This window comes from Muntiacus reevesi, chromosome 2, assembly GCF_963930625.1.
Source record: "Muntiacus reevesi chromosome 2, mMunRee1.1, whole genome shotgun sequence".
Classification (NCBI taxonomy): Eukaryota; Metazoa; Chordata; class Mammalia; order Artiodactyla; family Cervidae; genus Muntiacus; species Muntiacus reevesi.
In genome coordinates this window covers 133,561,467-133,633,555 of record NC_089250.1, presented here as the reverse complement: position 1 = coordinate 133,633,555, position 72,089 = coordinate 133,561,467, and positions in this window count along the sequence as shown.

Sequence of the window (72,089 nt, the reverse complement as noted above, 5' to 3'; positions counted from 1 at the left end):
TGATCTAAAACATTATATTAGTTTTAGGTATAGAATGTAATGATTCAATATCACTACATATTGCAGTGATCAGCACAGTTTCTAATTAGCATTCATCACACACATTGTTGCAATTTTTTTCTTCTGATGAGAACTTTTGTGCGTGTGTGTGTGTGTGTGTGCGCGCGCTAGCCACTACTCTAGTGGTTCCTTTATTATTTTTTTTTCCATTTGTTTTTATTAGTTGGAGACTAATTACTTTACAATATTGTAGTGGTTTTTGCCATACATTGACATGAATCAGTCATGGATTTACATGTGTTCCCCCTCCCACCCCCCTCTCCATCCCATCCCTCTGGGTCTTCCCAGTGCACCAGCCCTGAGCACTTGTCTCATGCATCCAACCTGGGCTGGTGATCTGTTTCACCCTTGATAGTATACTTGTTTCAATGCTGTTCTCTCAGAACATCCCATCCTCGCCTTCTCCCACAGAGTCCCAGAGCCTGTTCTGTACATCTGTGTCTCTTTTTCTGTTTTGCATATAGGGTTATTGTTACCATCTTTTAAAATTCCATATATATGTGTTAGTATACTGTATTGGTCTTTATCTTTCTGGCTTACTTCACTCTGTATAATGGGCTCCAGTTTCATCCATCTCATAAGAACTGATTCAAATGAATTCTTTTTAATGGCTGAGTAATATTCCATGGTGTATATGTACCACAGCTTCCTTATCCATTCATCTGCTGATGGGCATCTAGGCTGCTTCCATGTCCTGGCTATTATAAGCAGTGCTGTGATGAACATTGGGGTACATGTGTCTCTTTCAGATCTGGTTTCCTCCGTGTGTATGCCCAGGAGTGGGATTGCTGGGTCGTATGGCAGTTCTATTTCCAGTTTTTTAAGGAATCTCCACACTTTTCTCCATAGTGGCCGTACTAGTTTGCATTCCCACCAACAGTGTAAGAGGATTCCCTTTTCTCCACACCCTCTCCAGCATTTATTGCTTGTAGACTTTTGGATAGCAGCCATTCTGACTGGCGTGTAATGGTACCTCACTGAGGTTTTGATTTGCATTTCTCTGATAATGAGTGATGTTGAGCATATTTTCATGTGTTTGTTAGCCATCTGTATGTCTTCTTTGGAGAAATGTCTGTTAAGATCTTTGGCCCATTTTTTGATTGGGTCATTTATTTTTCTGGAACTGAGCTGCAGAAGTTGCTTGTATATTTTTGAGATTAATCCTTTGTCTGTTTCTTCATTTGCTATTATTTTCTCCCATTCTGAAGTTTGTCTTTTCACCTTGCTTATAGTTTCCTTTGTTGTGCAAAAGCTTCACCTGGTCAACTACTTGTAAAAGGATGAAACTAGAACACTTTCTAACAGTATACACAAAAATAAACTCAAAATGGATTAAAGATCTAAATGTAAGACCAGAAACTATAAAACTCCTAGAGGAGAACATAGGCCAAACACTCTCCGACATAAATCACAGCAAGATCCTCTATGACCCACCTCCCAGAATATTGGAAATAAAAGCAAAAACAAACAAATGATGAGAAATTTTTTAAGATTTGGTCTTATCAGCTTTCAAATATAGAGTACAGTGTTAATTAGTCACCATGCTGTACATTACATCCCCAAGACTTACTTATTTTATAACTGAACATTTGTTCCTTTTGATGACCTTTATTTCACACACCTTATCCCCCCCCCCCCCCCCACACACACACGCTGCCTCTGGCAACCACCAATCTGTTCTCTGTGTCTCTGATGTTTTGCTTGTTTGTTTGTTTTTTGATTCCACATACATTGAGATCCATGTTATTTGTTTCTTCTCTGTCTGACTTATTTCTCTTAGTATAATGCTTTCAAAGTCACCCTGACTGTCATAAAAGGTAAAACTTTCTTCTTTTTAATGGCTGAGTAATATTCTATTGTGTATATAAACCACATCTTTATCCATTCATCTGTTGATGTACACTTAGGTTGTGTCCATGTCTTGACTATCATAAATAATGCTGCAATGAACAAGGAGAAACATGTCCTCTCAAATTAGTGTTTTTGTTTCCTTTGAATAAATACCCAGAAGTGGAATTGCTGTATCATATGATAGTTCTATTTTTAATTTTTGAGGAACCTCCACACTGTTTTATAGAGTGGCTACACCAACTTACATTCTCTCCAGCAGTGTACAAAGATTCCCTTTTTCTCCACATCCTCACCAACTCTTGTTATTTCTTGTCTTCTTGATAATAGCCACTCTAACAGGTGTGAGGTGATATCTTACTATGACTGTGATTTGCATTTCCCAAATGATTAGTGATGCCGAGCACCTTTTCATGTGCCTTTTGGCCATCTGTGTGCCTTCTTTGGGAAAAATGTCTATTCGGTTCCTCTGCCCATTCTTTTAATTGGATCATATAATCATATAGAGTCCATATGTTTAGGTTTAGTGTTGAAACCCCCAAATCGCATGGTATACATGCATGCCAACTCCTGGTATACATAGTCTTGGAATACATACTTATTTCATTTGATTTCACTCTTTTCATCTTTCTGGACACTAATGTTTTCTTTGTCTGGATCCCAGGAATTCTCTTTTCAAGTCCTACTCTTCCCACAACAAGACTCACCCTAGATTCTTTTAATACTTTTTTCTGACTCATTATCCTTTTCCTCTTACTCTAGACATTTGAGTTCCTTTGTCCTTCACCCCCATTGTTCTCTAGTCTAGATTTTTTTAAAATTTCTTTTAATTTTGAATATTAATAGATTCTTTGGGGAGGGTCATTAAAAATCATTTTCTTTCACACTTGACATGGCTTTTTATTCTCAAGTCCAGAAAATTTCAAATTGTGGTGTTATGTGTGTGATTTGCAACATGTTTACTTATCTGTCTTCCCCACTAACTAAACCAGTTATCTTGAGAACAGGCAGTGGCTTCCATCTCTCTAACTCTACTGATTGGCACAATTCTGAACACAGAATAAGAGGAGTTAACTGAATGAATAAATTTCATAAGCAGTCAGACACATTCCAAAGAGAGCTACCTGTTACATTTGTTTGAAAAATTGGTGATATAGATGAATGAAAAATTAGTGAAATTTTAATATGGGCAAATTAGGATTCAGTTAAGCCTTGGTGCTTATTTACTAGAATGCCTTTGCATTATCCCTTAAAGCCTGGATTTTCATTCTGATTGTTGTTGTTTAGTCACTGTCATGTACGAATCTTTAAGACCCATGGACTGCAACACACCAGGCTCCCTTGTCCTTCACTATCTCCCTGGGTTAGAGATGAGTAGATGTTTGCTGAAAAAAATAACATCAAGCTACATTCTTTTCTGTTACCCAACTGAACCCTAGGCAGTTGCACATATAATAAAGCTTCTGGATGAAAAACAGTGTTACATTTGAGGAAGGCTTAAGTTTACTCTTATCCTTTCATTTTCTGAAGCTAATATGTATGTTACATAGGATTCTTTATCCCTTGAAAAGTCCATTTTATTTTCTCAGGTACAGCTTCTGTCAGAGTTAGCTGGAGATCCATTAGTCAAAGTTTTATACTCCAGGTTGGAAATTTGGGCAATGTCTATCTAATGCTTGGCATTATAACTAAAGACTGAGTTTCTGTTTTTCAAGATTTTAAAAGATGTTTATTTTTATTTTATTTATTTATTTATGGCTGTGCTGGGTCTTCATTGCTATGTGGGCTTTCTCTGCTATGTGCTAAGTCGCTGCAGTCATGTTCGACTCTTTGTGACCCCATGCATTATAGCCCACCAGGTTCCTCTGTCCATGGGATTCTCCAGACAAGAACACTGGAGTGGGTTGCCATTTCCTTCTCCAATGCATGAAAGTGAAAAGTGAAAGTGAAATCTCTCAGTTGTGTCCGACTCTTAACGACCCCATGGGCTGCAGCCTACCAGGCTCCTCCCTCCATGGGATTTTCCAGGCAAGAGTACTGGAGTGGGGTGCCATTGTGGATCATAGACCATGTTTAAAGTCTTTATTGAACTTGTTACACTGTTACTTCTGTTTTTATGTTTTGGTTTTATAACTGTGAGGCTTGTGGGACCTTACCTCCCCAACCAGGGGTCAAAGTTGTATCCCCTGCTTTGGAAAGGGTAGTCTTAACCCCTGGACCACCAGAGAAGTCCCCCAAACCTACTATACTAGGAATGGGTTTATGTCAGGAAAAGGAAGTGGTAAAAATAAACCATGACTCTTCCATATAGGAAAGAAAGGGCAGTTTGTTGGGAGACTACTAGTTCTAGGGAATTAGGTGTGGAAAGGCAGAAGAGAAATATAAGTGATACCCTAATTTGATAAACAATCCACATCACTTAAACAAACATAAGCCATTGCATGGAATCCTTTAATGATGATAACTATCATACATAAACCAATTGTGTATGTTGGGAATAAAACAAAAAAAAATCTTCTAGGAATACTAGAACTACAGTGACATTAAATCCAGTGATTTTGCATTCAATATTATTTTTATGATCATTTTCAAGAAAGACAAACAAATAAACAACAACAAAAGCAATTATTGCGCATGGTTTTATGGCAGGCATTTTTTAATACAAGTTTGAGGATATAAAATTGAATAAGAATTAGATTGACATCACTCAAAGAAAGCTTGTAATTTGGTGGTACGAGGGTAACATTCCCCCCAAGTTCAGTGGGATAATTATTTTCATAAGATATTAATAAAGATTTATATCCTAAAGATATAAACAAGATGCTATATGACTACAGGGAAAACTTTTAGGGAAAGAATTTGAAGTTCCTCAGTGACAGAGTGGGTGTGTTCTTAATCTTCATATGCTAAGACTAGATGTGAAGAAAGCCTTCAAAAATGATGATTGAACTGAAGTGAGCACTGGCAATGAAGAGTGGGTAGTTAGAGATTTAGAGGTTAGAGATTAAGATTAATGTGACTTGGATGAATCCTTCCAGTTAGCATTCTTCCTTGTGGGACACTTGATAGCTAAATGGAGTAAAAGGGCTACAATATTAATCCTTGGCATCTTCTCAGTAATTCTGTGAATATATTTTTTAAGCTCCCTTTTATAGAATAGAAATATGAGCTTCAGAGGAGGAAATGACATGATTATTAAGATCAGATTTTCCATCACACCCCATTCCTACAAATTTAACTTCCTTCCTGATTCCAGCTACCACTGAAGTCTTACAAGCCTAATATTAGAATCAACCTTCTAGTTACCCCAGCCTGAATGCATCCTGCTGTGGAGAATTATACTTTTTTTCTGCTTCTTGGTCACCAGGGTTTAACATCTACAAGTCCACAGTCTATTAAAACCTTCTTATAGTCTGTATTGAAATTCCAATGGTCATGTCCTATTTCCCTAATTAGCTTGGGAATGAAGCAAAGTAAAACAAGTGTTCCTCAGTCATGTCCATCTCTTTGCGACCCCATGGACTGTTGCACACCAGGTTCCACTGTCCATGGAATTCTCTAGGCAAGAATACTAGGGTGGGTAGCCATTCCCTTCTCCAGGGATCAAATCTGGGTCTCCTGCATTATAGGCAGATTCTTTACAGTCCAAGCCACCAGGGAAGACCCTGAGAATGAAAGCCAGGCTTGATTCATCTGTATCCTTAATTTCTAACACATTGACATGTTTCCTGAATAAATAAAAGAGCAAAACATAATTGCTCTTAGATGGAAGATGCCTGATTTACTGCCATTAGCTGTTTCATGTGCTATGTTAGTTTGTCAGCATTTATTTATTTTCCTCAGGAGCCCCAGTTCTCTAAACTCTATGTGTCGTATGCCCTCTAACAAAAATACTCACCAGATTCTTGAGTATATTAGAGCTCCATTTTCATTGAGATAAAACTGACGTCTAGCATTATATTAGTTTCAGGGGTGCAATATAATGGTTTGATATTTGTATATATTGAAAAATAATAAATCTTCTTAACATCCAATACCACACATAGTTACAAAATATTTTGAGTGATGGGAACTTTTCAGATGTACTCTCCTAGCAACTTTCAAATATACAATGCAGTATTATTAATTATAACCACAATACTGTATGTGATAGTCCCAGGATTAATTTACTTTATAACTAGAAAATTGTACCTTTTGATCATCTTTAGTTTAACTTTGTTTTAAGTTTCATTACGGCTTGATTTTTTATTTTCTTATTTTCAACTTTGAAATATTTGACTATAAACAGAAAATATAAAATATATCATCTTTCTGAATTCAAATCCTTCTTCCCGAACTATATTCATTCATTGCTTTTTTAATTTTAATTTTTAAATTGAAGTAGTTGATTTACAATGTTGTGTTAATTACTGCTGTACAGAAAAGTGATTCATTTATATGTATGTATTATTGTTTAGTCCCTAAGTCATGTCTGACCCTTTGCAACCCCATGGAATGCAGCACACCAGGCTTCCTTGCCCTTCACTATCTCCTTGACTTTGGTCAAACTCACGTCCATTGAGTTGGTGATGCCATCCAATCATCTCATCCTCTGTAAACTCTTTCTCCTCCTGTCCTCAATCTTTCTTAGCATCAGGGTATGTATATAAATTAAAAAATATATATATTCTTTTCCATTATGGCTTATCATAAGATATTGAATATAGTTCTCTGTGCTATACAATAGGACCTTGTTGCTTATATTCCTTTTTTTCTTTGTTTTAATTGGAAATACAGTTGATTTACAATGTTCATCACCTTTTTAGCAAGGGTGAGTGAGGATAAACTCAGTCTTTGACAATGTTTCTCATTTCTGTTCACTTGGGTACAACAGTTTGGATGGTACAGAATTCTTGGACCACATTTGCTAGATCCTCCCCAAATGAAAGTGGCCTTGAGTCACAGCCTGGAGCATGAGGACAGCATCTCAATATATTTCAATCAAAGTGTTGGTTTAAGGAGATGATAATGATGATGTGTGTGCTCAGTTGTGTCGGACTTATTTAAGGATGTCAGGGAATGTTTGACGGAGGATTCCTATGTGCTGTCTCTCATGAGTCCTTTGTCCCTCTTCAAGCGGAACAGCACGCTGCTCCCAGGGACTGAGGTCATTGTGTGAGGCAGGCTTGGGTCTCCTTTAGTAAACATTCTCCTTAGGACAAAACTGCTTAGTCTTGTTCCCCTTTCTTGAGATACGGAATGTCTCCTGACCTTGTGACTAACATTACCCCTTGTTCCCTTGGTAACGGTTGCTGTACGTTTGGTTTTCTGATCTCTATCATTCCCGAAAGAAGTTTCTTGTACCACAGCCTATATATACTCATAGGAAAATCATTAAAGCACCTTTGTTCCATCAGAGCTTAGGTCCCCGGGTCTTTTTTGTCTCTCTCTCTCTCTCTCTCTCTCTCTCTCTCTCTCTTTTTCTGGCTGACTCTCTGGAGCATGGAGACCCGTCGTGCTCACTTTTCTGCCCGGGCTTCTAAGACCCCCTCGAGAGGGCGCCTGGTGCCTTTGTGAGCGATGCAAGTCCTGTGTCAAGGGCTTTATTGGTCCTCTGCGTAAACCAAGGGATATCAGCCTCTTTCTCTCTTTCACTTTCTTATCGTCGACTCCGTACCACCAGGTTCCGGTCCATTAAAGGACCTCAACAAAGGAGAAATTTTAAATTAATTTATAAACTGCATTGTGTCCTCACGCCTTTGAGTCATTTATCCAAAATACTTGTCATTAGATTTCTCCCTCTGCTTTATTTTTCTCCCGCTCATGTAATTGCTGACTCATGAACTGTGAATTTGGTAAGTTGTTTTAGGCACCTTACTTGACAGAACATCAAATTAAACTTCCAGGGAAGTTTTATGAAAAGAAGGAGTGGTATGGAAGAAAGGACGCCAAACTGAGCCCAGGAAACCACTTGTCCAAGTACTGACTCTGATATTTACAAGCCACACCAACATTAGCAAGTCACTTCCCCTCTCTGGACCTTACTTCCTGTATCTGTAAGATCGCTGGTTGACCTAAATGATTCTACATGATTGTTCCATATTTCTAAGCAGAGGAAAAAATCTGACAAATGGTAACTTCCACAGTAGGGAAGAACACTTGGTAAGTCCACAGCTTTTAGTTCTGTGTACCCTTTTATATTAGCTGGTCCTTGGTGTCTTCTCTGAGTTTAAGATCATAAGAGGATGTGGAAAAACATCCTTCTTTCTACAAATCCAGGTGCATGTGGGGCAACAGGTGTTGGCTTTCCACCCCTCACATCTTCCCTCTTTTTCTTTCTTTATTTTTGGACACACTGGGTTTTTAATGCAGCACACAGGCTTCTTCTAGTTGCAGCAAGTGGGAGTTACTCTCTAGTTGCAGTGCACAGGTTTCTCATTGTGATGGCTTCACTTGTTGTGGAGCCCCGGCTCTAGAGAGTGGGCTCTCTAGCTGTGGTGCATGGGCTGAATTGCTACACGGCATGTGGAATATTCCTGCACCAGAGATTGAACCCTGTCCCCTGCATTGACAGGTGGATTCTTTACCACTGGACCACCAGAGAATTCCCTCACCTCTTCCTTCTTATTTATATTCTCCAATTGTCATTAAAAATAGCCATAAAATAATCATGAGTCTGGGCTATTCATGGCCTAAAAAAGGATAGGGCTTTAGATTCCATCCACTGTATAGAGTCAGGACTGGACTCACTCTGGAAACATGAGTATGACTTGGGGGAAAAATGGATGTATGCAATTATGAATTAAAAGTGCTCTCTCACCAAGTTCTGTGAAACTTTGGGATCAAGGTCACTTTGCTATGGGATTCCATTTGAATGAGGATAAGAGGGAGAGAGAAAAAAAAAGGAAACATGGCAAAATGCTAATAAATTGCTGAATCTAAAGTGCATATGGAGGTTTATTCTGATTTTTTGAGTTTTAAAGTCAGTGGAAACAAGCAGAGATCTCAAAATTGTTTTCCTTAAAACTATCCATTTCTGCTTACTTTCCACAAAGTTTTCCTCAGAGAGGAATGCAGTAGTTCTGCCTTTCATGCTTCTAATTCCTGTCCTTCTCCCTTTCCAATGCCCTGTAGACTGATCCATTTTCTTCTCACTCCTCGGACAGGTAGAAAGTACTTTCTGCTTATGCAATTATTTGCAGGTCCAGGTTCCTGGAGAGAAATCTCAGTTATCAGGGACATCTAGACTAGAGAGGTTGGAAGACTGGTACCCAGGAAGCAGAGCAGTTTGCTCTTAGAAACATGTTACCAGAAAGCAGTTGGTGGCACCTGACATGTGAGTTTGAACTTCAAGGACCATCTGTAGCAAAGAGGTAAAGATGGTGGGTTTCTGGTCTTCACTTTCTAGACCTTTCCTCCCTTATTTTAGCATTTCCTCATCAAATATTTTATTTTGTTTATTTTCATTTCACTGCCCTTTTACTGAGCACCTATCACATGGTGGCACATACTGAGTATATGGAAATGGATGAGAACTGGTTCCTATCCTCAAGTCAATCTCACTCTTTCTGAATTCCCCATTGCATTGGAGTGGAATAAGTAAGACTTCTTGAGTTGACCCTGTGAGGTCAGGTGAAGACAGGTGACAGTTAACTCTCAGAAGTGATTCCAGTGGCACCATTTGAGGTATTGGTATGTGAGAGATGAAGGCTGCTCAGAGAAGGGGTCTGAGAGCTTTCTCATCAGCCAGTACCCAGTTGCTCCCTCTGTTTATGTATTGTAATCAGAGAAAGGACATCAGGCAAAGATAACAGAATCCAGTGTCCTGATAATGGGAGAAGGAAGAGATGAAAACTCTGGGAAGTAAGAGTTCTCTTTGGAGAACAGAAGGATATTCCACATAAGAAGATGTCATCAAAACAAAAGATCAGGTTAGTTGTTCCAGGGCCTATGAAAGTGACTATGAGTTACACCCAGGCTAGCTGCCAAGGAAGTTGGCATGCATAATTCCTGAGGCATGTCTCTTATTTTTTTAATATTTTAATGATCTTGATTACTAATTCATTCCAGTATGGGAATTCACACTTTGCACAGAAAAGGAATGTACCTTTCCTATATTTAAAATAACATGCCTAAGAGGCTTTATGCAATATTTTCCAAATGGTGAGTTAACAATGAATTGATAATGCTTTGATGAAAAGGTAGAACATCTTTGGGTGCAGTTATTTTCATAGCATAAATTGAGAAAATCTTTAGATTTACTCAGCTTAGACTCTAGTTGAAAATCTGTCTGGAATTTCAAGTCTTGCTTTGCTCTGTAATGATATTTTTATTTCCATGTTTCAATCTTGACTTTCACTGCCTGAGTTCTTCTGGCCAGTTCTCCTTTCTTAACCTATATTCATTACTCTTAGTCTAACATTGTTTAGTTTCCAGGACTACAAACATTGAGTAGTTTTAAGAGATAAATTGGCAAATTCTATATTCATGTCTGAGGCTGCAAATTCTATATTCATGTCTCCACTGTTATAGTGGAGAAAAATTTCTAAATAATGATATATTTTATACCACATCAGTGTATAAGCTATATTCCATTTGTTTCTCTATCTTGTCATGGTATTGCCATTCATGTAATATTTTTGAAGACATATATTAATATGATGTTTTATGAAAATTTCAGGATGTCCTGCAATTGTTAAATTCACTAGGCCTGTTTTTTCTCAGTGATCACGTCACTACTCCTGAAATCCTCTTTTTAATTAAGTCAACAAATGCAACCTAGAGAAGTGCATTGAGGAAATGATTTAGTCAAGGTAGGAAGAAAATTAAAGTTCTGATCAAATGAATTGAAAACTATAGCAAGAGTCATTTGCAGTTTTAATTTCCCCTTCATTTTGCTCAGAATGTGGAAGTGTGAGAGTCTCTCAGTCGTGTCTGACTCTGTGACTCCATGGACTGTATAATCCATGGAATTATCCAGGCCAGAATACTGGAGTGGGTAGCCTTTCCCTTCTCTAGGGGATCTTCCCAACCCGGAGATCGAACCCAGGTCTCCCGCATTGCAGGAGTATTCCTTACCAGCTGAGCCAGCCATAAGGGAAGCCCCAGATTGTGGAAACTAGCTATAAAAAATGAGACCCCACTCAAGAGGACCATTTGCCTTATGATTCAGTGGCAATGAATTGCCTTCAACCTCAGTACCAAATAAGAAGCCAGGAACTATTTCATTTACTCTCTGTTGAAACTGTAATCTGCTTTGGTTCTTTCACAAAGCCACATTTTAAAAAGTGTTCAATAAAACAGGTGGGACTAGAGAGAAATTAAGATTGGCCATTAGTTGATAATAGCTGAGGTATGGGGGATTCATTATCCTATTCTGTCCACGTTAATATTTGAAATTTCCCATAACAAAATATGCATATTATAATCAATTCTTTGTACATAGTACATTTATGCCTCTTTACAAGTATTTTTTTTTTTCTTTATAAGTATTTTATCTAAAGTGGGGACTGAATGTGAAATGCCTGATGTATGATTTTGCATACTTTATTTTTACGAGAGCTATCAACATGTGTTTTTAAGTTTCTTTTGTATTTCTTTTGAGAAGAAGGGAACCTGGTCTCTTGTGATTTCTTGTTTTTTAATCTTTAAGTTGGAATAAAAGTGAAATTCAAGGAAATTTGATGCTGAAAAGTTATGACTTTTCAAGTAAATAACTCTAAATATCTGTAATTAACTAAAACAAGCCAGAGCATCCTGAAACCTTAAAAGAAAAGAACAAACAAATAAAAACAGCTCACACAAACAAAAAGAGCTAAATAAAAAAAATCAATCACCTGCAGGCATAGAGGTTTTAAAATCAATGCAAACTTCATCTTCAACTATCTGCTCACACTCCACAATGGACTCTCTCTTCATAAACATTTTCAGGTGTAAAAGAAGGAGATGCATGTAATTTTGTGTTCCACCCAGTTGAGCAGAAAAGCAGGATGGGTTCACTTGATCTATTAGGAGTCTTCAAGGAAATGTTTCTTATGGACAATATGACTGTGAGCCAGGAACATGAAATAAGCATTTCCAGCTAAAAATTTAACATTTTTCCAGGGATAAGGATAGATACAATAAAGTGCTCACTGTGTCCTAGGCACAGATGCTGAACATTTAACTAGCCTTATCTGTAAATTTCAGTTCTATCAATAATCTCAGATATGCAGATAACACCACCTTTCTGGCAGAAAGCAAAGAAGAACTAAAGAGCCTCCTGATGAAAGTCAAAGAGGAGAGTGAAAAAGTTGGCTTAAAACTCAACATTCCAAAAACGAAGATCATGGCATCCAGTCTCATCACTTCATGGCAAAAAATGGGGAAACAATGGAAACAGTAAGAGACTTTATTTTCTTAGGTTCCAAAATCACTGCAAATGGTGACTGCAGCCATGAAATTAAAAGATGCTTACTCCTTGGAAAAAAAGCTATGACCAACCTAGACAGTGTATTAAAAAGCAGAGACACTACTTTGCCAGCAAAGGTCCATCTAGTCAAAGCTAGATGGTTTTTCCAGTAGTCATGTATGAATGTGATGATTGGACTATAAAGAAAGCTGAGTGCTGAAAAATTGATGCTTTTGAACTGTGGTGTTAGAGAAGACTGTTGAGAGTCCCTTGGACTGCAAGGAGATCCAACCAGCCCACCCTAAAGGAAATCAGTCCTGAATATTCATTGGAAGGACTGATATTGAAACTGAAACTCCAATAGTTTGGCCACCTGATGTGAAGAACTGACTCCTTGGAAAAGACCCTGATGTTGGGAAAGATTGAAGGCAGGAGGAGAAGGGGATGACAGAGGATGAGTTGGCTGAATGGTATCACCAACTCAATGGACATGAGTTTGGGTAAACTCGGGGAGTTGGTGATGGACAGGGAAGCCTGGCGTGCTGCAGTCCATGGGGTCACAGAATCAGACACCACTGAGCAACTGAACTGAACTATAAAGTAAGTAGAGGTGATTTAAATTTCCCATTATCAAACCCCTTGGAAGTTGTGGAGTTGAGATTTAAACTCCTGTTTTCATCTCGACATCAATACAACTCTTCATCAAAATGATGAGCAAATAAATCGATTAACTGAAATAGTTGCATTGGTGTGAAGACCACAGCAGGAATTTAAATCTCAACTCCACAACTTCCAAGGTATTTGATAATGGGAAATTTGCATCACCTCTCACTAAACCCATGCTTTTGTCTGTAAAATGAGAAAACCATGCCTACTTTATACTTACTTTATAGATAAGGAGTGTGGACTCATTTACAACATTTATAGTTGTACGAGGGCACAGATCCTTCACTTGCAAGTGTTCCAAGATTTTGCCATAGCCTCGTCAAACTAACCCACTTCAGTGTTTGCTTCTTTAGTTCCTTTCTGTAAGATCTGGGAAATGTGGAGAGGGAGTTCATGCTGACTCTGATATGGGAGCAATAGTTCAAGGAGTTTAAAGGAAGAGAAATGGAAGAATCTGTGGTATGAGGGGAAACTGGATGTGGAAGGAAGTGAGAATCACTCTCATGGCATTTGAAAAAAGTCATTTTTACCCTCACAGAATTCTTAGGAGAGCTGGAAACTACATGTTGCCCAGTCATGGCTACTTCCAGGAGAGAACTCCCTGGAGTGAGCAGCTGGAAAATATCCCAGGATTGTGCGTGTGCCTAGTCATTCAGTCATGCCTGACTCTTTGCAACCCAATGGACTATAGCACACTGGGCTCCTCTGTCCATGGGGATTCTCCAGGCAAGAATACTAGAGTGGGTTGCCATGTCCTCCTCCAGGGGATCTTCCCAACCCAGGGATTGAACCCAGGGATTGTTGCAGGTGGATTCTTTACCATCTGAACCATCAGGGAAATGCAAGAATACTGGAGTGCTTAGCCTGCCCCTTCTCCAGGGGATCTTCCTGACCCAGGAATGGAACTGGGGTCTCCTGCATTACAGATGGATTCATTACCAGCTGAGCTACCAGGGAAGCCCTGGGTTGTGCATAGTGGAATTTTTACCCTAGAGAAATGTGACCCTGCAAAATATTAGTGAAGCCAAAAATCACAGTATGCTTGGTGAGACAGCATTTCTGGCAGATTTTGGCAAAAAGAAATTTGCATCTAGATCAAAAGTGCGTTTGCCCCATGTCAGCATAGGAGAAAAAGGGCCATGAGGAAGTAAGATCAAGAATTTATAGACATCATTAGGAGGGTGCTGGAAAAACCCAGACTAAGACACTGGGGATTGGAGTCAAGTTTAAAAAAAAAAAAACACCAAAGGCTAAGGCGATCTCGGGAGATCTAGGGGTTATCTTTTGGAATCATGACTCTGATACTTACATGCAGGAGCCTTTCCTTGCCATGTCTGTGGTGATATTTCCTCCCCCAGAATCCAATCAAGTATATGCCTTTACTGTGACAGCGAAGTGTCCAACTCGTGTCACTGTGAACCAAGTGTCCAACATGGGCCGTGATGGTCAGCAGATTGTTGTTGAGCTTCTAGCTGTCAAAGTGGCCACTTAGGGCGATGAGCCAAACTGAAAGTGACAATCAAGCCTTTAATCACTTACTGTGACTGCACAAGTAAGAGACCCAAAGGAAAAGCACTGGCTTCCCAGTGTTCCAACTTTTCCCATGGAACAGCACCCAGCTAGGATCAGACATGACATGCAGTACAGATGGGAAGAGTGGTCTCACTGTAGAAGGAGACCCCATAAATAAATAAGGGGTCCTTCTCGTTATGAATCTAGTAGTCTGGGGGTAGGAAAAGGAGAACGGGCTAGGAGTAGAGAAAGTACTGAATCAGAGTGGAGAAAAGTGACTTAGCCAAGATTTTGGATAAGGAAGACAGCTAGGAAGTGCCTCGGCTGAAACACCAGAGGAAGGTGTCTGGGTTAGGGATGCAGGTGTGAGTATAAGCATGGTTGGCTTGGTATTGAGGGGTGAGGCCTGAGCTTTGACTGCAGCTCTCTTCAGAAAACTGCAGTGCGTTGGCTGAGCACCTCATGTGGGGTGGGTAGGGCAACTACCTCCAGGAGGCCTGCTATCCAAGGCTCATAATCATCTGAGATTTAGGACCTGAAGGACCACACGTGGGATTTTCTTCTCTGGCTGGATTCCCCAAACACTTCATTAGTGTTGGGCAGAAGTTGTGGAAAATATTCTGCACTAGGCAGTACAACCCTGGGAGAAAGATCATTCAAGAGCTGATGCTCCTGATGAAGAAGGAATAAATAACCTTGTATGGGTGTAATAAAAATGTCTAAGAAACTTGCAAGAAAAGGCCAGAAACTGGCATTCATCCCAGCCTTTTTGTACAAACCTTTTATTAAAGATCTGGAGACTTTCTTGGGGGAAGGCAGGTACACTCATTTGGTTCATGGTCTTTTTGTTTTGCCTGCCAACATAGGAATCCCTGGTGAAAGCGTGAAACATTAGTATGGGGAGTGCTATCAATTGTTCATTGTTCAGTCAAGGCAATATGCTGCAAGAAACCATAAATCGTTGTGTATTATAGTTCCTGATTCTAGGGAGAATGATTTGGGTGGTGGTTAAGACAGGTTCCATACTTGCTTGGGATCTGTATTCATTTGGGTACTGCTTAGAAAAAACCCAGAGATAAGGTTTTCACTGTAAATTTATTTTGAAGGTAATCCCGCAAAGCATGCCAACAGCAGGAGGAAGGGAGACAGGGCAGAACCAGTGAAGGCTAAGTTCATCATCAGATGATGGCTGAGCTTCACTGGGATTCAATCCCACTGGGCACTCTCTGAAAAACTGTGCAGAACACACTTCAGAATTGTCCCAAGAGGGACAAGAAATCTTTTTTTCCTCAACAGGCAAGGCACCTTACTATTTGACTTTTCTTGCTGTTCTATGCATAGGCTAAATATAAGGTGAACAGATGCTCTTAGGTAAAAAGCTGCAGGAAGCCATTGCCCTGAATGGAAAATATCTGCAGGGATCCTTCATGGGGATCAATGTACAAATAGCATCTGCCATAGGGTACCTGGCCTTGGAGAACAAGAAATAAAGACTGTCAATTACTCCATGACTTTTCAGGGCCAGCCTTAAGATTTATGTCATCATGAAAGTTTAAATAATTGCCATTTTGGGTCAAACCCTGGTAGTACTGCAAAGGTTGTTGGTGACTGGTGATATATATAGTTGCTGGATTTGTATGGTGACCACACACATACAGGAAGAGGAAAGCCTTATATAATTGTTTAGACTTTCGCCAAGAAACATACCACAAAGTGTTTTGAGGTGCAGTTTGGGAAATCAGACCCAACTGGCGTTGAAAGGATCATATGTCTTCTTCTCCCTTTAAGTTCCCATTGATTTGATTATACATAAAAATACTTTAAGAGGAAGAGAAGAGGGTAAATGAAGCAATGATAGAGAACAAGACCCAAGAAAGAAGTCAGGTTCAGAGATGCCTATATCAATCCAATGAAATGAAGCTCCTTAAGTGTGACTCAGCTCTTCAAGTTAGAGCATCCATAAATAGGGTCCTAGTGATGGGAGATGAAGCTCCGACTTTTGGTCACAGGCACCAAAATAATCAGAACTTAAGCTTTTGAATTTGCTTCTAAATTCAAAAGGATAAGGAACAGTGCACTGGTGGCTCAGATGGTAAAGAATCTTCCTGCAATGAGGGAGACCCAGGTTCAATCCCTGGCTTGGGAAAACCCCGTGAAGAAGGATGTGGCAACCCACTCCAGTATTCTTGCCTGGAGTATCCCATGGACAGAGGAGCCTGGCGGGCTTGAGTCCAGTCCATGGGTTCACAAAGTATCGGACATGACTGAGTGACTAACACTTTTCACTTCCACTGTCTAGCACAATGAAACCTGTATGTTCGGTGTGGAAACAGAAGACAGTTCAAGAGAAAAAAAAGAGCATTCAATGAGGCAGAAACACTCAACTATTCTGATTGTTAAAAGGAATAGCATCTTGTGGCAGGTTGTCTATGTGAAAGAAACCATTTTGTCCCACAAAAAATAGCCATGAAATGCTGCAGGGGACTGAAGCACCCACATGAAAGAGAAAGTTTGGAGGGAGCAGCTGAGGTAGGGAGGGCAACCCCTAAATGATGCTTCTTTCAGATAGGAGGTCAGTGACCTGGGGTGTAGCCTTGACTAAATGTGGCAGAGGAAATTCAACCTGAAAAAAGAAAAAAACCTATCTTTTGATCACTTGGGAACCTCTTCTACTGTGATTGATGAAATAACAACTTCCCATTCCCCAGCCTCTGAAGGCCCTCACTACCATGTACTGGTGATGTCAGCCTGTGCGTGGCTAGGTTAGAAAGGTGATGATCCACTACAGGAAACCCAAGAGATAGTGTCCTCACATCCAAGCCACAGGCCTAAGAAAACAGCCCCTCCAAACGTTCTGCACTTGTAGAAGTCCCAGAAGATGATGACTGTGTTTTAAATTAATAATTATTTTCAGAGATGGGTAGCCTTGGAGCTTTGTCCCTAGAATCTCCCCAATTTATGATTGACAGTCTTTTTCTTAAGCATGTCTCATATTTGAGGGATGACCAAGCCTGTCTGAGCTGAAGCATCTAAATTATGCAGGAGAATGAGTCTTGTATTACATAATACTCAATAGACTTAAGCTGAATTGTAGTTTTCTGTCAACTTGCTTCTCTCTTCTTGGATAACTCACAAAATTCTCTTCCCACAGGTTTGATGTCAAAAGGAGAATCAGGAGCATCAATATGAGAAAAAACAACTAGATGTTGGAATCATATTCTGTATTCTTTTCAGACAGTAAAATTATAGATTAGCCTACAGATTTACATGAATGGACCAAAGGATGTGTTCAACTGTCTTTTATAAACAGCCCAAATTCCTCTTTTAAGAAGTATATCCGAATGATCTGTACTTAGTTGGAAATGTGTTCCTTTCTTGACAATTAAAGTGAAAGGTCACATTTTCTTGGTTAAACAAAAGAACATTCTTGGTACAGCGGAAGTCAGTACCAAGAAAATGTTTCGTTCTGCTTTTTCAAGCTCAATTTTTCCAACACTGGAGAGCCAAAGGTCCTATAATTAGAGAAGTAAGCATCCGACTAATTGTACTAATCTGTGAACTTAGCATCAAGCAGTGGGCTACAGCTAGACTTGCAGAAGCATGATCACAGTCACATGGTCGTGGTCTCTCTTTTATAATGTTCCCAGGTTTTTAACTGGTTCTTCTGATTTAAGCATTGCTTGTCCTTTCTTTCCCAACAATGCTAGGTCAAGCAGCCAAAATACTATCTATTAAGATTATTGACAGAAATTGGTGCATCCCAAGATACGTCAGATCTTTGTACCAAGCCAACTGCCATTTCCTGAATGTTCTGTTTTTTTCACACCTCCCTGCTGTTCCTTCTTTCTTTTCATGCTGACTCTCTAGAAGCTGACTCAATATTCAGGACTCAGTTCAGTAATATTACCACTGTCATTCGCTGAGAGAGTCTCTATTATAGCACCTTTTACCTGATATTCACAGTTATTGGGAAATTTCTTTGGTGAGGTGCATGTTAGATCTTTTCTCCTAGGCAAGAATTTCTCCAAGTATAATCCTCAGAGTACTCGGTATCCAGGGGAAGAAAAATTATGAAAATGTTTATTCCTAAGCCCCACCCCCAGCATTTTCAGTCAGACTCTCTGAGATACCTAGGGAGTAAATCCCAAGAATCCTTATTTTTACTAAACTCCTTAGGTGATTCTTAGGCCAATGAAAATTTGAGAACCACTGTATGTGACAATAGAGACTACAATTATATTCATCATTGTATCTCTAATTTCTAGCATATAATCAGGTAAGCAGTAGGTACTTAATAAATGTTGAACAATAAATAAATACCTGATTAATACTGATTCTTCATGCCTTCCTTCATTTTTCATTTAGTTGTTTATACAGTTGGTCATTTATTCAACAAATATTTATTAGGAGCCTACTATACACCACACATTTCTAGGAACTAAGAATGCACTTGTGAACAAATCCCACTCATTGAGAGTTTATTGTCACATTTTTTTTTTTAAAATATACGTTGCTCTTGTCAACTGTATAGACAACAAGATCCTTACTCACATGTTACACGGGGCATCCATTGCTATCATTTCCACATTGTAATTCTCACTTTACACAATGCCTGCCACTATTCTAATCCTTCAAATTCTGCCGCAACTTCCATACTGAGTTTAAGTTTCATTTCCTTCTCAAAGCCTTCCTCCATAACTCCTTAGTCCCATGATTATTTTTCCCCTTCTTTTTTTTTTAAATTTATTTTTTAATTGGAGGAAAATTGCTTTACAATGTTGTGATGTTTTCTGCTGTACAACAATGCAAATCAGCTATGATAATACATATTATTTTTCCCCTTCTTGACCAGAGATCTTGCCCTCAATTGCTCTAACAAATTTTTTGGGGGGAGGATGTCCCATGTTACTTTCTAATTTTGCATGCTAAATCACTTCATACTATTCACAGGGTTCTCAAGGCAAGAATGAGGAAGTGGTTTGTCATTCCTTTCTCCAGTGGACCACATTTTGTCATAACTCTCCACCAAGACCCCCTTCCATCTTGGGTGGGCCTACATGGCTTGGCTCATATTTTCATTGAGTTAGACAAGGCTGTGATCCATGTAGTCAGTTTGGTTAGTTTTCGTGATTGTGGTTTTCATTCTGTCTGCCCTCTGATGGATGAGGATAAGAGGCTTGTGGAAGCTTCCTAATGGGAGGGATGGCTGTGGGGGAACCTGGAACTTGCCCTGGTGGGCAAGGTCATGCTTAGTAAATCTTTGAGCTAATTTTCTGCTGATGAGTGGGGCTGTGTTCCCTCCCTGTAGTTTGACCTGAGGCCAAACTATGATAGGGGTAATGGTGGTAATGGCGACCTGCAAAAGGACTTATGCCAGCATGCACGCCTCCCAGGACTGCTGCAGTCAGTGTCCCTGACCCTGTGGCAGGCTGCTGTTGACCCACACCTCTATTGGAGACTCCCGAACACTCACAGGTAAGTCTGGCTCGGTCTCTTGTGGGGTCACTGCTCCTTTCTCCTGGGCCCTGGTGCAAAAAGATTTTGTTTATACCCTCAAACCATCTCTGTTTCCTCAGTCCTGTGTAAGTTCTGTAATCAAATCCTGTTGACCTTCAAAGTCAAATTCCCTGTGGGTTCTCAGTCCTTTTGTTGGATCCCCAGGTTGGGAAATCTGTTGTGGGCACCAGAACTTTCACAACAGTGCGAGAACTTCTTTGGTTTATTATCCAGTTTGTGGGTCACCTGCTTGATGGCTCTAAGGTGGGGTTAATGGTGACCTCCTCCAAGAGGACTTCTGCCACATGTTGAGCCTCCCAGGATTGCTGCTGCCAGAGCCCCAGTGCCTGTGGCAGGCCACTGCTGACCTGTCTGTCCCCAGAAGATGCTCAAACACTCAAAGGCAGGTCTGCTTCAATCTCTTGCGGAGATCATTGCTCGTTTTCCTGGTTCTTGGAGCACACAGAGTTTTGTTTGCACCTTCTGAGTGTTCTCTGGCTCAGGGTCTTGGAAAAGAATCTTGCAAGTCCCTTGGAAAGAAAGGAGATCAAACCAGTCCATCCTAAGGGGACCAACTGTGAATATTCATTGGAAGGACTGATGCTGAAGCTGAAGCTACAATACTTTTGCCACCTGATGAGAAGAGCTGACTCATTGAAAAGACCCTGATGATGGGAAAGATTGAAAGTAGGAGGAAAGGGGGATGACAGAGGACAGGATGGTTGGGTGGTATCACCGACTCAATGAACATGCATTTGAGCAAACTCTGGTGAAGGACAAGGATGTCTGGCATGCCACAGACCATGGGGTCACAAAGAGTCGGACATGACTGAGTGACTGAACAAGAACAACAAAATCGCTTCAATTCTGTCTGACTCTTTGCGACCCTATTGGCTGTAACCTGCCAGGCTCCTCTGTCCATGGGATTCTCCAGGCAAGAGTACTGGAGTGAGTTTCCAAGCTCTTCTCCAGGGAATTTTCCCAGTCCAGGGATTGGACCCATGATTCTTAAGTCTCCCGCATTGGAGATCACCTGGGAAGCCGTGGATATATTTTTCATGTGACTCTCACATGAGATTATAAATTCCATGAATGTGGGAGTTAGACTGTGTCTTTTCCTGCATATTTCATGACCCTCAGCATTTAATTTAATTGCTCACATCTACAGTCAACCCATAAAGAGTCAATGAGCACCAACTATGTGTGAGACACTATTGGTCAATCCCTGAGAGCACACAAAAAGAGCTGGGGTTGTCTGGATCAAAAATTCCCCATCATGGGAATAGCAGACGTGTTGGAAAAGAGTTACAATTGACTGAGTGGGCTGCCAGATTGGAGACATTAGCAAAGACCCACGTAGCATCAGTTCAGTTCAGTTCAGTCGCTCAGGTGTGTCCGACTCTTTGCGAACCCATCTGCAGCATGCCAGGCCTCCCTGTCCATCACCAACTCCCGGAGTTTACCCAAACTCATGTCCATTGAGTCAGTGATGCCATCTAACCATCTCATCCTCTGTCGTCCCCTTCTCCTCCTGCCTTCAATCTTTCCCAACATTAGGGTCTTTTCAAATGAGTCAGTTCTTCGCATCAGGTAGCCAAAATATTGGGGTTTTGGCTTTAACATCAGTCCTTCCAATGAACACCCAGGACCGATTTCCCTTAGGATGGACTGGTTGGTTCTTCTTGCAGTCCAAAGGACTCTCAAGAGTCTTCTCCAACACCACAGTTCAAAAGCATCAATTCTTCTGTGCTCAGCCCTCTTTCTAGTCCAACTTTCACATCGATACATGACTACTGGAAAAACCATAGCCTTGACTAGACAGACCTTTGTTGCATCACCCAGGTGCATAGTAGATGCTGACCCAATAACACTTAATTTAAACATCACACAGAAGCAATGACCTCATATGATTTAATCTAATGAATGCACTTCCATTAGTTTTATGCTGTATCTGTACAGGTTATTGCATTCATATATAGGTGGTAATGTTTCCTTCCTTGACCATCATCGCCTAGAAATATATTACTTTTTCCTTCCAGCTCTGATATCAAGTTCTATATTAATGTTACCTAAGGAGCTTTGAGGAAGAAGTGAGGAGAGGAGAGAGAGGAGGAGGAGGAAGGGAAGAAAGGAGAAGAAGAATACAGCAAAATATGAACGCCCTAGATTTGGACTCCACTCAAAACAATGGGAACAGAATCTATTTGTTTAATGGGACTCTGGCATTGGCACTAGTGTTTTGTTTTTTTGAGTTCTTCCAATGATTCCCCTAAGTAGCCAGGTAGCCAGCTAATTCTAAAGGCAAATATTTATATTAGCGGGTCCTTTTGGCTCCATACTAAATGTATTCCAACCATATTCTGCCTCCACGCCCAGTCAAATAAATAAATCTGAAAAAAAAAATTAAAAAAAAGAAAAAAAAAGAAAGAAAAAAAAAATCTGAAAAATGTGGGCACCTATTCCATAACCCACTGTGTGATGGATGCTCTGCTATTTCCACAAAGACTAGGGATGAGGAGAGAGAAATGAAATGTAAAAGAGGATTGAGGTTAGTAGCAGATGAGGTGAATGTGACACAGAATTGTGTCATTGTGTTTTTAACAAGCCCCAAGTAAGCCTGGCTGTCCCTGGACAGAAATATGTACACATATACAGGTGTGAAAACACACACACGTGCATATAGCCCTCCACTTGGCTTGCTTTTGTACTTTGGTATGTGGCTAAAAGCAGAGTGTCCTAAGAGAGAAAAACAAAAGAGATACAAGCTATTCTGTCATATAGTTTGTAATGTTTACCTTTTACCAAAAAAATGTTCATTTAACAAATTCTATGCTCACCTTGAGTGGAGGCACTCTTCTTAATTATAAAAAAAAATACAGGTGAATTGCATGCTAAGTCACTTCAGTCACGTCTGATGAATTAGTACTACTAAAAATAATACATTTTAACAATGCAGTATCTCTCAGTATACAAATATTTATTGAATGAATTGGTGAAACTCAAGCTGAATAACATAAACATATGTCTTTTTTGTAATGACTCCTGGGTAGGTACTAGCTTCAGACAGCAGTTTCCAAACTTTGCTGAACATTAAAATCATCTGGGAAAAACGCTATGCTCAGGCCAAATCCTGTATCAATTAAGTTGCACTCTCTGAAAGTGGTAAAGAAAAACCTGTATTTTTTTAAGACTCCCAAGTGATTCCAATGGATAGCAAAATTTGAAACTACTGTCTTACTAGATTTTTAATACATACATGAGGAATATGCGGAAGATAACCAATCATAATAAGTAAATATCTTTGGGTATATCATGCTTGGATTTCTAAAGAAACAAGATTACATGATCTTTCCAGGAACCAGCCTTATATACAATACTATCTGTATATATCTGTACAATACAAAAACTCAATACAAATACTATCTGTATTTGTATTGAGTTAATTTATACATGTGAAGGGTAATTTCAAAACAGTGAATGACTCAAAAACACTTGGGTGTACAGTGTATGAGTTTGACCTTGCTAATATCTAGCATTCTTATGAGGGGTTCCATAATCTAGTATTCCCAAGAATTTCTCTTTCCATGATAAATATTATCTAATGAATGGAAACGGAAACCAAAATAATGCAAGGAAGTAGAACTCATTGGGAAAAAGTAACACTGAAACAATAAAAGTCAACGTGCAGGAAAAAAATCATGAGTCTATTGTAATCTTAATATTTCATAGTAGAATGTAAGATGACACATTGTGTTCTGCACTGTCACAGACCCCAGGATATGGCACTTATATAGGAAAAAAAAATGATAAGGTGGGGACAAGTGGACTTATTACCTGATCGTGTACTCTTATTTACCAGGCACTTTACACATGTTGTCATGATTAATCTTGCCATAGACTGTGCCAAGTGTTAGTCTCTCAGTCGTGTCCGACTCTTTGCAACCCCGTGGACTATAGCTCTCTAGACTCCTGTGTGCATGAAATTCTCCAGGCAAGAATACTGGACTGGGTAGCCATTCCCTTCTCCAGGGTATCTTCCTGACCCAGGGATCGAACATGGGTCTCCTGTATTACAGGCAAATTCTTTACCATCTGAGCTACCAGGGAAGTTATAAACTCTGTAAGGTGAATTTTACTGTCTCCTTTTTCCAGATGAAGAAAATGAGTCTCAAAAAATGTTCATTTTCTAAGGTGATAAAGCTATCAGTGGTGAAGCAAGGATTCAAATTCAGATTGACTTAGCTCTGAGCTTCACGGCATTTTCTTTGCACAGAGCTGTAAAACACGGTCCTTTCCCCCCATCCTCTCCCTCCTCCTGGATCTCACCTGGGTACAACTCTGCCACAAAAAGCTATAACTTTAAGAGAAGGCCAAACACTGTCCAAAGCAATGTGTGTGTATTAACTCTGCAAGGTAGGTAGTAGTATTGCTCTCACTTTACAGATAAAGGAAGCTGAATGTGCTAGACAAAAAAATGTCTACCCCACCCCAAGATGTCATGTCCCAATCCCTGGGACATGTGAATAAATTACAGTGTGCTACAAAAGAAATTTTGCTGATGAGTATTGATGCTAGCAAACGGGAACTGACAGCATCCGCCTCGTGAGGCTGCCTGGCAGAGTTGAGTGGAGACAGATGTGTGGGAGAGGTTTGATCGCCTACGTTTGAGGAAACTGGAAAAGCTGAGCAAAAAGGCATGCCCTTATTTGAATACGCTCTAATGACTGCAGAAAATAAGAGTCTCTGACGCCAGCATCTTCCAAGACTGAAAGCAATTCAGCCTTAGCACGTTCTTCCGGAGGCCAGAGACAATGTTTGTTCCCACACTTCCAGAAACACTTAGGGAGGGAGGCTGCAGTTTGCCACAAGTGATATGGTCTTTGGAACTGAGTCGCCTTCTTGGACATTTTTAGAACCTCGGCCAGCCCTGGCTGAGGGCAGGTGGTGAGAGCCTGGTGGCCTTTCATGAAGAGTTACCATGACTCACTTCTCTGCCCTCAGCTGTCCCCCAGCTGCTCTACCCCCACCCCTGATTGCATCATTAACTTTCCTCATGAGGCTAGAAGATTCACTCGCTGTCGCGTCCCACTCTACTTTCCTTACAGTGAATCATTTATTGTTTTATGCAGAGGACAGTGTCTGTTTCAATGAGGCAAGTCCTTTCTGCCCTGCTGTGCCATCAGTGGGTAGCTGGCATCCCACTCACAGGCAGGGTGGGGACCCTTTTGCTGTGTAAATAAGACGGTAGTGCAATTACCCAGGTTGTTCCCTCATGTCAGTATTCCTTGATATTCTCTATGCAGTGGCCTTTGTTTTCATTTTCCTCTATGTACCTGGGGCCATACCTGCTCTTTACACCTATTGGGAATGTTCTACGGCAGAAAAATGAGTGAACCATTCTCTGATCACAGTCTCCTTTTCCTCCCACTCCTTGACTCACACAACACCACTTTACTCGTGATTTCTAGTCCCTCTGCTAGGGTCATTTCTCCCCATATGAAGGTGGATCATATCTTCATGCTGACTTCACTCTTCTCTGTTTATTCCTTTATTCTCATTTCCTCACATATCTTTCTTCTCTTTCCCAGGTTCACGGAGTATTTTCTTGGTCTGATAGATAATAGAGGAAGGAGAAAGCAATTCATCTATCTTGCAAATCTTTCAGTTTTAGCCTATCCTATCAGTTTTTAAATTCATAGTCCAGGGATGCTTCTTTTGTGGTTTTTCCCTAAGACCTTCCCCTCAACCATTGGTTGACCCGCAAGTGGTTTCCTGAACAAGGAAAGGGCCAGGCCAGTCTCAGACTTTGCAAGAGACGAGCTGTTGGAAGTGAAGAATACAGCTATGAGTACTTCGAAATAAATTTCTGCCACATGTGCAAATCGTTATACGACAAAGTGGTGTGTGCTGTAACAAAGTCATGGGAGAAACATAATTGGAATGTAACTGAAGCAGCCAGGAAACATTTATAAAGATGCTTTCAACTTAAGTCTTAAGGCATATTTAAGTGTAAGACTAGAGGCACATTCAAGAGTAAGACTAAGGGCTGCTGATTCATCTAACACAGCTTTATCTTCCTTTTTATTTATTTGGTGGTTTGTTGATTTGGGTCTTTATCAGAGAATGAAGATGCCTTATCTAGCTAAAGCTTGCTCAATCAAGCTTCCTCGTCAGTCAGGCAGTCAGTTCAGTTGCTCAGTCGTGTCCGACTCTTTGTGACCCCATGAATCGCAGCACGCCAGGCCTCCCTGTCCATCACCAGCTCCTGGAGTTTACTCAAACTCATGTCCATCGAGTCGGTGATGCCATCCAGCCATCTCATCCTCTGTCATCCCCTTCTCCTCCGGCCCCCAATTCCTCCCAACATCAGGGTCTTTTCCAATGAGTCAACTCTTCGCATCAGGTGGCCAAAGTACTGCAGTTTCAGCTTCAGCATCAGTCCTTCCAATGAACACCCAGGATTGATCTCCTTTAGGATGGACTGCTTGGATCTTCTTGCAGTCCAAGGGACTCTCAAGAGTCTTCTCCAACACCACAGTTCAAAAGCATCAATTTTTTGGTGCTCAGCTTTCTTCACAGTCCAACTCTCACATCCATACATGACTACTGGAAAAACCATAGCCTTGACTAGATGGTTCTTTGTTGTCAAAGTAATGTCCCTCCTTTTTAATATGCTGTCTAGATTGGTCATAACTTTCCTTCCAAGGAGTAAGCGTCTTTTAATTTCATAGCTGCAGTCACCATCTGCAGTGATTTTGGAGCCCAGAAAAATAAAGTCTGACACTGTTTCCACTGTTTCCCCATCTATTTCCCATGAAGTGATGGGGCCAGATGCCATGATCTTAGTTTTCTGAATGTTGAGCTTTAAGCCAACTTTTTCACTCTCCTCTTTCATTTTCATCAAGAGGCTTTTAGTTCCTCTTCACTTTCTACCATGAGGGTGGTGTCATCTGCATATCTGAGGTTATTGATATTTCTCCCGGCAGTCTTGATTCCAGCTTGTGCTTCTTCCAGCCCAGCATTTCTCATGTACTCTGCATAGAAGTTAAATAAGCAGGGTGACAATATACAGCCTTGACATACTCCTTTTCCTATTTGGAGCCAGTCTGTTGTTCCATGTCCAGTTCTAACTGTTTCTTCTTGACCTGCATACAGATTTCTTGGGATGCAGGTCAGGTGGTCTGGTATTCCCATCTCTTTAAGAATTTTCCACAGTTTGTTGTAATTCACACAGTCAAAGGCTTTGGCATAGTCAATAAAGCAGAAGTAGATGTTTTCTGGAACTCTCTTGTTTTTCTGATGATCCAACAGATGTTGGCAATTTGATCTCTGGCTCCTCTGCCTTTTCTAAAACCAGCTTGAACATCTGGAAGTTCATGGTTCATATACTATTGAAGCCTGGCTTGGAGAATTTTGAGCACTACTTTGCTAGTGTGTGAGATGAATGCAATTGTGCAGTAGTTTGAACATTCCTTGGCATTGCCTTTCTTTGTGATTGGAATGAAGACTGAACTTTTCCAGTCCTGTGGTCACTGCTGAGTTTTCCAAATTTGCTAGCATATTGAATGCAGCACTTTCACAGCATCATGTCTTAGGATTTGAAATAACTCGACTGGAATTCCATCACCTCCACTAGCTTTGTTCGTAGTGATGCTTTCTAAGGCCCACTTGACTTCACATTCCAGGATGTCTGGCTCTAGGTGAGTGATCACACCATCACAATTAGCCTCTCTAAATGGATGGAATGTCAGAAGACATGTTTTGAACAAATTTATTTGGAGGAGATTTTTCCTTGGGAACTTATAAATTAAAGTTAAATTTAAAATTATTCCTAGGGGTTAGACATCTTGGGAATCTTGATGAAGAGGGACACATTATTTTCTATTTCTTTAAAAAGAATTTGATTAATGTGCTCAAACAACATTTGATTTGACAGACACATGATTCCACACACACAGAGGAAAATTACACTAAATCATCTTGATATGTTCTTGGCCTGGAAAATAAAATCTAGATTTATGTACGCAACTGAATGATTGAGAGCACTGTTGACCTCCAGATAGTCACAATTATTTAGATTATTCTGTCCTTTTACCACCATTTCAAACGATATTCAGAGCTCAAAAAAGAGGGACAAAAATGGATTAAGAGCCTTCTTCATGATTACAGTGGTTATAACTTACTCTAGGAAGGGGAGAAGATAGGAAGTTGGAAATTCAGCAATTAAGATTGGGATACTGAGTGCCAATTTTCCCCCAGAAAAGTCAAATAATACTTTCAAACTCACTACACTGTTTTGGTTCCATTATTTCTACATACGGCTATGATGTACCATTTGTGTCAGGGCACAAGAAGTTTATAACATGCTCGATGTTCACAAACCCATTCTTAGACCTTTGCACATCTAACTGTGCATCCGTACACCTGGACCACTTTTGGTTGGCAGGATTGGTACCTAACTCTGATATTGGATTACTGACTTTCCCTTGTACCCGCATCCCCTTATTATTTATTTATTTAAAAATTTTGGCCTCAACTGTCCCAGCTTCTTGATCTTGAATGTTCTATTTTGGCTCAGTAATTTCATAAAAAACTCTAGCCATAATGGTTTTTAATAGTTAGTTTGTTTTGGTCCGATCTGAAGCCATTCTTATACCAACCAGGATTCTTGACCTTCCACAATCAATAGAAATTGACTAGAAGCCAGACAAGAAACTCAGGCAAGGCCTTAGGGGCCCCTGCAGCTGGACACACCCCTACCTCACCCTGTAAAGGAACCAAGGGAATCTCTCTCCCAGAGAGCAAAAAATACAACAGATTCCCTTGCTCACTCCCTGAGGGAGGGGGAATCTGGTTCCTTTACAGGATGAGGGTAGAGGTGTGTTCAGGAGTTGAGTGGGGGTGGGTAGCTTAGGTCTTTTGTTACTTCCCTGGTGTCTCAGTCGGTAAAGTGTCTGTCTATAATATGGGAGACCTGGGTTTGATCCCTGGGTCGGGAAGATCCCCTGGAGAAGGGAATGGCAATCCACTCCAGTACTATTGCCTGGAAAATCCTGTGGACAGAGGAGCCTGGTAGGCTACAGTCCACGGGGTCATAAAGAGTGGGACACAGCTGACCGACTTCACTTCACTCACTTCTGGGTGGTATTGAGTGCAAAGGGCATGTGCAGTACCCTGCTTATGCTACTGGTTCTTCAGAATTGGCAGTTGGAGTTTTTCGTCTTTTTGTATCTTTTGTCCAGAAATTGCCCCAACTGCACAGGCACACAAGTATTTTTAGTCACTTGTAGTTTCTTTGTATTTTGTAGTTTGAGGAGATGTTTGTCCAGGTGCAAGCTTTTTCTTTCTTTTCTTTTTTTTTTTTTTTTTCTGTTTTTTTTCTTTTCTTTTTTTTTATTTTTTATTTTTATGTCCAGGTGCAAGCTTTACACAAAGGGTTCCAGGTCCCAGGTCCCAGCCTGTCTTAATTCCTTCCCGTGTGTTGCACACACAAATTCCTTGGGCAAGGCCTGTCCTGGTGTGGGCCCAGGAATAGATTGCACTGTGATTCCAGACTCACCACAAATAATTGCCAGTTCCGTGGGGGCAGCTCCTTGACCATGTTCCAGGCCATGAGCCACACCCATGAACTGACTTTCACACGTTAGCCATTGTTTAACAGAGAAAACTGGACCTATGAATGTGGTAAAAACTGTTCAAATTTATGCTCACTCCTGGGAAAAATAAGTCATAACATGCATACTACTGACTATGTGTCAGTTGTCCAAGCTTTACGGTTTTCTTTAATTATTGCTATTGGGGGGGGGGAGGAGTAAATTTTAAGCTCCAAATTATTTTTTTAGGGGCTAAAAAGATGCACATTAAAGCAATATCACTTCCTCAATATAAGGAAGTGACACGGATTCTGAAAAGTAAAACCACCTTCCTAGCAGCTTTAGAGGAGCTAGTTGCTTCGATGTACTTGCAGTCTAAGTTTAGTGTTCATGACTTTCACTTCTGCAGTTTTCAGCTAGAGTCAGTGGCTGTCCACAATGTGTAGTAATGAAAATTTTGAATAATAAATTGGAGAGACTCATTTAGCTCTGGAGAGTCTGGCCCATTCCCAATCTGAGCCGCTTAAGTAATCCAATAGAAGGTAAGCTCTTCCAGGGCACCAACAGATTCTATCTTGGTTACAGTTGTATCTGGCACACAGTGTTTGACATGATAAATGCTTGCTGAAAAGAAAATGAATGAATCTGACTCTCTGCTCACTACTTATCCCTACTAGCACTTGTCAATGAATAAACGTCTGTTGTAAAAATGATAAAACTTGAAAAAGGCAATTAATTTTGTTGTGAAACTACCCAGGAAACTGAAGCTGTTCCATGGAAATGTGACACTGAAGAAAGCCGATATTTAGACTCTCTGTATTTAGACTATATTTATGAGTTTGCCATAATTTATTCAAGAATGGTTTTTCTCTGGATGCCTCTTTTATGATAGGTATTACACTAGAAAATGTGAAAACAGTGGTGAGAGCATTGATGGTCTGTTCTATTCTAAAATAGAGCAGGCCATGGATTTCTTCTTAGCTTAGCTTTATACCTGAAGGTCATCTTCGTGTGTGAGTTTGGGTAGGGGTTGGGGAGAGAGGCATGAGTAGGGCTGACAAATGGGAAAATCTTTCCAAATACTGCCGTTTTGGAAAGGGATCTGTTCAAGGGATTAGTTATCTGTGGTAGAGACACCTTGGCTCCTGCTGCGGCTGCTGCTAAGTCGCTTCAGTCGTGTCCGACTCTCTGCGACCCCATAGACGGCAGCCCACCAGGTCCCCCATCCCTGGGATTCTCCAGGCAAGAACACTGGAGTGGGTTGCCATTTCCTTCTCCAATGGGTGAAAGTGAAAAGGGAAAGTGAAGTCGCTCAGCTGAGTCCGACCCCATGGACCGCAGCCTACCAGGTTCCTCCATTCGTGGGATTTTCCAGGCAAGAGTACTGGAGTGGGGTGCCATTGCCTTCTGGGACACTGGCTCCTAATGACATTTAATTTCTAGAGAAACCAGATGGACTTGTGAGTTAAGCCTCATGAAAGTCAACTGAACACAGCCCTTTCCTTCCCTCAGAGGAAAGAGAGAGGAGGGACAAGAAGAGGGAAAAAGCAAAGGAAGAAGGATGGGAGGAAGTGGGAAGAAAGGGGAGAAAACAACAGGGAAGGGAGAAGGGAGAAAGAAAGGAACAATCACTTTATTTCAATAGGTCAAATTCCCATTTTCTTCATTTTGTCAGCAACACAAAAATCTTTTCATTGCACGTAATGAATCAAGATTACAATGGCCATTAATATGGGACAAAACCAGAAGTACAAGTGAGTCAGGATCATTTTCTGTCTTATCTTTCCTCAGAATTATTTCTTGTTCTCCTGGCCATTCACGGATGAGTGCTCAGTGGACTTTCCCTCCACTGCCCACCAGGCTGCCTGTTTTCACAGAGAAGCCTTCTTGCCTTGCTGTTCTCATTTCTCTAAGTCTCAGGAACACCACCTTCCAAGGGGGCCTCCCCTTGACTCCTCCAGTATTACCCAATCCTTTATAGTGAAAGGAGGGTCCCCTTTGGAACTAAAGGCAAACAAAGTTATTCCTGTTTTCCTTCATTCTTCCTCCTACTCCAAACAACCAGAAGTAACAGAGACTATTTTTTTTAAATAAGTAACAATTCACATAAACAGGATATAATCATAACTTAAATGTTATCTTCTTAGGACTTTTAGTGCACCACTTGCTGTTTGGGGAAATCCACGGGACTAGGTCCATGGGTGTAAACAGTATGAAAGTAGGCATAGAAAGTTTAAAACACTATGTCCAGGGAGAATAGGAAACAGCAAAGAGTCTGTGATTTCTACCCAACTTTATGTATAACACAAACTAGAAGCTGTCATTTTCATAAAAAGCCAAGAGTTTATACGCAAGTCCGTGCATGACTCCTTTGAAATATGGGTCCTAATGGTGATTGTTTTCATTTCGCAGAGTATATGGAAGCAGAGCAAATATTCTTAAAGCTTCACATTACATGAAGCTCTGCTGTAGCCAGACACTAACTATGTAGATGCTTTATTTCACATCTGGCATGGCAGTGCCATTTATGGTGTTGAAATACTACCTTATACTATCCTGAACCCAAATCCTTCCATCATCTGCCACTGCAGCCCCCTCCTCATGACCTTTCTCAGAATCTCTTCGTGATCTCCGTGTCTAAAGAGGTAACGTGCAGAATAACAAGGGACACCCAGACCTGGGCTTCAGCACCCTGACCTCTGCCAGGTTGCTGCCTGAACTGCTGGTTACAAAACATATTTGAAAGTTATCCTTGAAAATAATTATTTCAATGCACATGGCTTGACCAAAAATATATAGGGAGATAAAGTACAAAGAGGATTAGAAGAAAGAGAAAAGCAAAATTACTATAGATGAAAACAGGATTATTTTCAAAGTTGGCACTCTCACCAGTTGCCACTCATGAGGAAAAATGATGCAATTTCAGAGCCAGACTGCATATCATTTGTATTCTTTTTAAAGCAAATGATATTACTTGCATTTCTGAAATAATCTTGTAATTTGCCTTCCTCCAGCGTGAGTCTGTCTGCTCATCACTTGATCCATGGAGCTCAGCACAGGCTCTGGCATGTATTATGTGTGTTATATTAAGTGTAGGTCAGGAAGCAACAGTTAGAACTGGACATGGAACAACAGACTGGTTCCAAATAGGAAAAGGAGTGCATCAAGGCTGTATATTGTCACCCTACTTATTTAACTTCTATGCAGAGTACATCATGAGAAACACTGGGCTGGAAGAAGCACAAGCTGGAATCAAGATTGCCGGGAGAAATATCAATAACCTCAGATATGCAGATGACACCACCCTCATGGTAGAAAGTGAAGAGGAACTAAAAAGCCTCTTGATGAAAGTGAAAGAGGAGAGTGAAAAAGTTGGCTTAAAGCTCAACATTCAGAAAACTAAGATCATGGCATCTGGTCCCATCACTTCATGGGAAATAGATGGGGAAACAGTGGAAACAGTGTCAGGCTTTATTTTTCTGGGCTCCAAAATCACTGCAGATGGTGATTGCAGCCAGAAGTTAAAAGACACTTGCTCCTTGAAAGGAAAGTTATGACCAACCTAGATAGCATATTAAAAAGCAGACACATTACTTTGTCAACAAAGGTCCATCTAGTCAAGGCTATGGTGTTTCCAGTGGTCATGTATGGATGTGAGAGTTGGACTATAAAGAAAACTGAGTGCTGAAGAATTGATGCTTTTGAACTGTGGTGTTGGAGAAGACTCTTGAGAGTCCCTTGGACTGCAAGGAGATCCAACCAGTCCATTCTAAAGACGATCAGTCCTGGGTGTTCATTGGAAGGACTGATGTTGAAGCTGAAATTCCAATACTTTGCCCACCTGATGCAAAGAGCTGACTCATTGGAAAAGACCCTGATGCTAGGAAAGATTGAGGGCAGGAGGAGAAGGGGACGACAGAGAAAGAGATGGCTGGATGATATCATCAACTCAATGGACATGAGTTTGGGTGGACTCTGGGAGTTGGTGATGGACAGGGAGGCCTAGTGTGCTGCGTTTCATGGGGTTGCAAAGAGTCGGACATGTCTGAATGATTGAACTGATTAAGTGTTCAAAATGTATTTGTTGAATGAAAGTGATTTCACACTTTCAGCCTTCTGTTTCAAAGGATGATCTCCCAGGGTTTTTTATATTCTAAGAAAATAAGATGTTTTATAACATAGATAAGATACATGTTTATTCAGTGATTTACTTAAATATTTATTGTGTATTTACTATAGGCTGAATGCTGGGACTATAGTAATGTGGGACAAATTTCATTCACCCCTTTTACAGATAACTTGTGCAAGTTTATGTGCTTGGCAAGTGATAAAATAGATCTGGAACTTCAGTCATTTTTGGAAAAGTGGCAGTATTTATCATTTCAGCTTTGCTAGAGCTGCTTATTTATGTGTGCTCAACTTCTTTTGCCAAGATGAGATGTACTTTCTATATAGGTAAGTGATGGATTTTTGAGTACTTTTTGTTTGTTTGACTAGATAAACAGAGCTGTAAGTAACAGATACATTTCTGGCAAGTTGAGTGTACACAGAAATGTTATGAAATGAGTCATGTTTTTAGTGTAAGAGAAACATGCCCCTTTTTTCGCAAAGCTGTTGTGTCTTGTTTATCTTTTGATCTGCAACACCTGGGACACTGACCAACACGAAGATGCTCAACAAACAAATTAACTAAATAATAGACATGTGCTTTCATGAATCAGTCAGGACTCCCAAGGAAACTTCTGTGGATGCTTCTGACCCTTGAATGTGGGCGTGATTTGCTCAGGTTGTGAGACGTAGAGGGTGTAGGTATCTGGAGGTGGACATGCCAATTGGAGCCTTCACTGCTGCTACACTAAGTAGTGTTATCAATCACCATTCAATGTTCATAGAAACTCGCTGCGCACCTTGGGTGGAGCACGGAAGACAAAGATGAGGTAGACTGAACGCTGCCTTCAAAGGGTTTCTATTTAGATGTTTTATATTGACTTTGACAGTGAAGTATAAACTAGTGCTATAGGAATACTCAAAGAATATCATAGAGTTCCGTAGTTTTCAACAACTCTGAGATCCCACTCCTTTATGAGAATTTCAACATGAAATTCTCTTCATGTAAAAAAGTTTCATTGAAACTGCTTTGGGACAAGGGAAATGTAATAAATACAACATGAGGATTCCTGAAAGAGGTTTTTCCTGTGCATCTTTATTCTAAGCCACAACTACTTATTAGGAAAGTGTAGTCGCTCAGTCGTGTCTGACTCTGCGACCCCGTGGCCTGTAGCCTATCAGGCTCCCACGTCCATGGGATTTTCCAGGCAAGAGTGTTGGAGTGGGTTTTCATTTCCTTCTCCAGGGGATCTTCCCAAACCAGGGATTGAACCCAGGTCTCCCGCATTGCAGGCAGATACTTTACCATCTGAGCCACCAAGCCCTCACTCTAGAGTCTGTGCTCCACAACAAGAGAAGCCACCTAAATAAGAAGCCACCTAAATAAGAACCACATGTAGATAGTAGCCCCTGCTCGCCGCAAGTAGAAAAAACTCATGCAGCAACGAAGACCCAGTGCAGCCAATAAATTAAGTGGGAAAAAAAGTTCATTTTAACTGGGCTAATGGGGCAAGAACCTGAAGTGCTAGTTACTGGTAAACTCCTTGGATAATGAATCCTGAAGAGCAGCCCCTGCTTCTCAGTCATGTGTAAAAACTTATTAGGGAAAGAAGCAAATTCCATGATACATCCAGCTATCCTTGTCCTAATCTCATTTCTGACCAGTCAGAAATATAAGCTAAAACTTTATTTTACTAGCAGAATTTTGATCTCCTTCCCTCATCCTTTTTCCTCAAACAACACTTTTCAGATCTACTCTGACCTCCAACGTTCTCTCCAGCTCCAAAAATTTGCAATGTCACAATTCCAAGCAAACTTCTGAAAAATAGAAACTCTCAAGTCTTACCAGAATCCTTTCCTAAATTAAACAATACTTATGAATGCAGTAGTCACCCTCAAAATAATTTATTCTCCAACTTAAAAATTCCACACTACATTTCTTAAAGTGAAGTCATACTTTGAAAAAAAGAAATTGTTACATGTTATTCATATTTCTCTGCTTCATATTCTGGTGCTGAGTTAGAGAGTTCAAGGAATCATTTCTTTTCCCTCTTAAAAAATTCAGTGGTCCATGTCAGTTTCTTCTATGGCTTTGTTAGCACTATTGGATAATTTTCTGAACACCAGCTGTGGCTTCCTTTGAAACATTTTGGATGTAGCTAGCCAGCATGAGTTCAGATGAAATTACCTTTATCTGCTGTTTCCTGTCCTCTAACCAAATGTTTTGACCATTTGTTTAGCTTAGAAGGGAGAAGCTGCTGTTTCTCTCTTCAATAATTCACTTTTGCCAGGATCATAGCAAGTGTTCTGAAGGTCTTGAATAGCGAGACAGTTTGCCAGGTGTCATGTGCAGAGTCCTTATTTCCTGTCCAGGAATGTGATGCAAACTTGGCTCTTGAATCATGGACTTTTTTTTGAAACATATTTGTATATTTAGGGAAACAGATGAAAGGGTACATGCCATTTCAGTAAATATTCATTTTCCCCCCCTCTAGCCACAAATAATAACTTAGTCTGGGAGTTCCAAAACTTTTACCCTGAATGCCCCTACACTAGAAAAAAATTATAATCTTTTATTATTATATTGTGGCAAATTAAGGCTCTGAAAATCTTGCCCAGGGATCCATGCCTACGATGCTGTTCTGTATCATAAAGCTATGATTCTGTCTTCACCAAGGCTCTTTTATATTTGAGTTAGTCATGTATCAGCTAACCACCAAGATTCTCTCCCCTGATAACCCTAATCCCTGTCTTAATCCACAAGAAATTGTGTTTTCTCCTGGATGTGACATTTCATCTCTTTCTTTCAGTTTCTTGAATCTAGCTACCTATCTTCTGGGTCTTTGCTTGCCTCTGCTCCTTGAATCATCTTTTACACTCATGGTCCTTGAATTTAATGGCAACAGCTGCCACTTATTAAACTCTTCTCTGGGAGGAAGTTTAGCAATGAGGTTAAGACCATGATCCTGGGGTCAGATTATTGTGTTTTAAAGCCTGAGGATGCTATTAGTAACATTGGGGCTTACCACAGTTTCTTTATCCATTAAGTGAGGCTAACAATTCTACTTCCTTCACAGCAGTGTATGAGAATTAAATAGATAATACACATAAAGTACTTTAGCTGGCAGGCAGTAAACCATGTTTAATGTTAGCTTATTGTTATTATTGTTCAGGCATTGAGGTAGGCAGCCTCTAAGATGGCTGCATTATACCTGCCTCCCCTGCCCTGATGAAACTCCTCCTCTTGAGTGTGAGGCAGACCCAGTAACTCACTTTGAACAAACAGAACATGACTAAGTGGTGGGATATCACTTCTGAGATTAGATTATAACGACTGATTTGTTCTGAGCTCTCTCAGCTTTCCCTTAGAGTGCTCACTGTGGGGGATTTCAGCTGCAGTATTGTGAGACAGTCCTCAGAGAGGCTCATGGGTGAACTTGGAAGCGGATCCTCCAAGATGCCTTGAGGTGGCTTCAGCCTCAGCTAACATCTCAATGGCAGCCTTGTGAGAGACCTGGCTTAGCACCTCCCAGATTCCTGACCCATGGAACTGGTGCGATAATAAATGTTCTTTGTTTCCAGTTTTCATGTTTTGGGGTACAGTTGACCCTGCACATCACTAGGGTTTAGTAGCACCTATCCTCTGGTTACTGGGAAATCTGATTATAACTTATAGTTGGCCCTTCTTATCCATGGTTCTTCCCTATCCTCAGATCATGTGGTGCTGTAGTACATACTTAATGGAAAAAAAAATCCATGTGTAAGTGGACTCATTCAGTTCAAGCTCACATTATTCAAGGGTCAACTACAATTTGTTACACAGCAATAGACACCTTGGAGAAGGAAATGGCAACTCACTCTAATATTCTTGCCTGGAAAACCACATGGCCAGAGAAGCCTGGCAAGCCACAATCCACGGCATCACAAAGAGTCAAACGCAACTGAGTGACTACACAACAACAACACAGTGGATAACTAATACAAATACTATGCTAAATCTTGTCTCATAAAATACCTCCTTTGTCTTCACAACCACAGAGAAGGGTAAGAAATATTACCCAAATTATAAATGAGGCAATGGGGAGGCAGAGACCTTGAATTGCTTGATCACATATAGCCAGTACTTGTTCCAAGCCCGAATTTGATATACTAATCTTTCCGTCTGCTATCTTATCCATTAGGTTTATTGCTTCTCCCCCGAAGCAAATCAGTTCTTTCAGTTTTTCATTTCTTCAGTCAATTAATTTATCATTCAACAGTTATGTGCTGGGCACTTTCTCTGAGGATTACAGTGATGAAAAAGATTGACACAGATCAGTGAGGAGAAGTAAAAGACATAATAAATTCACATCATGGTAACTGCTATGGCTGATGTAAAGAGTGTGACAGGACAAAGATGAACAGGGGGAGGGGAGAGAGAGTCACTCAGACTGCAAAGTTGGTCGAAGTCTGAAGTCTGAAGCAGGAGATTGAGTTAGCTTTGGGAAACCTTTCAGAAAGAGCCATCTAAGAAAATGGACCTCTCGCTCCTTTATTTCCTACTCCTTGGTTTCCTACAACATCTTTGCTCAGTCACTACAGTCACATCTGATTCTTTGCAACCCTGTGGGCTCTAGCCCATCAGGCTCCTCTGTCTGTGGGCTTTTCTAGGCAGGAACACTGGGGTGGGTTGCCATGCCCTCCTCCAGGGGATCTTCCCAACCCAGGGATCAAACCTTGTCTCCTGTTTCTCCTGCATTGCAGGCAGATCTTTACTGGTTCTTAATACTGCAACCTCCAACCTTGGAACCTTACCCAACTCACCTTGGATTTGCTTACTGCTTGGAGATACATTATGTTCATCGCTGATGAATTCAAACTGTTCACATTTGTATCAGCCCTTTAAGGTTGTTCCACTTATAATATCAGAAGTGATATTTTCCTTTGTGAATTTGAAAATACTTACCCAACTTAAATTTACCACCATATCCCCTCAAACTTTTGTTTTCTTTATACCTGTGCCAACCCCCAACTTTATATTGGGATTTGTCCCTCTACTCATAAAGGGATTATAATTGCAATTTTGCAGCTGTCATATGTGTTTCCTGGCAGATAGAATATTCTAGAATGACTTGTTAATGTTGATAAATGTAAAGATGTTTGCTGTACAGTCATTAAAGTTCATAGTAATAGTATCTGAATTGTAAGAAAAAATTCAAATATCCATTAAATAGTAAGAAATAACTCCTTTTTCTCATGGAAGCTTACATTTTGGCGAGAGTCCAAGCCCTCATCTTAACTATGAAGAATAGTATATTAATGAAAATATATTTTAGCTAACGTTCCATTTCCTGAACATAGTCTTTTAGAGTGGACAGTTTATAACACAGTGGGTTTGAAATATAGATGGCTTTTATTTTAATTGATTTGAAAATGCTAATAAGTAGGACCTATCCCATGTATTGAAGATGAGAAAAGCTATGAGGGTTGGTAAGGAGACAGTAGGAGAAAAATATGGGAAAGAAGAGAAAAGATGGAAAGAGCAGTAATCCAGGGGTTAGGGGAAAGAAGAGAAAGGATGGAGAGAACAGTGGTCCAAGGTGATCTTACCATGAATTAGATTTTAAATTAACAGCTGCAAAGACAGATGAAGTGCTGCTTAAAACAAAACATGGATGCCTTCAAAACAAACTTTGCATGTTGGCTCAATAAAGAAAAGTTGGCATTTACTTGCAGCTTTAATATTGCCCATGATTTTCATGGAACTTTGGCTATAAAATTCAAACCTAATTTGTACACTCAACATGGTCATTCCTTATGTAATAATTAAAGCCTTTGTAACTGAAATTGAGTCTATTCTTGCAGTACATTCCATTGGCTAACGTACTAAATAGAATGAGTGTTGTCTTTAATACAAATTGAGATCTTGAAATGGTTTATGAAGAAGACTAAAATGTAAGCAATCTGGTTTGAAAATAACCATTGAGGAACTATAGCTGTTTAAGCAGCTATGCTGCATGGAGTGTACAACTGGTCTTTTAACTGTTGCAATAAATACATTGGTTAAATCACTCAGGGTTAGATTTAATAAGTTCATCTGTTTAATCACTGCCACAAACAGCCTCCTATTGAAATGGTGGCACTTTCAGTTTCATTCAGCAAATTTACCTTCAGTGAACTTACAAATTACAAGTGAATTATTGAGTTTCCCACAGGGAAGTCCCATTGCTTGTGCATTCTAAAAATTCAGACATGTTTGAAGGAATCTCTTTCAATAAGTAACAGGAAATTTTTCCTTAAATACTGCATGAGAGGCACCTATTTCACACTTTTAGGATTATCTGCTAATCAGAGTTATCAAGCTTCTTTCATGTAGTGTACTAGAAAATTAAGAGTAAGAAGGTATGAACAGATTTTTTTTAGAATCATTTATGATAGAAATTGACGTATTTGTGAGTGTGTGTGTGTGTGTGTGTGTGTGTGTATACGCGCGCGCGCGCGCCAACAAAAACAATTGACCAGATACAGACTCAAAGAAGGGGCAGGGTTCCAGAATTATGTAGATGTTTTATTTGCAAAAGGAGAAAATCTTTGTGAGGTTATAGAATTATTATCAAATATTCAGAAATATTCTCTCTCAGTTGAACAACAATATCTGATGAGAATCAAATCCGTCTTTGTTAGACTAAGAATATGTTCATGCTAATTCATCAGCTTTCTGTCATGTAGGGGCCAACCTTTCTAAAGTTGGGCATTTCAAATTTCCAGGCTGGTGTTGAAGCTACATTCTCTGACCATTTCAAAGAGTTTTTCCTTGTGCAAATTATTTGCCTTTCCTGAGGCTTGGATTCAAAGCTGACTTTAGGACATTATTTCTATGCATGTCTAACAGACAATCTACTCAGATTATTGATTTTTCCTTACCTACAAAACTATTGTTTTAATCATTCATAGCACTCATGTTTAATCCTTATAGCCCAATGAAGTAGGTACTATAGCAATCATTTACAGGTAAAGGGACTGAAGTCACATAGCTTCTAAATGGTCAAATTGAAATTAATTAAAAGAAATGACACAATGGATGGACCTAGGGAGTATTATGCTAAGTGAAGTAAGTCGGACTGAGAAAGACAAATACTGTATATTTTCACTTAAAGGTGGATCCTAAAACACAAAACAAACAAACAAACAAAAAACAAATTTAACAAAATAGAAACAGGCTCACAGATACAGAGAGCAAAGTAGTGGTCACCAAGGGGGAAGGGGTGGACCAAATAGATGAAGGGGATTAAGGAGTACAAACTAACACTGTAAAATAGATAAGTCACAGGGGTGTGACATAAAGCACAAGGAATATGGTCAATGAAAGTGTAATAACTTTGTATGGTGTGTAATCTCTTAAAAATATTGAAATATTAGTACACCTGAAACTAATATATAATATTGTAAGTCAAATAAATTAACATCATAAATAAATTAACACGCTCTATGTTAAATATACAAAGACAAAAAGATAGAAAGAAAGAAAAGTAAGAGAAAGAAAGGAAAAGAGAAAAAGAAGTGTCACAATGGTTGAAGGCATTGATTCATCCAGTCCTAAATGTAGACCAGATACTAAGTACAATGGATGTTCCAGACTTTCCAACATTCCAGGGGTGATTTTTGAATGTATTTATACTTTTAAACCTATTTAGTCATTTATTAGTGGCTTCCCAGGTGGCTCAGTGGTAAAGAATCCACCTGCCAAGCAAAAGATGTGGGTTCAGTCCCTGGGGGCAGGAAGATCTCCCAGAGAAGGAAATGGCAACCCACTTTAGTATTCTTGCCTGGGAATCCAGTGGACAGAGGAGCCAGGAGAGCTACAGTTCACAGGTCCGCAAAGAGTCAGACATGACTTGGTGACTAAACAACAACAATATATTCATTAAGTCATTCCTTGTTTCTCATTCTATTTCGTCTTTTATCCCTTGAGTACAACAGACTTTTGTATTGTTCATCCCAAATGACTAGGAAGTATTATATCTTGTAAAACATGTCTAATTCTCCTAAAGGGCTTAAGTGATTTATCTAACAACATGGATAATTTCAACTGAACCAACCATATTCTTTCATCTGTTTTTTTGGTGCACAGCATTGCCATGACTAATTCTTTGAAATTCTGATTTCACACTGCCTTAGACTAATATTTGAATGTTATTTAGTGAAACAGAGTCTCTTCACTATCCATTTCCTTACTTTTTTTAAAATTGAAGTGTTGTTGATTTACAATGTTGTGTTAATTCCTGCTGTACAGCCAAGTGATTCAATTATTCATATATATACATTCTTTTTATTTATTTATTAAAAAAATTTTTTTTATTAGTTGGAGGTTAATTATTTCACAACATTTCAGTGGGTTTTGTCATACATTGATATGAATCAGCCATAGAGTTACACGTATTCCCCATCCCGATCCCCAATCCCACCTCCCTCTCCACCCTATTCCTCTGGGTCCTCCCAGTGCACCAGGCCCGAGCACTTGTCTCATGCATCCCACCTGGGCTGGTGATCTGTTTCACCATAGATAATATACATGCTGTTCTTACAAAACATTCCACACTCACCTTCTCCCACAGAGTCCAAAAGTCTGTTCTGTACTTTTGTGTCTCTTTTTCTTTTTTGCATATAGGGTTGTCATTACCATCTTTCTAAATTCCATATATATGTGTTAGTATGCTGTACTGTTCTTTATCTTTCTGGCTTACTTCACTCTGTATAATGGGCTCCAGTTTCATCCATCTCATTAGAACTGATTCAAATGAATTCTTTTTAACAGCTGAGTAAATGTGTGTGTATATGTGTATATATACATGGTGTATATGTACCACAGCTTCCTTATCCATTCATCTGCTGATGGGCATCTAGGTTGCTTCCATGTCCTCTGGCTATTATAAACAGTGCTGCGATGAACATTGGGGTGCACGTGTCTCTTTCAGATCTGGTTTTCTCAGTGTGTATACCCAGAAGTGGTATTGCTGGGTCATATGGTAGTTCTATTTCCAGTTTTTAAAGGAATCTCCACACTGTTTTCCATAGTGCTGTACTAGTTTGCATTCCCACCAGCAGTGTAAGAGGGTTCCCTTTTCTCCACACCCTCTCCAGCATTTATTGTTTGTAGACTTTTGGATAGCAGCCATCCTGACTGGCGTGTAATGGTACCTCATTGTGGTTTTGATTTGCATTTTTCTAATAATGAGTGATGTTGAGCATCTTTTCATGTGTTTGTTAGTCATCTGTATGTCTTCTTTGGAGAAATGTCTGTTTAGTTCTTTGGCCCATTTTTTGATTGGGTCATTTATTTTTCTGGAATTGAGCTTCAGGAGTTGCTTGTATATTTTTGAGATTAATCCTTTGTCTGTTTCTTCATTTGCTATTATTTTCTCCCAATCTGAGGGCTGTCTTTTCACCTTACTTATAGTTTCCTTTGTAGTGCAGAAGCTTTTAAGTTTCATTAGGTCTCATTTGTTTAGTTTACTTTTTTTTCCAATATTCTGGGAGGTGGGTCATAGAGGATCTTGCTGAGATTTATGTTGGAGAGTGTTTTGCCTATGTTCTCCTCTAGGAGTTTTATAGTTTCTGGTCTTACATTTAGATCTTTAATTCATTTTGAATTTATTTTTGTGTATGGTGTTAGAAAGTGTTCGAGTTTCATTCTTTTACAAGTGGTTGACCAGTTTTCCCAGCACCACTTGTTAAAGAGGTTGTCTTTTTTCCATTGTATATCCTTGCCTCCTCTGTCAAAGATAAGGTGTCCATAGGTTCGTGGATTTATCTCTGGGCTTTCTATTCTGTTCCATTGATCTATATTTCTGTCTTTGTGCCAGTACCATACTGTCTTGATGACTGTGGCTTTGTAGTAGAGTCTGAAGTCAGGCAGGTTGATTCCTCCAGTTCCATTCTTTTTTCTCAAGATTACTTTGGCTATTCGAGGTTTTTTGTATTTCCATACAAATTGTGAAATTATTTGTTCTAGTTCTGTGAAAAATACCCTTGGTAGCTTGATGGAGATTGCATTGAATCTATAGATTGCTTTGGGTAGAATAGCCATTTTGACAATATTGATTCTTCCAATCCATGAACACGGTATGTTTCTCCATCTATTTGTGTCCTCTTGGATTTCTTTCATCAGTGTTTTATAGTTTTCTATGTATAGGTCTTTTGTTTCTTTAGGTAGATATACTCCTAAGTATTTTATTCTTTTTGTTGCAATGGTGAATGGTATTGTTTCCTTAATTTCTCTTTCTGTTTTTTCATTGTTAGTGTATAGGAATGCAAGGGATTTCTGTGTGTTAATTTTATATCCTGCAACTTTACTATATTCATTGATTAGCTCTAGTAATTTTCTGGAAGAGTCTTTAGGGTTTTCTATGTAGAGGATCATGTTATCTGCAAACAGCGAGAGTTTCACATACATTCTTTTTAAAAATATTTTTTTCCATTATGGTTTTGAACCAAAGTCACATTGTTCTTAGACTTGATCTTTTTAAAATAAAAGCCTGCTTTTCTTTCTTTTTTTTTTTTTTAACATTATTTTATTAGTTGGAGGCCAATCACTTTACAACATTTCAGTGGGTTTTGTCATACATTGACATGAATCAGCCATATAGTTACACGTATTCCCCATCCCGATCCCCCCTCCCACCTCCCTCCCCACCCGACTGCTTTTCTAAGTCTATCAGAGTGTCTAGCATATAGCTAGTTGCCGCTATTTGGTTGCTAAGTCGTGTCTGACTCTTTGAGACCCCTTGGACTATAGCCTACCGGGCTCCGCTGTCCATGGAATTTCCCAGGCAAGAAAACTGGAGTGGGTTGCCATTTCCTTCTCTAGGGGATGTTTCTGACCCAGAGATCAAACCCAAGTCTCCTGCATGGTAGGCAGATTCTTTATCTCTGAACCATCTGACAAGACATATAGTTAGTACTTGACAATATTAACTAATATCTTTATGTTCATTATCAATTAGTTAATCAGATGTATTCAGGATATGCCATGTACAAGATGTAGTGCTAAGCTTGTGTAGACAGAGATGAGTAAAAAAAGTACTAGCATCCTTGTGGATTTTTTAGTCCAGAAGTGCTGTCCTATAGCGTTTTCTGCAGTGAAGGAAATAGTGCTTCTGTGCTGTCTGATATAATAGTCAATAGACACGTGGCTATTGAACATGTGAAATGTGACCAGAATGACTGAAGAGCTGAAGTTCAAATTTTAATTAATTTAACGTAAGTAGCCTTGTATGGCTAGTAGTACAAACGTAAGCCACGGAGACAACTATATAAACAATCTCAGTACAGTGAATTAAGTGCAAGTTTAGAGGCATATAGCAATTTCTATGAAACAGAGGCAGAAGTGACTCTTTCTTCCTGGGAAAATCAAGAAGAGTTTTATATGAATGATGACATTTAAATTGGGTACTAAAGGATGCATGAGAGATTTCCAAGTGGAGAGATGGAGGGAATGGCATTCCAGACACACAGAGGTCCCTGTATAAAGGCAGAGAGCCTAGAAAGAGTCTGGCATACTCAGGAGAATTTGGGTCACATTTAACTCTAAAAGTGATTAGTGTTGTTGCTCAGAGTTGGTGCATAGCATTAGCATCAATGTCTGTCAAATCTGCAATTTTTTTATTCACTCAATATAGCAGTCTTTCTACATACAATTTATTCTCAAATCTATGTTTTGATTTGATGGCATCACCGACTTGATGGACATAAGTCTGAGTAAACTCCGGGAGTTGGTGATGGACAGGGAGGCCTGGCATGCTGCGTTTCATGGGGTGGCAAAGAGTCGGACATGACTGAGCGACTGAAATGAATGAATGAAGTTCATAATCAGCAAGATTGGAGGTTCCTCTACTCTTCAGTCTTGTTTCTGAAGAGCAGGTTAAATAAAACTGGCTTCAGGTATGATCTTTAGGGGACTCAGTTCTTACCCTTATCTTTACTTCTTGTCGCTAAGACCTTTCCTTTCTTTTTCATAATGTGATTCTATTGTACCTTCCCTTCTCAATTCCCACATCCAAATTAATGATATGGTCTCCTCTGATTATGTGGACATCATTTTATGCCCACCTCTCCCCATATTTATTCCACACCTCGTCCAAACATAGCAGCATTGAGATTTCGGCACAGCTTACCTTATACCGAGCTCCAGAGTGTACCATGGTTGTATTAGATCAATTCAGTTCAGTTCAGTCACTCAGTCATGTCTGACTCTTTGCTACCTCATGGACTGCAGCACCCCAGCCTTCCCTGTCCATCACCAACTCCTGCAGGTTGCTCAAACTCATGTCCATTGAGTCGGTGATGCCATCCAATCATCTCATCGTTAGGTCAGTTACATCATTCCTATCCTCTTCAGCATAGTTTTTGCCTCTGAGCCAGTCTCTCTGGTCGAGCTGTAGTACTGCCTAGGATTTTGGCTTATTGATGATGGGAAGAGGTGGTCTCGCTGTCTTTGGATACGAACGAGAAAACACATAGCCTTGATTCTAATGTCAGTCATCTTAAGGTATGGAGGAGGGCATTCCTGAAACAATGTGCCCGAAACTTGACTACCCACACACTGAATTTCCCTTTATCATTGGGCAATTTTTTTGTATTATTATCAACAATGCACCCAACACATAAAACTTCTTAGCTAGACTAACCTTTATTTCTTGATTGACTTCTGGATAAGTACCCCAAGGTACTCAGGGTATTAGTCTTCTCTATCTGGTCTCTTTCATCCTTGAAATGGGCAAGAAGTTTCAAAATTAAAAAGCTAGCAAGCATAAATATTAAGCCACATTTCTTATTTCAATACACACTTCTTGGCACCATTTCAGAATGAGAGAATCTTACAGATGCAAGAGATCCTAGAAGTCACACTGATCAGCATGGTTGACTTGGTAATTCATGATTCCTACTTGGTCTAAGACTGATAATGTCTCCTTTGGCCATAGTCTGGCCATATAATATCATATAATATAATAACCATATAATATCAAGTTTTGAGGACTATTGGAGGATTTTGAGGACTATTGGAGGGTTCTCTTAGGTGATGGGGTATAGTTTCAAGATATAATATTATGAAATAGAGGCAAATATTTGTATAATGCCTACCATGTGCAAAGCATTATTCTAAGTGCTTCATATAGCTCATTTAACTCACATGTAACCTTCGTGACAACTCTTATCATATACTATTATTTTCCACACTTTACATATGAGGAAACTGGGGGGACTAAAAAGCTTGGGCAAGGTAAGACAGCTAGTAAATAAGAGAATCAGGAGTCAGATCCTAGCAGCTTGGTTCCAAATTCTTTGCTTAACAAGTGCCTCAATAAAATTAAAGGAATTATTGTATCAAGTAATGATAAATTTATAGAGGTACCATTGGAAAAGCCTATAAAGTTTTTTCTGATATCCCTGAAGGCTTTGTGGTGATCCATCCACTCACTCTTTTTCATTTCCTTTGAGAATGGCCAATGTCTATTTACAAAGTTGTTAGCAATCATTATGTGTGCCACTTCTGGACAGGAAGAGTATTACTCTGTGGAAAGATAACCAGCTTATTTGTGGCTTCAATACATCTGAGACTTGGTTTCAAAAACTGTAAGCTATGACCAATAGCTCACAGGTATACTGTGGTCAAATGTTTCTGTACTTTGTGAAGATTATGTAGGCAGTTCTTCTCTGTGGGAGTGTAATTATTGATCCTAGAAGTTACTTTTACAACTATACTTTTTCTTGTAAGAGGGCATGGCAAAATACTTCAGTGTTCTTGCCTGGGAAATCCCATGGACAAAGGAGCCTGGTAGGCTACAGTCCTTGGGGTAGCAAAGACTCGGATACGACTGAGTAACTTCACTTTCACTTTCATTCTCTTATGGTGAGCACACTTTTCTGTAGGTATGTTATATGTTAGTAAAAAAATTAAAAAAAAAAAAGTTATAGGCATGCAGTTTCCCCACATAGTCTGGTGAATAGTACAGACCATCAGTGTTTCAAGACAGTGAGTGAGTCTACTCTTCCTCAGAGAATGACTCTTGATTCCGGGAAAAAAGCCTGGCCGAATCCCATCACCCTTTAACCAAACAGAACCAAATAGGCTGAAGTGAATATTTAAAATATAATCAACCTCTTTTTCAGATTTGTAAAATGTTTGGATTAAAGAATAAATAAACAGTGTTTTCAACTAGAAAAACTGTCCCATTTTGACCTTCATATTAATTTTCTAGACAGTTTAACTTGGAATTAAACTTTTATGTGTCCATGGAGGCATGAGGGAATGTGTTTGAGTTGTTGTATACTAGTATTCAGGCTTCCCAGGTGGTTCTAGTGGTAAAGAACACAATGCAGAAGATGTAAAAGACATGGGTTTGATCCTTGGGTCAGGAAAATCCCCTGGAGGAGGGCATGGCAACCCATTCCAGTATTCTTGCCTGGAGAATCCCACGGACAGAGGAACCAGGTGGGGCTCAGGATCCACAAGTTCACAAAGAGTCGGACATGACAAGCAACTTAGTATGCATGCATGCATAGTAGTATTCCTAGCAGCATAACTTGCAGCCTGAGTCTCTTCTGAAAAAATAATATGTGCTTCATTTAGTAAAATTCTAGAGTATTCAGCTTTTTCAAACCAATAAAAGAGACAAATATTGAGAAATAATTCAAGTCAATGATTCTACAGTTTTGTGAACAACATACAACATTGTGATTAATGTTCAAGATGCATTTCTCTTAGGAATTCAGATTCAACTTGTTTTGCCTAAGGTACCATTCTGGATATTTCATATTCTTCATCTAATTTTGATTGTAGCTACAGATAATGGTTTTGGGTCTTTATTTTCATGATACAGATAAGGAAACTGAGGCTATTGAAATTGTCTTGTTCAACAAGAATTCCGACTCCAAATCTAAGCCTTTTCCGTCATACTAGTGATCCTCAGAGATGATATTCTAGAGACTGTCACTGCTGAGACATCCAGGAGACAGGAAGCCTTTTGCTATGCTGACGAAGGCACCATCCTATGCCAATGAATAAGCAGATGTTAGGCTAGAAGAAGCAGGTACAGAGAAGGAACATGGACGGACAGAACTTGCCAAGCATTTCCATTCCTTTCTATTGAGGGCGAGGTCTAGGTAAACAAAATCCTATCCAAGTTTTTTTTGTTTGTTTTTTTTTTTTCCTGAATCAGACATGATTTTGAGTACTTAATACAGGGGAATTTAACAATCCTTTTTCATCTGCACCAAATGTTGATAAGAAGGAACAAACCACAGGGCCCCTTTTTCTCCTATGGTCTTGACCTTGGAATTGCTAAAGAATGTTTTCATATTTCTTTGTCACAAGTTCTGTTGGAACTGAAGAGAGAAGAAATTAAATTCTGTAAACAAAGTTCAGAAAGACGCCCTTTGGTTCCAGGAAAGAATTCACTTCGGCTCTGCATTCAATCTGGTTTGAATTGGCAGCTGCAACATCTTTGGGAAGCCCCTGAGTAGCTTGGAGAACTGATGTTACATAAAAGAGTAATTGCGGTCATTTGAAATAATTAATGTTTGAGTCCTTGGGTGGTATTGTGAGAAGCAAAATATTTATTAAAGACTGGCCTGTATCTGTAAGGAAAAGCTAGACCCCAGAGACAGTAACATAAAAAAAAAAAAAAAAGAATAGTGACCTCAACTCTCTTCCTATTACAGAAAGGAGGGAAAAAAGGCTACTGGGATGACAGACATTTTATTCTTTGTGCCTTTTTCTTTAAAACAAAACAAACACTGGGACGTGGAGTAGCAGGATGACTTAGGTATATGTCACTTTGTCCTTGTATCTCTCCTTAGCTCTTACTACCTTAGCTCTAAATTCATGTCCACTTCGAAATATTATTCTGCATGAATTTATTTAACTGCGTGTGTCTAGTGAACTTTTTCTCTATCTTCTTTTTCTCTATCTTGAATGTGAATTGCACAATGGCTAGACTTTGGTTTGAAAGGTCAGCCTTCAAGAGGCTTTTAATTTCCTTCTAGCCTCCAGGACTAACCCCTAAGTAACTACCATAAAAGCTGATCCCAAAAAGCTTTCCCAAAGAGGGGTCAAGGTTTCTGAATTTTAAGTCCTGGCCTGTCAATTGATCAAAAGTTTTCCTGGTTTGTGCACTTGCTTATATTTGATTGCTTACTTCAGAATAATTAAATAATTCTAATTGAGCCAAAATGAAGCACATCTGGGGAGTAGCGACCCAGTAACTGCTCATTAAGTGAATGAATGAACTGGCTTACTTACCTAAACATTTTTTCCATCTCTGGGTCTGAGAACTAGAGCTTGAATTGACCCTTCCACGTTTGGTCCGAAACTTGTATGCTGCACCAGCATGTCTGGTTATTGTCATCTTGAATATTCCTCTGAAATTCTTTAATAAAGGGATGAATTTAATGAATATGCAACTAGCCCATAACAGGGGTTACAAACTAACAGTTCATTGGCCAAATCCAGACCCAAACATTTTTTATTTGACTTTCAGAGTCTTTTAAGGTTTTTAATTAAAACTTTTGGGGATTTTACCCCAAAATATAGGTTCTAACTCTGCTTGCAGTAGATCTATATTTTTCCCACAGCATCATATGGTGGATCAGAATATCAGCTACCTGTTACAGCAAGTCACGAGCCCTACACTTAACCCCTATTCATGTCTTCCCTGAGAGGAATTACCCTTAATGACTTTATTCGCTGTTACTCTTCAAATCGGAGAAGACAATGGCACCCCACTCCAGTACTCTTGCCTGGAAAATCCCATGGACGGAGGAGCCTGGTAGGCTGCAGTCCCTGGGGTCGCTAGGAGTTGGACACTGAGCGACTTACTATCCCTTTTCACTTTCATTCATCGGAGAAGGAAATGGCAACCCACTCCAGTGTTCTTGCCTGGAGAATCCCAGGGACAGGGGAGCCTGGTGGGCTGCCATCTATGGGGTCGCACAGAGTCGGACACGATTGAAGTGACTTAGCAGCAGCAACTCTTCAAATATATAGTAAATACGTATTTCCCTGTACCACAAGTTTAGACTAAGAGCTGTATAATTTTAGAAAAAAATGGAAATAAGTATGTGTTTTTCTTTTAATAGGAAAATAAATTCATTTATAGAAATTTATCATTTTTTATTTGCCTGGCCCATTTGAGTATTTGATTTTACAACACTTGCCCTAGTGTCTTTTTTCTGTGATAAAGATTCTATGCTTTTCATTTCTCATAGCTTTACAAAAGCTAGAACCCAGAGAGAGAACTATTGTTTTCTGTCAAATAAATCATTAGTATTTTTATTTTTCCTATCAGTGTTCATCTGAATAGTGATAAATTCAGATGAAAAGCTCATCAGAGACTGCTGATAGAGTGGTAAAAATCAAGGAGATGAAGTCATAGATAGGACATGAATAAATCCAGTCCATGGAGTGAGGACCTGGGGTCACATATGGGGCTGAGCCAAGCTGGAGGCAGGCAGGAAGCTGAGAACTGTATCACAAAGATCAGATAGCAACCAAGTCAAGAATTTACTGGAAGAACCAAGTCAGAGCTCAGGAAACTCAAAGAGGAAAACATGTTTGGAACTTGCGTCCCGCCTAAGTTTCAATGCTTCAGCACACATAGAAACTTGAGGCCAGGTCGGGTTATATTTAATCTTTTTCTTAAAAGTCATATTCTAATATCCTTCCACTATATAACTTAATTGCAACATAAAAATTGTTTCTTCAGCAATTTTTCTAACAGTATTAAAGTATAACACATACAAGGATGCAGCTTAAGGATTTTTTTAATAAGTGAACATACCAGGTAATCAGTATCCAAGTTAAAAAATAAAACACTGCCAACATCTTCATGGCCTTTCCAGGCATTATCCTTCTAAGGTTGACCACTATCCTTATATAATACATAGGTGATTTTTCTTGTTTTCTAATTATATATATCTGGAATCATGCAGTATTTACTGCATGATTTTTTGATTCAGTATTATATTTGTGAAAATCACGCATTGTTGCATGTAGCAATAATGTTTTCTTTTACTGTTGTTGTATGAAAACACCATAATTTATATATTCATTCTACTCAATGTATATTTGAGCTATTGTTCTCCTTGTCTTTTTCATTTTAGCCATTCATGTAATTGTGAATTAACATTTAACTTGTTTTTAATTAGCATTTACTTAATAACCTGTAAAGGTGAGCACCTTTTCTTATGTTGATTGGCCATCTGGATATTTCTTTTTGAAAAGCATTTTTTCGTGTCTTTTGTCTGTTTTTTCCTATTGCACAACTTGATTTTTTCCTTTCTATGAGTTTTAAAAATATATATATTCTGTATATGAACCTTATTGTGATACCAGTTTTGCAGATATCTTCTCCCATTCTGAAGTTCATCTTTTCACAAGTGATGTCTTTTGATGAACTGATATCTTAAACTATAATATAATCCAATGTATTTGCTTTTTATGGTTAGTGCTTTCTAATGTATTTTATTTAGGAAATCTTTGCCAAGTCATAAAGATGTTCTTCTATACTTCAGGCTTGAAACTTTATTATTTCATCTGTCATAACATCTGCCTCTCTGGAATTAATTTTGTGTATACAGAGAAGTAGGGCTGAAATTTTTTTTTCATGTGGATATCCATTTGACATCACATCATTTATTAAGACCAATTTTCCCCCACTGCACTGAGTAATCAAGTGACTATATGTGGTTTGTTTCTGGACTCTTCTTTCTGTTCCACTGGTCTGTTTATCTTTTCTTGCACCATTCCCCCACTGAAACTGATTAACTGCTCTATAACAAGCCTTTGTATCTAGTACTTTAAGACTTTCAGATTTATGTTTCTTCTGCAAAATTGACTTATTCTTGGATCTCTTTTCATTTCTCACATAAATAATAGGCAGCTTCCCTGGTGGCTCAACTGGTAAAGAATCCGCCTGCAATGTGGGAGACCTGGGTTCGATGCCTGGGTTGGGAAGATCCCCTGGCGAAGGGAATGGCTATTCTGGCCTGGAGAATTACATGGACTGTATAGTCCATGGTGTCTCAAAGAGCCTGGACATGACTGAGCGACTTTCACTTTCACTTAATTTCTACATGGTTGAGCAAACTCTGGGAGCTAGTGAAGGACACAGAAGCCTGGCATGCTTCAGTCCATGGAGTTGCAAAGAGCTGGACATGACTTAGCGACTGAACAACAACAATAGATGCATACACACAAACTTGTTTGGAATTTGATTGAATTTGCCTAAATTTATAGATCACCTTGGGAAGAAGTGATGTTTTTACAATATTAAGTTGTTTTATCCATTAACATGATTTCAATATCTATTTTATTCGACTTTCAGCTTTCTCTCAAACTTATTCAACATTTCTCAAAAAGAGCACACCATCCTTCTCAGAGATTTTGTTTTTTCTTTATCATTTTGTTAGTAATATGTATCTTTTCTGATTGCATCCATAATGATTAGTCAATGTACAAAAATAATTCAACTACAAAAAAAAGAGGGACAATAAATAATTCATTCACAATTTCTACCCTCTGGTAAAATCACCGTGAATATCTTTGCATAAGTATCTTCCATATATGCCATAAATGAGGATTGTACTATATACAGTCTTTTTGGTCTTCCTTTATCTCCTTTTGGCTCAGCTGGTAAAGAATCTGCCTGCAATGTGGGAGACCTGGGTTCAATCCCTGGGCTGGGAAGATCCCCTGGAGAATGGAAAGGCTATCCACTCCAGTATTCTGGCCTGGAGAATTTCATGGACTGTATAGTCCATGGGGTCGCAAAGAGTCGGACACGACTGAGTGACTTCCACTTTCACTTTTTCACTTATCTCCTAAAGTATTTCAAAAATATTTTCTCACTTGAATAAGTTTCTACTTAAACATGATTTTAAAAATACTTAAATAGTACCCTTCCAATATATTGGCATCAAATAAACTATTTAACAGAACGCTTATCATTGTTAATTTCAAGTTTCTTTAGATTCTTTTTCTATTCTGAATTTTACTGGAACAAGCATTCTTGTAAATAAATATTTTGTTTTATGCTTGACTATCAGGATTCTATGAAATTTTGGAGGCCCTTCTTGCCAGGCGTCCTCACGAGAATGAAATCATCTTTAAACACTACATGACAATCTTTGCTGCGCCACCAGGTTATCCAGGGAAGACAGCATGACTGGGGAATTCAACTGCTTCCTTATGATCATCTCATTATTGGATGATTATCCAAAATGCTTCATTGTGGGAGCAGAAAATGTGGGCTCTAAGCAGATGGAGCCAAACCACATACTCCTCCATGGGAGGAGTTGATGGGCAAGAACACATGACACGGGAGGCCACTGAGGACATCTGGCAGACAGCCCAACTCCCCCACATCTCCTATCGTCACTCAGTCACATGGTCAACCACATTTGGTAAATTTCCTCAGAGATATCCAACACATTTTCCCAATGCCTCAGAAGCTCCAGATGTGGAGTAGACAGTGCCCCAGACGGAATTTAGAAGACATTCCTCTGGTGTGTTTCTCGGGCAATTTCTCCCTACTTACTTTGCAGTAGGGAGGGTAAACGAAGTGGCAAAGCCACAGGGTTGTAGGACTGCTGTGGTCAGTTGTGTCTGGTTTTGTGTAGAGTCTGGTGCTCATCTCTGCGGGAGTTTGCTTCTTGATCCTTAAAGTTACTTTTCTGATGGTCCTTCTTCAGGGCTAGAATGACAAGCCTTGTCATTTATCCAGGGCTACTCTTTCTGGAGTGATTTATCTTTTATTATCTGTATCCTATTTTAAAAAATCATTCCTGGGGGAGTTGTCTGCAATGGCATATATCAACTGTATCACATGTATCAACTCCTCTTGACTGGTAATGGATAACTGGAGAACTAGGTGGAGAAACAGATTCATGGTTTAGAAGAAAAAATGCTAGAATCGTTTATCAATACTAATTAGGAATGTGTGTGTTGGGGGAAGTATATTTCTGATTCTGAGTCTATATTCTCAGTGCTTAGGATGCTAGATTAGGGAAGTCATAGGAGGTTAGTGATAATGACCATTAGGAAACAGGTGGAGGTAAAATTAGTTGAAAAAATTAACAGAGAGTTCCTGGTTGGCACCTTGGGTGGATGGGCTTAAATAATGTTCCCTTGTACAGACCCATTTCTCATCCCCTGCGGAATCTTTCTCCCATATGTAAATATGTGTCCTTAAATTGCTCCTAATTTTTTCCTAGTTTCACCCTTACTTTCACCTCTACTGTTCTCTATTCTCAGAAATTTTTCTTACTTTAAACAAGTGTGTTTAGTGGGAGGGATGGCAAATAATAGTAACTGAATTCAATTCAATGTACTGAATCTTCAGTTCAGTTGAGGCAACCAAATTCGTCTAAGGATAATTGTTTTATTTTTAAACCCTCATTAATCACGTGAGGTATACATACAAACAGAAACACAAAAACGGTCACTTTCTTCCAGTGAAACCTTCACAGTATAAACTGATTTTTTTAACACTGGATATGAATAATACTATGATAAAAGCAGTTAACAGGAAAGTCACTTACAGAGAACTGTGATGGATCAGAGCTTTTACCCTCCTTGCAAGCTAACAAATTAGCCTAACACAATTTCATGGAAGCTGAGAGAAGACATCAGTCATACTTCTGGATCGAAGACAAAGAATTCTGTTACTCATGACACAAACATGGACTTCATGTTGATGTCACTTCCCTTGCCCAGCAATTCCCACAAAGGTGACTTGGAGAGATCCATCTGGATATTTGCATCATAGCTGAGGTTGCCTTGAGTTTAGGGAACCTGAGTCTTTGATTCTTTACAGTATGAAAGTACTACTCTCTCCTCTTCAGAGAGAGACACTCTATCTTCCACGACTGCTGGCTGTATAAACACCCTTAAAATGACAGCCAGAAACAAACGGACACGTCATCCCTCACTCATAAGACATGCGAAATCACAGGAGCCCCATGGAGAATTTGCTCTGCCTTGAAATCAAGGAGGAATTCTTAGAAGCATTGTCTAATTTTAATAATAAATATGAGGTCACCAGGCAGAGAAGTAAAACACACTCAAGAGAGTGGAAATTGAGAGAGCAAAGACATGGATATAGGATGAGGAAAGTACTAGGACTATTTCCAATGACTGGAGACTAAATATTGTTCTAAGCTTCAATGATTTAATAAAATTTTGACCATTACTGAAATTTAATTTTTGTTGTACATTGATGTCATCATGATCCCAGGGATATATGTGAGACAAACCATGGTGTTGAATGCATTGAAAGGTGGGGTGTAGATCAGGATACAATCTGCAGGAAGAAATATGTTTTGCCTTCTGGGGCCACACACAGTAATTGCTTCTCACCCCTGATTATGATGGCCATGCTACAGCTATCTGAAGATAGCTCCTATCCCAATGCCTTCAGAGTTCTTGGGTCTTTCAGCCACTTAGCATATGTCATGGTTTTTAAACCCTTCCCCAACTTTATTTTTTTCTGGACATAACCCTAATAAAGTGCATCATCTGGAACTGGGCAGAATTTCTGGGTCTTGAGTTCATCTTTTAAACCACTGAGGATCTACGTGACTAACTCCAATGATTGCTTTTGGTTCCATTAGAGGTAATGTTGCAGAGCAACCAACTGAGCCATAAAGATATCATTCTACCAACCCAATTGGTATTATATAGAGCTTTTGGATAAACCTGACCCTGCCAAGGAAGATGCTGACTAATCTGGAGAAGAGAATTTTTGGTAGCCTAACAATCCTTCCTGAATCGGGGGCGGAGAACCACCTGCATCAGTATAATGGGGAGAAGGAGAGTTGTGACTGATACATGAAGATTCCTGAGCACTAACCCCTAACAAACTAGTTTACCGGCAGCATTTTTAACAAATTCCTTTGGTGATTTTTTATGCACTCAAATATTAGAAATCCCTGCTTAAGAAGGTCCTTAGGAAACGAGTCCTTTTGTCCTGAAGGAGTTAACAGACATTGCTCAGGGGCCAAAGAGTTTCCCAGCCCAGGGGAGAAATTTCCCACCTATTCCAGCCAGTGTGTCTCCAACACCCCCTCAGAGGAAAGGATAATTTATCCTTCTTATCTCATTATTAAGGGTTGAGTGGGAGGGAGATTGTTTCTTTTTGTCCTGAAGGTGAACCAGTGCTATGTAGCTCAGACTCCATAACCCACAGAAAAAGATCCACATGGGTTGTCTGGCTCGGTGTAAAGCATGCATAGATCATGCAGGTGAACAATACGCAGGATGTATTGGATGTGTGGATGTCTAGAGAAATATACTGACCATAACGTGATGGGCATGCCATGGCCTCCAACTAATAAAAATAAATAAATAAATAAATAATAAGTGCTGTGAATGAAATAAGTGGTGTACAGTGGGTGAAGGCATGAAAGGTGAACTGGGTTCATTATCCTTCAAAGGAAAAGAAAAAATGTAAAGAAAACTCACTAAGTCTATGGGAAACTAAAAGACAGGCAAATGCCAATGATATGTCTTGAAATAAACATTTTCTATTTACTATATGGTTACATTTAACACATTATCTCATTTAATTCTTAACAATAATTTCTCCAGGTTAGATCCAGTTGCACGTGTTTAATAGGTGAAAAAACCGAGAGTTGGAGGGTTTGAATTAGTAAAGTTATTCCACAAATGTTTATGGAGCATCCTCCATGCATGGCATCATGTAACCTCGATGATTAAGTCCTATAACCAGTCAGTGGATGGCCTCTGACTTCAGGAGGCACACTTGCTGTGATCTCTGGTCAAATTGCCCATAGCATGGTTATCAAATATATAAATGTAAATTACAGCATAACTTAAATGTAAGTACAATGTACCATATAAACTAAAGCAAGAGTTATAAGCCTATAAGAACTATATGGATTAAAAATGTCAGTATTTGTTGTTTGGAGCACCTGAAAAGGCTTCTTGGAGAAGTATGGACTTGAGCTGGGCTTTTAAATGTTAACCAGATTTAGTGATGGTATCAGGAATAGAGGGCATTTACAAAAATGCAAAAAACCACTAATTAAATGCATTAAAAATACTAGTTCAATCCGTGTTTATTAAAGATTTACAAGATGCACAACTCTTTGAGTCACTAAGCTCTGGGACTTCAAAATCACAGCACCAATCTTTTATGAAAGAATTTACAGTCCAGCTGGGGAGACAAGGTATCAAATTATAAAACAATTAGTGATAAGAACTAACAGCACTATGTAATGTATTAGGTTATGTAATGTAAAATAATGTGCTAGGCTATGTAATGGATCATTCAACTCTCTAAGTCAAGGGCTATAATAATAAATGATATGGCGACAGCCGTTTAGACCATAAGAGGCAAAAAAATTAGAACTGAAGTAAATTTGACCTCTAAATGACTTTGGAAATTCCAGAAAGAAAAGCCTGGGGGCAAATTAGCATGTTTGTGTGTGTGTATGTGTATAAGATTGTATTTTTCCAGGAATGATAGATTCAAGGTTGTGTTTTAGTCTTTCTGTATCCTTTTTTTCCCTCTTCTGTATCCTTTTTGAAGTAAATTACTTACTGACACTATAGGAGGAAACACATGTGATGTTTTCCACTTCCTCTTAAGAGTACAGATTTCTATTAATTTCCTATTTCTCAAAGCTTTGTACTATACTTTTTTTTTTGTAGTATACTTTTTATTGTTCCTTTGCCGAGGCTGTCCTTCTTAACTTTCTACCAGATTCAAAGTACAATAATGAATTCTTAGAATGGAAATTGTGTGTATATTTAGTTTTTTTTCTGGGGCATATATTTTAAAGTTTTTTTTCTTTTATTAAAATATTTGAAACATTTATGACAACTGCTGATATTTGTTACACTCTGGTTGTGAGTACATGAATGTCTCATTATTGTATCATGTGCCATATATATCCTATTAGATTATGTTTAAATTTTTCAAAATAGAAACAAATTTTTTACCCAATTATAATATTCCAAAATTCTTGGCACTACAAATATAGCTCACAGCTACAATCCAACATCCATTATCAACAAATGAGGCAAACCACAGGATAACTTATATCCAACACAGCAAGTAGGAGGAAAGTGAAAAAGATTCACTTGGGATGACAGTTACAAAACTGTTTTAATATGAAAAGGAAGGAAAACCTCTAACTTAAGTTTAACAGAATCAAATCGTGGTAGAAGTCAAATGTACCACTCAGAAAACAAAAAGAAGAAATGGTATAATTCCATGTTTTTCACTATTCCTCTTCTCTACACATCCTTCCAAGGCTTCCAAACACATAAGTCATTTAGCACCTCTAGCTCAGAAAAGTCTTTACAAACTCAAGAAATGAAACGACTGGCTCATTTCCTAATAGTTTAGGGGCATAGCCTTCCTGAGGTGTTGTTTAGTCGCTAAGTCGTGTCCGGCTCTTGAGACCCCATGGACTGTAGCCTGCCAATCACTCTCAAACCATAGCATACATGCTCTCTAGTTGGACCTGGACTTCCATTAGAATAGCTGATGGAAGTGTTTCCATTTTTGCAAGTTTTGTATTTGAAAGACATGAATATTTTAAATTGAACCTTGTTTTCCAGAACAGATTTAGAGATGTACAAAAAACATTGAGTTGATAATACACTTGGTTTCCCCTACTTTTTATTGAGGTCACAATGGTTTAAAACATAATGTAAATTTCACGTGTACAACATGATATTTCAACTTTTGTACACATTTTCCCCTCCTCCCCTTACAGCCAACTCCCTTCACTAATTTTGCCTTTCCCCTCCCACCCTGGTAACCACTGCTCTGTTCTCTGTGTCTATGTGTTTGTTCTTGTTTGTTAGATTATTTGTTTGTTTTATAGTTCACATGTGAATGAAGTCACATGCATTTTGCTTTCTCCCTCGGATTTTTTTCAGTTTGCATAATATTCTCAAGGTCCATCCGTGTTTCTGCCAATGGCAAGATTTTATCTTTTTAATGATATCTTTGAATGAGTAGTATTCCATTGTATGTGTGTGTGTGTGTGTGTGTGTGTGTGTGTTTGTATACAAACCACATCTTCTGTATTCTTTTATCCTTGGACTCTTAGGCTGTCTCTATCTCTTGGTTATTGTTAATAATGCTGCAATGAACATAGAGGTGCCTATATTGTTTTGAACTAGTGTTTTTGTTCTTTTCAGATAAATACCCAAAGGTGGATATTAATTGGCTGGATCATAAGATAGTTCTATTCTTAATTTTTTGAGGAATCTTCATACTGTTTTCCACAGTGACTTCACCAACTTATAACCCCAACAACAGTATATAAGTGTTCTTTTTCTCTACATTCTCTCCAACATTTGTTATTTCTATCCTTTTTGATAATAGCCTTTATAATTCCAATTATAGTTCTGATTTGCAGTTCCCTAGTACAGCAATGTCAAGCATCTTTTCATGTACCTGTTTCCCATCTGTGTGTTTTCTTTACAAAAATGTCTATTCAGATCTTCTGCCCATTTTTAGTCGGGTTGTTTGGGGGATTTTGGTGTTGTTGTTTGAATTCTTTCCATGTTTGAATATTAATCCCTTAATGGATATACAATTTGCAAATATCTTCTCCCATTCAGTAGATTGTCTTTTCAACTTTGTTGATAGTTTCCTTGGCTATGCAGAAGTTTTTTAGTTTGATGTAATTCCATTTGCTTATTTTTGCTTTTTTCCCTTGCATGAGAAGACAGATCCAAAAAAAAAAAAAAAAAAAGGATTTTTCTCCTTTATATCTGAATGATAACTTTGCTGGATAGAGTATTCTCAGCAGACAGTTTCAGTATTCTAAGTATGTCAAGCATTTTAAGTATGTAAGATAATTTTCAGTATTATCTTTCAGTATTTTAAGTATACCATTCCATTGTCTTCTGAACTTGTAGAGTTTCTGCTGAGAAATCTGCTGATTGTCTATTGTGGTTTCCTTTGTAGGTTACTGCTTATTTTCCCTGTCTGCCTTCAAAATTCTTTCTTTGTCATCAACTTTTGATAATTTTACTATAATGTGTTTTGAAGAGAGTTTTTGTGTTGAGGTAATTGGATGTTTTCTTAGCTTCCTAGACTTGTATATGTTTCTTCCCCAAATTTGGAAAGTTCTCAGTTACTGTCTCTTTAATTAAACTCTCTGCTTCCTTTTCCCTCTCTTTTCTTTCTGGGATACCCATTATCCTTATGTTTCCCTTCCTCATAGAGTCAGATAGTCCTCATAGAATTTCTTCATATTTTAGTTTCTAGTTTGTTTAGATTCTTTGGATGTGGATCATTTTTTAAAAGTCTGTATTGACTTTGTTACAATATTGCTTCTGTTGTTTATGTTCTGATTTTTTGGCCATGAGGCATGTGGGCTCTTAACTCCCTGACCAGGAATCAAACCTGCACTCCCTGCATTAGAAGGCAAAGTCTTAACCAATAGACTGCCAGGAAAGTCCCATTGGTTTAGATCTTAGCTGTTTCTTCTCTCTTACTTGTATCATTTCTAAATTTCTATCTTCCAGCTCACTAATTCTTTCTTCCATATGGTCTGCTCTATTTCCAATACTTTCCAATGTTTCTTTGTCTCATTTATTAAATACTTTAGCTCCATAATTTCTATTTGGTTCTTTTTTAGAGTTTTAATCTCTTTGGTAAAGTATTCCATCTGTTTATTAATTTTATTTCTGAGTTCATTGAACTGCCTCTAAATTTTCTTGTAGCTCATTAGTTTCTTCATAGCAGTCATTTTGAATCCTCTATCAGTTATATCACAATATTCCATAACTTTAAGTATGGCTTCTGGAGAATTATTATTTTCTTTTTGTGATACTGTGTTCCATGGTTTTACATGGTACTTGATGAATTGTTCCTCTGCTGGTGCATATGAAGTAGCAAACACCTTTCATTTTTAGGTAGAGCTCTTATTTCACTTGATTCTAAAGATTCAAGTTTAGTAATTAGAGACCTTTCTTTTGTTTTTCAGTAGTTGGCACTAGAGCACATGTTTCTGATTTCTCTTACCTGCGCTACCTCTGAGATACAAGTATACCTCTGAGATATAGTAGGGTTCAGTGCTAGACCACCACAAGAAAACAGATATTGCAATAAAGCAAGTCACATGAACTTTTTGGTTTCCCAGTGCATACAGAAGTTATGTTTATACTATACTTAAGTCAGTTAAGTTTATAATAGCATTATGTCTAAAAACCATTGTCACATACCTTATTTTTAAAAATATTTTATTTCTAAAAAATGCTAACCATCATTTGACAATGCAGGGTTACCACAAACCTTCAATTTACAAAAACAAAAAACAAAACAAAAAAACACCCACACACAAAAAAGCAAAGCACAATAAACAAGGTATACCATTATTTGAGAATCAGCACTTTCCACCTTCCAGGACTGTTGTTAGTTAGTTAGTTCAGTCGCTCAGTCGTGTCTGACTCTTTGCGACCCCATGAATCGCAGCACGCCAGGTCTCCCTGTCCATCACCAATTCCCGGAGTTTACTCAAACTCATGTCCATCGAGTCCGTGATTCCATCCAACCATCTCATCCTCTGTCGTCCCCTTCTCCTCCTGACCCCCCAATCCCTCCCAGCATCAGGGTCTTTTCCGATGAGTCAACACTTCGCACCAGGTGGCCAAAGTATTGGAGTTTCAGCTTCAGCATCAGTCCTTCCAATGAACACCCAGGACTGATCTCCTTTAGGATGGACTGCTTGGATCTCCTTGCAGTCCATCAGCAGTCTTCTCCAAATATAGGTCAAAAGCATCAATTTTTCAGCTCTCAGCTTTCTTCACAGTCCAACTCTCATATCCATACATGACCACTGGAAAAATCATAGCCTTGACCAGACGGATCTTTGTTGGCAAAGTAATGTCCCTGCTTTTTAATATGCTATCTAGGTTGGTCATAACTTTCCTTTCAAGGAGTAAGTGTCTTAATTTCATGGCTGCAATCACCATCTGCAGTGATTTTGGAGCCCAGAAAATTAAAGTCTGACACAGTTTCCCCACCTGTTTCCCATGAAGTGATGGGACCAGATGCCATGATCTTAGTTTTCTGAATGTTGAGCTTTAAGCCAACTTTTTCACTCTCCTCTTTCACTTTCATCAAGAGGCTTTCTAGTTCCTCTTCACTTTCTGCCATAAGGGTGGTGTCATCTGCATATCTGAGGTTATTGATATTTCTCCCGCAATCTTGATTCCAACTTGTGCTTCTTCTAGCCCTGCATTTCTTATGATGTACTCTGCATAGAAGTTAAAGAAGCAGGGTGACAATACTCCTTTTCCTATTGGGAACCAGTCTGTTGTTCCATGTCTAGTTCTAACTGTTGCTTCCTGACCTGCACACAGGTTTCTCAAGAGGCAGGTTAGGTGATCTGGTATTCCCATCTCTTTCAGAATTTTCCACAGTTGTTGTGATTCACATAGTCAAAGGCTTTGGCATAGTCTATAAAGCAGAAATAGATGTTTTTCTGGAACTCTCTTGCTTTTTCGATGATCCAGCAGATGTTGGCAATTTGATCTCTGGTTCCTCTGCCTTTTCTAAAACCAGCTTGAACATCTGGAAGTTCACGGTCACGAATTGCTGAAGCCTGGGTTGGAGAATTTTGAGCATTACTTTACTAGCGTGGGAGATGAATGCAATTATGTGGTAGTTTGAGCATTCTTTGGGATTGCCTTTCTTAGGGATTGGAATGAAAACTGACCTTTTCCAGTCCTATGGCCACTGCTGAGTTTTCCAAATGTGCTGGCGTATTGAGTGCAACACTTTCACAGCATCATCTTTCAGGATTTGAAAATGTTCAACTGGAATTCTATCACCTCCACTAGCTTTGTTCGTAGTGAAGCTTTCTAAGGCCCACTTGACTTCACATACCAGGATGTCTGACTCTAGGTGAGTGATCACACCATCATGATTATCTGGGTCGTGAAGATCTTTTTTGTACAGTTCTTCTGTGCATTCTTGCCACCTCTTCTTAATATCTTCTGCTTCTGCTAGGTCCATACCATTTCTGTCTTTTATCGATCCCATCTTTGCATGAAATGTTCCCTTGGTATCTTTAATTTTCTTGAAGAGATCTCTAGACTTTCCCATTCTGTTGTTTTCCTCTATTTCTTTGCATTGATCGCTGAGGAAGGCTTTCTTACCTCTCTTGGCTATTCTTTGGAACTCTGCATTCAAATGGGAATATCTTTCTTTTTCTCCTTTGCTTTTCACTTCCCTTCTTTTCACAGCTATTTGTAAGGCATCCTCAGACAACCATTTTGCCTTTTTGCGTTTCTTTTCCATGGGGATGGTCTTGATCCCTGTCTCCTGTACAATGTCACGAACCTCCATCCATAGTTCATCAGGCTCTCTATCAGGTCTAGTCCCTTAAATCTATTTCTCACTTCCACTGTGTAGTCATAAAGGATTTGATTTAGGTCATAAGTGAATGGTCTAGTGGTTTTCCCTACTTTCTTCAGTTTAAGTCTGAATTTGGCAATAAGGAGTTCATGGTCTGAGCCACAGTCAGCTCCCGGTCTTGTTTTTGCTGACTGTATAGAGCTTCTCCATCTTTGGCTGCAAAGAATATAATCAATCTGATTTAGGTGTTGACCATCTGGTGATGTCCATGTGTAGTCTTTTCTTGTGTTGTTGGAAGAGGGTGTTTGCTATGACAGTGCGTTCTCTTGGCAAAACTCTATTAGCCTTTGCCCTGCTTCATTCTGTACTCCAAGGCCAAATTTGCCTGTTACTCCAGGTGTTTCCTGACTTCCTACTTTTGCATTCCAGTCCCCTATAACGAAAAGGACATCTTTTTTGGGTGTTAGTTCTAAAAGGTCTTATAGGTCTTCACAGAACCATTCAACTTCAGCTTCTCCAGCGTTACTGGTTAGGGCTTAGGCTTGGATTACTGTGATATTGAATGGTTTGCCTTGGAAATGAAGAGATCATTCTGTCATTTTTGAGATTTCATCCAAGTACTGCATTTTGGACTCTCTTGTTGACCATGATGGCTACTCCATTTCTTCTAAGGAATTCCTGCCCACAGTAGTAGATATAATGGTCACCTGAGTTAAATTCACCCATTCCAGTCCATTTTAGTTCGATGATTCCTAAAATGTCAACATTCACTCTTGCCATCTCCTGTTTGACCACTTCCAATTTGCCTTGATTCATGGACCTAACATTCCAGGTTCCTATGCAATATTGCTCTTTACAGCAACGGACCTTGCTTCTATCACCAGTCACATCCACAATTGGGTATTATTTTTGCTTTGGCTCTATCCCTTCATTCTTTCTGGAGTTATTTCTCCACTGATCTGCAGTAGCATATTGGGCACCTACCGACCTGGGGAGTTCCTCTTTCAGCATCCTATCATTTTGTCTTTTCATACTGTTCATGGGGTTCTCAAGGCAAGAATACTGAAGTGGTTTGCCATTCCCTTCTCCAGTGGACCCCACTCTGTCAGACCTCTCCACCATGAACTGACCGTCTTGGGTGGCCCCACACGGCATGGCTTAGTTTCATTGAGTTAGACAAGACCGTGGTCCTGTGATCAGACTGGCTAGTTTTCTGTGATTATGGTTTTAGTGTGTCTGCCCTCTGATGCCCTCTCGCAACACCTACCATCTTACTTGGGTTTCTCTTACCTTGGACGAGGGGTATCTTCTCACGTCGCCCCTCCTGACCTTGAACGTGGAGTAGCTCCTCTTGGCCCTCCTGCGCCCACGCAGCTGTGGCTCCTTGGAGATGGGGTTGCTCCTCTCGGTCGCCGCCCCTGACCTTGGGCGAGGGGTAGCTGCGCTTCTAACCAGGACTGTTGTAAATTTTACTCAAAAAATGGTAAGGAATTCCAACCAATTAATGGAATGAAGAATTTGGTGCCAGCAACACATTTTCAGTATTGAGAATAAAGTAGAAATAGAAGAGAATCTTCTTAACACTACTAGTCCTACACTTTAGCTATTTATCCAACTTGAGAAAGTTTAATTGAGTAATGTGTGATGTTACCTTGAATCCAGTTGTAATAGTTAATTTATAAAGCAAAAACTTAGAAATCTAATTTTCTTTGTCTTTATATATCTTTTGTCAATCTTATATATTTACCAATGGAGTACATGTTATATAAAACAAGAACTATTATTTCCAGGAGAGGCTTTGATTAATGTTTGATGACCTCATTTCAAACATATCAAATTATTTACAAGCTTAAATTAAATTATGTAGTTATGGGAATATTTAACTGCATTTATAATTTTTATATTCAATTTTCTTGCTAAATACATCAAAATTTGCAACAAGTTTCAGTTTCTGGGTTGACAACTGATAACTTTAATGCAATTGTGTACCAGTATAAAGAACTGGAAGCTACATAATTCCAACTTGAATCTTCTTGAGTCCTAGATAGAAGCAGTAATACTCCCCCCCCCCCCACACCCCTACACACACACTGTTTTTGAGTTTTTATGATGGCAGTGGGAGATTCCAAGTTAATACTCATTTTATGAGATTAGATTAAAAATCTTGACCTCTGAGTTCTTTTGCTTTTGTCTCATGACATGGTTTGATGACATTCTGTAATCCCTTCCTAGATTGTTTTATTAATTAATTAGATTAAATCTATAAATCTATTTAATGTTTGAGCATATTAACCACAACTCTAAAGTCATTTTAATGACAAATGTTTGCAATCTTCTCCTTTTAACTCTCAAATCACATTTTTACCTCTACATTCTGAGAAAATTTCTCCTTTCCCATTAAATTGATTTGATTTTTCTTACTGGATAATCGGAGTATCTTAAATTGAATGTACTTTCTATACCTCCTCTGTCCCATTTGCGTTATAAGGGTTTTTTTGTAAAATAGCCACTTTTCACTAGTGTCCATGAATGGATAGCATTACCATTGTATCACAAAAAGAACTGATAATCTCTCTCATGTGGCTAGAGATATGTTTCTCCTGGGGAATTTGCAACTTCTGATTTAAATCTGAAAGAATTCTTCTCTGGACCACCTTTAGACTCAAAGCCACGGTGTAGATTCCTGCCTACCTGCACTGCAGATTGCAAACCTGTCAGCCCCGTGTCTGGGGAGCCAATCCCTTAAAACTCTCTCTCTCATCAAATAGATCACCATATAAGCTCTGTTTCTCTGGCGAGCTCTAATACAATTTTTTTGCTTTTTGTTGTTGTTGTTTTGTTTAGGGTGTGGGGTGTGTAGTCTAGATGTAGTAGTGATTCTGTGATTGCTAAGGCTAGGTTTCAAAAGTGATGGAGCTTCTGCTTACTTCTTTTGGATTGCTTGTTGGTGAGAGCCAGTGATCGCTCTGGGAGGAAGGGGAATGAAAAAACTGCATGTTGGTGTTCTGACCACAGTCCAGCTCAGATCCCAGATGGCAGCCAGCCTTAACCACCAGACACATGAAGGAGGAAAGGAGGGAGGGAGGGAGCCATCTTGTGGTCCAGCCCTCAGCCACTGAGCTGCACTATATATACTGCAGGGAACGGAAGGAAAGATGCTACCTTCAACTCTCCCCAACCCCAGCTCTGCCTAAGTTGCAGGTTTGTAAGCAAACAAAATGAGCATTGCTGTTTTAAGCCACTAGTTTTAGGGTGGATTATAAACAGCAATAACTGAAACACCTTGTAAGTAAACATATGGATCAGCTTAGACTAGCTTTAATTACGAAAACTATCAACCCGCCAAATCTCAGAGACTTAATAGCATCAAAAGTTAATTTCTTGCTCCTATCACTTGCCCATTGTGGGTCAGCTGCAGTTCTACTCCAAATGATCTTTGCTCTGGACCCAGAATGAAAGGGCAGCCTCAATCTGCAGCTTAGTGATGTCACAGCAAAGGGTCAAAAGGAAATGAGGTAATTACACTTTGGCCCTTACAGCTTCTACTTGGAAGATTCATACATTTCCACTCACACTTCATTAGACAAATCATATGGCCAAGATGATTACATTTCAAATGGGGCAGGAAAGGATGGCCTCCTGCAAGAAACAGCAGAAGTTGGACTTCCCTGGTGGTTCAGCGGATAGGAATCTACCTGCCAATGCAGAGGACAGGAGTTCAATCCCTGGTCCAAGAAGATTCCACATGCCATGGAGCAACTACAGCCTGCGTGCCTCAACTACTGAGCTTGTGCTCTAGAGCCCACGAGCTGCAACTACTGAAGCTCATGTGCCTAGAGACTGTGTTCTGCAAAAAGAGAAGCTGCCACAAAGAGAAGCCTGCACATCCTCGCTCACCGCAACTAGAGAGAGCCCATACAAAGCAACAGACCCCCAGCACAGCCGCAAATAAAATAAAGGAGCAGAAGCAACATGACCAGCCACACTGGGGCATGCATGCATCACCCTCTCACAGGGAGGAGTGGGGAACTTGCTGGACAATGTTGTGATCTGCCGGAGGGGACATCCTTATGTAGGAGAAAGGACAGGAAAGAGGCAATGGTTTGGACCCTTTCTAAATCCAGTTCCTGAAAAAAAATTGCTCAAATATCAATACCTCTTGTAAAACATTGCCCACTCTCCCTGTTCCCTGTTCTCATAGTACTTAGCATTTTCCTCCTCAATATTTATCATACTCTTGTAATACATCATACTAGTGGGTAAATGAATTTAATCTCAATGTTATCTCTAAAAGACAGTAAGGAGTTATTGAGGATTTGTGAGTAGAAGGGCAAAGCAATCTACCTTATATTTTAGAAAGACTGATCTGATAGCAGTTTGGAAAATGGGTTCAGACAGGATGAAACTGGAGATCAGTTAACCAGCAACTCAGCATTTTGTCTAGAAGTGTAGTGACTAGGGTCTGAATAAGTTCACAATGGGACAAAGGCCAAGGACATGGTTTAAAATTGTTAATAAATTTCATTGACTAGCACAAGTGATAAATAGGATATGGGAAGTGAGAGAGAGAAAAATGGGGATGCTTGAGTTTTCCAGTTTAAATAATTTCTCATTAAGATAGAACAATTGGCATGTTTCCTTTCTTATGTTATCATTTCCAACTTTCCAGAGAAGAGAGCCTAATTTGAAAAAAAAAAAAAAAAACCCAAAAAAACAAGCGACTTCCAGGAACATAGGACTTTTGTTTAAGACAGGAGTGTTCTATTAGTTTATCAATGTTCGTGTCACATGTCTTAGATGCTTCTTACCCAAAATCTACATGAAAATTATTCTTAGACCAAGAAAAAAAAAATAATGGCAATAAAGTTTAAACTTGAACTCTTTGCTGAAGTGTGTGTCTGGGAATTCTGGGCAAGGAAGGATGTGAAACCATCAGAAATGATGCTGCCTACTGCTCCATGACAAGTCATAAAAAGACACAGAGGGTTGCTCAGCAGAGCAGTATCTATCTACTTGGAAGTTCTCTAACTGAATGGCAAAGAGAGACTATCTTTTGAGGAAAGAGGAGGGAGAGAAGGTTTATCTGCCCAGATTCCTCCCAGTGGATGTTTTGCCATATTCAGCATTTTTTCCCACAAGGAGAAAATGCTCCTGGGTTGTGTCATCCAGTCTTTTCAGTAACCTCATGGGGTGATTGACTCCAAACCCTGATACATGGTGTTCTGTCTAAATCTAAAAACGATGACCAGAACCTGGAACACCAACGGCAGGTAGTCAAGGTTGAGTCAACACACTCAGCGCGAATTACTGGGCAGCCTCAGACAGCAGAGTGACAGGGACAAGCAGAGTTTAGGGGAGTGTACTTGACAAGTGGAGTAGTGGCTGGGGTCCTGGGAGACCTGTGGAGCTGAAGGAAGATGAAAGGGTGTATAAGATGTGTGCCCCATACATAACCTATTCTTCTTTACTATGTCACTGCTGCACATCAGATGCTCTGTTCAGATCATCCAATCATTATAACCTTGTAGACATTTTACATGTGAGGAAATTAATATCCAGAGAGGTTAATGTGTTGGCCAAGTCCACACTGCTAGAAATGCAGAACAATTTGGAAGGAATTTCTTGGCCACAGTACTAAAGTGGCAGACTTGGAGGAAAGTCTCCTGCACTTGACCATCGGCATCATGAAGTTGAGACCCTGGCTGTCTTATTGCCACAGAAAGTATGCATTCCATTAGCACTGCTTGAATGAATTTAATAAACAAGACACTCCATTACTCGAAAAAAATATTTTATTTGCATTCTTTCTCCTTAACTTTCCTATTGTGTAATTTTTCAAAATCATAGGACTCTGGGTCCCTTTGGAATGCTGAAAAATATAGTTTAGAAGAAAAAAGTCTCAATTATGTACAATATGAATTCTTGTTGGTAGACATACTTTTCTTACTATGATATATTATTTATGAAAAAGTGCTCCCTGAGAGCAGAATGCAACTCCCATCTCATCATTCAGAAATAAATAATTAAAATTTAACAAAGATCCCCTGAGTTTTTATCTCAAATGTTAGACTTTAAGCATGTAAGCTTAACAGCTTGCTATTCCATAACAAGTCATCAACAATGTGAAAGCCTTTGAAGCACAACACTTTGTAAATTATTAAGCTCCCATAGCTTTGAAAGACCATAATACAGATATTTTGTTTTTCCTTCTTTGACAGCCATAATTAGATTTATGTTTGATAACAGTCTGGTTAAAATTGAATATGGAAACATTATTCAATAACACAGCATATTGAATAGCATGTATGTCTGCCAATAACATATACATTCTGAGTTTAATATATATCGAGAAAGAAGAGGGAGATAAAATATAAAATGTGGCTTGCAGTTACATGGATTTTTTTTCCACAAATGTACAAAACTGATCCTAAAATTTATATGGAAAAGCAAGAGACATTACTTTGCCAACAAAGATCCGTCTAATCAAGGCTATGGTTTTTCCAGTGGTCATGTATGGATGTGAGAGTTGGACTGTGAAGAAAGCTGAGAGCCAAAAAATTGATGTTTTTGAACTGTGGTGTTGGAGAAGACTGTTGAGAGTCCCTTGGACTGCAAGGAGATCCAGCCAGTCCATCCTAAAGGAGATCAGTCCTGGGTGTTCATTGGAAGGACTGATGCTGAAGCTGAAACTCCATTGCTTTGGCCACATGATGTGAAGAGCTGACTCATTGGAAAAGACCCTGATGCTGGGAGGGATTGGGGACAGGAGGAGAAGGGGACGACAGAGGATGAGATGGTTGGATGGCATCACCGACGCTATGGACATGAGTTTGAATAAACTCCCGGAATTGGTGATGGACAAGCACGCAGGCCTGGCGTGCTGCGATTCATGGGGTCGCAGAGAGTCGGACACGACTGAAAGACTGAACCGAACTAAACTCCAAGAGACCTCAAAAGCCAAAGCAATCTTTGCTTTGGCAAAAAGAATAAAGCAAGAGCACTCATATTTTCCTGTTTCAAAACATACTGTAATCAAGACGGTGTGGTACTGCCATAAGGATAGATACATAGATTGATAGAATAGAATTAAGAGTTCATTAATAAACCCTTACATTTATTGTCAATTGATTTTTGACAAGGGTGCCAAGGTGCCTCAATGGGGAAAGAACAAAAAATGGTTCTGGGACAACTGGGCATACCCACATACCAATAAATCAAGCTGGGCTCCTATCGCACACCATATATCAAAATGATCTCAAAATAGACATAAACCTAAAGGTACAAAACTATGAAATCATTAGTGGAAAACATAAGAATAAATCTTTGTAACCTTGGGTTAAATCATGGGTTCTTAAATATAATACCAAAAGCACAAGTGACAAGATAAGAAAATAGATAAAATGGACTGTATTAAAATTAAAAATTTCTGGACTTCAAATGATATTAAGAAAGTGAAAAGAAAACCCAAAGAATAGGAGAAATATTGCAAATCATGTATCTGATAAGTGACTTAAGTCTAGAATTTATAAAGAACATTAATAATTCAATAATAAAAAGACAAATAAGTCAAAAGTGGGTAATCGATATGAATAGTCATATCTCCATAGTTGTACAAATAGACAATAGGCTCTAAATTTTGATAGACATCATTAGTCATTATGGAATTGAAAATCAAAACTACAATGCAATATCATTTCACATCCCATAAGATGAATATCATCAAAAAGACAGACAGTAGCAAGTATTAAGAGAATGTGGAGAAACTGGAACCCACATTCATTGCTGCTGGAAATGTAAAGTGGTGTAGTCACTTCCCGGGAAAGTTGGATAGTTCATCAAAATGTAAACCCTAGAGTTAACATATGATCCAGCAAGTCTACCTATTTCTAGGTATATACCCAAGAGAAATGAAAACATATGTCCACACAAAAACTAGTACATGAATGTGCAAAACAGCATTATTTGTAATAGCCAAGAAGTGTAAGCCACCCAAATATCCATCAACTGATACATAAAATGTGATATATCTATACAATGTAATTGTATACAGTA